The sequence below is a fragment of the Molothrus ater genome, chromosome 2 (genome assembly GCF_012460135.2).
Source record: "Molothrus ater isolate BHLD 08-10-18 breed brown headed cowbird chromosome 2, BPBGC_Mater_1.1, whole genome shotgun sequence".
Lineage (NCBI taxonomy): Eukaryota > Metazoa > Chordata > Aves > Passeriformes > Icteridae > Molothrus > Molothrus ater.
Window position 1 is genome coordinate 78805047 of NC_050479.2, and position 71315 is coordinate 78876361.

The window sequence follows — 71315 nt, forward strand, 5'->3', positions numbered from 1 at the left end:
GACAGAGATGTCACAACTGCAGCTTTGATGCAGGTACACATATTTAGGAGAGGGACAAAACCTCAGGCACATCCTTACCAGGGCTGGAACTGGTGCCTTTCCTTGCGGCTGTGCAGCCAGTGCTGACACCCAGACTCATCCCTGCTCTGCATCCTGCCTGTCCCCAGGCATCCCTGTCTGCCCCGTGAACTCCACCTCCAGTCCTCAAGGGGAGAGCATTTTCTGACCCCACAGGTAGCCTTGCTGCTGTTATAAAACCTGTTTTGTAGGACGACTATCAATATTAACAGGAATACATTATAAGGGATTACAAAATTCTCCTTTTGTAGGGCGTTTGACCAGGCTGCCTTTGTCCTGATTTTCAGATATGATTTTTTCCATTTAATACTTTTCCCCTCTGTATCGGTCCCAGAAATTGTACAGGCTGAAACATTTCCAACTTTAACTTGAAGCATAAAGTATTTTTTTTCCAGATGATCCCTATTTATGGGCTTGCAGCACTGGCCAGTATGGTCTCAGAAGGCTGAATTGAAGTAAACAACATGTTGAAATACATTTAGTGAATTATCATGCAAACCACAGAAGAACATGAAGAGAGAGAGAAGAGTTTTCTTGGTTGGATAGTGATTTAATGTTTTCTGTCAAAGAAATCAGATATTAAAAAGGCCTATTAGGTCACTGAGCTCAGCTTTCCTGGGCCAGGCCACAATTGTTTCTTATGATAAACATAATTTCAAGTGCTTTATCTAGTTAGGGTTTAAACCCTGCAAATGAAAAGGTGTGTACCATCACCCTCAAGGAAGAATTCCACAAACTATCACATCTCTCTGTCTCACACAATTATTAGGATGTGTAATAGTAAGGATGGGAAGTCATTTTATATGTTATGTGCATAACATTACTCAGGGCACAGACTTTACCTGTTGCTCTTCTTTTCCCCAACAACATAATATAAATGCTGGGCAAATGATATCAGGACAGTGCAACATAAATTATGATAATGAAGGCAGGGCTATCACTCATTTGACATCATGTCAATGGGCTGGATTTTTGGCCTGAAGAAACTACAACTATTTGCCTGTGTATACATGTTCAGTATGGCTTTACTGAATGACTCATGAAATGTAAGGCATGTGACATATGTCAATCAGCTCATTTAATCACAGCACTTCACTGTGGCAGTCAGGGAGCTGGGTAAGGCTCCAGAGCTGGGTGCTCAGGTATGCTCTCTCTTCCTGCTTCTGGGCAAAACTTGAGGATCTTCTAATTTCATATGGGATTTCTAGTCTTGCAGCAATCCAGTCAGAGCTATTGCATGGCAGCTGCCCCCTCCTGTCCTCTCTCTCCAAGCTGCTGGGTGTCTATGAATAACAAACGTTCCCACTGCATAACGAGTGCAATTTTACAGCACTTGATCTTGTCAATCTAGCCTTTTCAGGAAGCATCAAGCTGTTCAATAATGTATGAACAACAAAAGCACTGCACACTTGTAGAATAGGTGCATAATTTAGGGAAAGATCATGTAGATTTTGTGAGTATCCCATAGCACCTGCACAGCACATTGCCACCAGGCTGACTGTTCTGGGACAGACAAGATGATCAGTGCAGTCAATCTACAGATCGGCTTGTTATTGCTCTGGAAAAAAGTTTATAACTCTGTGCTCCCTTACAGAATGGCTGTGCAGCAGATGCTTCTTGGGTGTGATGCTCTCTGGAAGACAGTGGAGATGCATTTTGTCCAAATTCCAGGTGGAAATATTGCAGCCTCAGCAGGGGTCCAAAGCTGGTATCACACTGCTGAAACACGAGTATGTGTTCTGGGGGATGAAGGCAGCTCAGTGTTTGGATGCACCTGTGTCTCTCAGCCAATCTGTTTGAACAACATTAACTTGAAGGCTGCATAAGGCATTAGGAGAGATTTGACCTTCTAGCAAAGGCCATCACATCTCAGCCACTCCTATGGCAAGGGCAGCAGTCCACGCCTGGCTGCAATGTGTCTACCAAAAATGCATCTGATGATTTCAGGAGGCAGAGTAATCCTTACGTCCTTTGGAAGTTTGCTTCTGCCTTGTTGTTTCATCACAGTGTTTGTTTTTTAAACTTTAGGAAAGTTATGATCATTGATGATAAAAATCTATTTAAACCAGTAACCACTTGTGCAAACCTATCCCAAGAAGTCAGAAATCTCTGTGAAAGGATGTGATGGTCTCAAGACAGTATGCTCCATATCATCAAGATTTAAAAAAAATCTCCACCTTACCCTTACACAGCAATAGTTCACAGCCTGTCTAGGTGACCTCAGCAGAGACAACTGACTGGGCTTACAGAACTGATAATCTGTGTAAAATTCCCAGGCAGGTCAAGATGCCATGCTGCTTGTAACTCAAGTAACTCTTAATTTCAGCATTCTGCTTTCCTTTATGACTCAGTAGGTGGGCAAAAACTGAAGGAAATCCACAGCAGTGGATGGCAAGTGAGGTACAGTTGAATCATAAGAACAGCCAGACAATTGTGAAGGGAGCATTGGATATTTTTGCATACTTTGTTTGAGCACTAAGCTTACAAGGAGAACTTTTAAGAATGTGGATATGTTCACCAAGAAACCAGCCTATACAAAGACAGGCTTTTATTCTGTAGAATTTATGCACATGTTTAACTCAAATGGAGTTATCCAAGAGCTCAAAATCAGGCCCACAGGCTCAAGCCTTTGCAGGCAGCAGGACTCCATGGATGATGTTAACAGAGCACAAACCCAGCATTTTAGAGGAGCGTTTTACAGAACCCAGCAGTTCATTTCCAAATACGACATCTAGAAGGAGTTCAGGTGTTTTGAAAATTGTCCTATTGTCTCCAGTCTATACACTAGTTTTCTAAGACTGATGCTGGGTAAGCATTGGCCCTTTTAAGTACATGTCTGATCTCTATTAGCATTAAAACTCTTTATTAAAAAAAATTGCAGACGGGAAAAATGAACTCCAGAAAAGATATCCAATAGATTTTTTGTTGAAGGCAAAAAAGGGTTTTAGGCAATTCTATTTGCTGTATTGTTTCCAAAAACAATGAAACACTTTCAAAGTTTATATTTCTCTTGACATTTCTCAGATACTAAAGTACTGAAAGGCAAGACTGGAAGCCACAAAGGTACTTAAGTGCTTCTTGTTTAATTAAGGGTTAGTCAACCAAATACTTAAGCATCTAGGCATGCATGTCCTGCTTTCTTTCACAAGATGTTTGTGGCAGAACAGAGGCTAGATACCAAATTTCTTTAATTTTAAAGACTTCCTTAATTAATTTCTTTAATTTTAAAAACTCCCTTACAAGTCAGCCTAACTTTCACACCTGGCTAATGGAAAATTTTCCTGGGTTTAATAGACTATGCTGAAGATCTGAAGTTGTCACTCAAGGCAGAAACAATTTCAGCAGGGGAATGGGACCCAACCAGGTTTCTAAGAATGTTTAGACATGTATACTTGCCACTGTGGATATAAAATGAATGGATGCTATTACCGATATCTGAGTATTTTACAAATGTTCTGATCTTAAACATTAGGAGTAACTCAGCCAAAATCTTTCTCTTACCTGTTTTTCAAATGAATCTGCTACCATCATTGTCAATGGGTTGGAGTTTTGAATGAGACACTTTAACAGCAAATGACTCAAAGTGATCTTACTTGAGCTGAAGAGTAAATTCCCCTTGGCTTGTGGCTTAATAACACTGACCCTCTACTGCTTCTTTTAAACATTCCTATTTCAGATAACATTATAATGAAGTTCAGCAAGAAATAAAAGGCTGCTTACATCATTCACATAGTTTACTTAGATTTTAGCATTACATTCAGACTACATGATGAAAACTAAACTGTTGGGCTGTCCTTCTCCCCTGGCTTAAATAGCACCATGCTGCAGTGTGTGGGATTCAGACATGGCACAACAGCAAGTACCTGCAATCAGGCAAACAAACTGTTTTCTCATGTTGGGATGCCATTTCTAGTACAGTTTGGGGGAAAAAAACCCAAAACAACAAAACAAAAGAACCCAACCCCCTTCCATGTATTCCTCTCCAAGCATTTTGTATGGCTGCCTGTGAGTGTAACATTTGGATGCATTCCCAACAGTGGAGTCCACAGAGTGTCCGTCTGTTGAAGGCTGCTCTGCCTGAGGAAAAGATCCCTTTTCAAATGGATAGAAGGGAAAGCATGGAGGAGAATGTTTCTGTGTATGTGGTTTTACTTAAGCTGGCAAAGTCTGATCTGAGAAACTTTTCAGTAGTTCTCAAAGACAGATCTAGGTTCAATCAGTCTCCTTTAAGATATGTGAATTACTAATTGCATTGTGCCCTTTTTAGCCAGCCAGTTGACCAAATTATACAACACTTCATTTTGCAAAAATAGAAAGTATTTCCAGGCAAAGCAAAAGCAGCTGATTTAAAATTCTTTCTCCGAGAGAAACCTTGAAAAAAATGTAGCATCCCAAATCTGCTTAGAAATTTTGTAGAGTAATAGCATTCTGATCCCATTAAAAAAATAAAAAATAAAATCCTTCCATATCATCATCTTTCAAAATATGAGTTATGTAATGCTCGACATTTAATGAACTTTTACTGACGTTGGTGGGACTACTTGTGCTGAAGCTCCTCTGTGCAAACTTAAAAGCTAAGGAGCACACAGGCAAGGGAAGCAGCAGTGATGCCACGATGCAAAAAAAAAAAAGAGGTTCATACTCCAGCTCTCTGAGGCTGCAGATAATAGATTTGCCTCTGTCCTAATTATACACTCCATCTCCGTGCATTAGCATGGAGCCTAGAAAACCTGACTCATCATCCCTAACAATCCCGGCGACCTGAGGCAAACACACACACAAACACACGCGCTCACACTCACATTCACAGACGCACACCTACGCACACAGAGACACACAGACACAAACATACACACACACACGCACACACACACACAGACACACACACACACACACAGACACACACACATACACACACGCACACACACACACAGACACACACACACAGACACACACACACACACACACATACACACACACACACACACACACACGCACACACACACACAGACACACACACACACACACAGACACACACACATACACACACGCACAGACACACACGCACACACAGACACACACAGACACACACACAGACACGCACACAAACACACACAGAGACACACACACACGCACAGACACATACACAGACACACACGCACGCACAGACACAAACACGCACAGACACACACACGCAGACACACACGCACACACAGACACACACACACACAGAGACACACACGCACACACGCACACAAACACACACAGAGACACAGAGACGCACACGCACACACACACACACAGACACGCACACAGACGCACACAGACACGCACACGCACAGACACACACGCACAGACACACACAAACACACACAGAGACACACGCACACACAGACACACACACAGACACACACACGCGCACACACACACAGACACACACACACACACAGACACACACACACACACAGACACAGAGTCTCGCATGCTGCTCCCAGTTTCCCCCAGAGCAAGCAGCTCATCCTGCTCCAGCGCAGCCGTTTCCCTGCATGTGCAGCCCGCCGCCTTGGCAGCGAGAGCAGCTCGCTCCCCGCCCCGGGAGCCGCGGTATCTCGAGACGAGGAGCACGGCGATGGCCGGGGACTGGCTCTGGCCCCAGGAGGCAGCCGGGCGGGCTGGGAGCGGGGCCGGCCCCTCATGCCCGCGGTGCCCGCACCAGGGACCCCGGGGACGCCTCAGGGGAGCCGGAGGGGCCCCGGGGAAGCCGCGGCCGCCGGGACCCCGGCCCTGTGGGCGTGGTCTCCGGGCCTGCTTTGCATGGCGCCCACCCTATTGGCCAGCGGGAAGCACGCGCCGAGGCGCGGGCTCCGCCCCTCTCTGCCCAAGGCTGCCCAGAGACGCCACCGGCCACGCCCCTCCTCTGCGCCGGTCACGCCCCTCGCCCCGCCCCCTCTTGCAGGCTGCCCGGAGATGGGAGCAGGAGCGGGCGCTGCCCATTGGCCGGCGGCGGGCGGCCCATCGCGATTGGCCGGCGGCGGCGGCGGTGGGCGGGGCGGACGGCGCGGATTGGCGGGGCCCGCGGGGGTGTGCGCGGGGGGCGGTGGCGCGGAGCGGGCGCTGGGGCCGCGGCCGGGGATGGGGGCGGCCGGCGGCGCGGGCAGCTGAGCGGCGCGGAGCGTCCTGGGCCTCCCCGTCCCGCCCGGCCGTCGCCGCCGTCCCCGCCACCATGAACCGCCTCGGCTCCGGACCCATGGGCAGCGCCGCCGCCGCTGCCGCCGCCGCCGGGCAGTACCGGGTGTGCGGTAATTGCCGGAAGGTGCCGAGACAGGTATCGGGGGGCGCCCGCACGGAGGCGGCGGGAGCTGCGGGAGAGGTTTGTGGGGGGATTCGGGGAGCGAGGGGCAGTGGGACAGACTTGGCGGGTGGGACGCGTACGGCGGCAGTGGCCAGAGGGGAAGTGGGCAGTGGGGCGGGGGAATGGAGGAGGCGGTGGGATGGAGGCTTCCCAGGAGGAGAGTGCCGGGGAGTGTGGGGTGGGGGGAGCAGGGCGAGGAGAACCCGGGGGGCGCCGAGGGGTGCCAAGTGCCGCGCCCCCATCGCCCCCGTCTCCCTTGGGACGGCTGTCACTTGCCCAGGCTTGTCCCAGGCTGCCCCCCCCCCCCCCCGCATCCCGAGGTTTTGGGGAGCGTTCGGCATTGCGGGGTTTGACCTGGGGCCCCGCCGCGCTCGTAAAGTTTATTATCCACGTATTCCAGCGGCGAAATTCACCCCCGCGATCTCCGTCAAGTCTTTGTGCGGGGGGGGAGGGCGGGCGGAATTGGGATCAGAGCTTTAAAGATGTAAGAAAAGCAGCAGGAATGGGCAGCCCCCCGCCCCCCGGCCCGCAGAGCGCATCCCCGCAGCAGCCCCGGCCGCTTCCCGCGGATCCCCCGGGGGTGCGGCGGCTGCACCCCCCGGTGCCGACATCTGCCTCTCGGGGAGCATTAGTGGAGGTGCTTTTTGTTTGTCCAGCGCAAATGAATTAAAATTGCTGAGCTGTTCAAATGCGCCGAGTCTCCGAGCGCCCAAGATGAACGCGATGCCGGTTTTGGTTTTATTTTAATTCAGTCTCTCCCAACACATTTTGCTCCAGGTTGATTCTTGCAAATGCTAAGAAAGCCTGTAAGTCAGTGAGCTCAAATATTTGCGCTCTTTGTCCGAAAACTGTTTTTCTTCCTCTGTGGGTCAGGCCAAGTGCCAATCAAAGTTGTTTTTCAAGCCTCTCTTCCCTGCAGTAGGACTGCTTTTTTCTTTCTTCCTTTTTTTTTTTTTTTTAAGGGTTTGGTTTTTGGAAAGGAGGTGTGTATTTAGGGGAGGGGGAGGAGAAACGTTAAAAATCGGTCAGAGAGAGAAGCAGATCTTAAAAATCGTGTTTCTTGAATATTTTAATGGAAACAAAATCTTATTAAATGTGCATGCTTGGTATGTGCAGTTATTTTTTCCATAAACTCTTGGATCATATTACAGTTGATACTTGGTGCTCAGCTCTTAGCTCAGCTTGCGAGAAATGTAATGGATCAGAGAAGCACACATCAGCAGAGTCTGATTTTTAACCATTTCGTTGCAGGACCAAATCCCTTCTTGGCTTTAGCTTGCTGCTGTTCTCACTTAAAGAAAAACAGAGAAGTTCTGCAGGGTTAAAGCCTGAAACAGCTTCAGACTTGACATATGTCTGAAGACATACAAATTAACCATTGCCAAATATGTCTGTAGAGCAAGCAGGGAGGCAGCTTGCTTTGTTCTGCCAAATAATCAAAATGTTTTGTTGACAAATAAAGTGGTGCTTGGCAGCACTTGTAGATCTAAAATTAAATTTAAGTTAGTGAATTTTTTGAAGTCGTATTCCTATCCTGCTGGGTAGGACTTTTTTTGTATACCTCTTTAATATCAGTGGGAGGTAGGAGGTGGTGGCAAGGTTAGATAGTACTTTTCTGGTAACGGGAAACTTGCTGGATTTGATTTATTGTTGGATTTTAATTTTATTTTAAAGTAGTTTAGGGATGATGGTGAAACATAGGAACCCAGTTGGGTCTATTGAGGAAAGCAATTTAGTGCTGCTCTGCTGTGGTCATTTCAACCATACAAAATTGGGGAAGAATAAAGAAACTGAGTCATGAAAGCCTCTTGAAAGGTGTTCTGTGCTTTCAGTGGTGGCACTGGGACATGGTTCCATCTCTATTGTAGGCTGGACAATAAAAACATAAGTGCAAAGCTTCTGACTACATCTGTCATTATTTAAAAGTTGGTGTAATAAAAATCACTGTAAATTTTAACCTTTTGCACCTCCTTGGCAAACATGCAAGTAGAAGACATGAGGAAAAACCCAAAACAAAACGCTTGACAGAAGTGAGATGTAAATTTGACCTGAATCTCGAGGAGTAATAATCTTCAGATAAGTGCTGCCTCATCTGTTCTTTTGATGGTGTTGGGTTTTTTTTTTCTTAATGTTCATGTGATAATATACTGGAAAAAATGATTGGCCTTGGAACATGTTGAATCTCTTCTGCCCTCCTCCGTTTTAAGTCTTTATTTGAAATCATTTGAATGCTCACAGTTTAGGTAGAGCTGTTGTCAAAATCATAAGGGGCAAAGCAAGCTTTCAACTCAGTGGCATATAATGAAATTTGAAATAGTCTAGCAGGTTTTGGTTTCTCATGGGTGAAGGTAAGTTTCTCTTTCAGCTGGGAAACAGGAAAAGCTAGATGCAGCACTTTATGCTTCATCCAATTTCAGATTAATCAAAGTTACATTTATTATGGAAAGTTCTAAGAGGGCAGCGCTGAGAATCTTGCTAAGGATTCATGGGTTGAATTTGCCTATGAAGAAGGTTTCTCATATTAAAAGGATACATATTCCAGCTGGGTTTATTGTTATGGCACTCTATAGATAATCAGATCTGCTTGCAGAAGAATTGTTGCTAATCAGAAGGGCTTAGACAGTCAAAGGTACAACAACTGCATCATTATTTGGTTTAGGAGGAAAAAGAAAAGGACAGCCAGTAATAGGTGATTATAGGTGATACTGTCTTGGTTTGGTGAGTGAGCTTGTTGAACACACAACCAAGGCTAATGCTTTTAAAAATCAGTTTTAAATACATGGAAGAATGTCCAAAACAAGTGGAGTAGCTCTAGTTCATGGGATGGATGGTCAGCCTTTGTAACAAAATTGTGGCATACCAGGAGGAGAAAGTGCTTAGCAAGGCGTAGGGGTGCTTTTGCCAAGTCTTTCCTAGAGGTGGGTGAGAGTTGCTGCCACTTCAGTAACCAGGACAGCTCCAGCTCTCCCCTTGGAAAATGCAGCATGTAGGGGAGTCCCTGGGCAGGGAAGCTCCAGGGTGTTATCCTGGAGCCTGATGGAAACCCAAGGTTCTCCTGCCTAAACAAAATCAATATCCCAAGCAAGAAAGAAGAGAATATTATATAGGAAGAGCTCAGTATTTCTTTGGATAAATCACTGCTTCAGGAAGGCTTTTAGGAATGAGCAAGAAGTCTTCAGGGGATGGAAAAATCCTGATATGTCAGGAAATGTAGGAACAGGGAGGATTTGCCAGCTGTTCAAGCTTGGTTGCAAATTGCAAAGCGTGTGAAGTAAAAGGTTCTTTTACATGTACATACAAGTTGGTAGGACAGAAAAGTATAAACATGGTTCCAGGATTAAATATTTGGTTTGTGTTAGATTTCAGTGGGGGAGATAGAAGAGCGGTGGCCAGGTGGGTGACAGGGGAATGTGGTTTAAAAGCAGCCTTCCTGTTGGCAAGGTGGAAGTGGAGCTGACTTAGCTGACCCTCCTGGCTTGAGCCAGTGTCTGTGCTGGAGTGCAGCATAAAGGCATATTAAATCCAGGGCTTTCCTGGTATTTATAGACCTACCTGATCTATAGGTATATCACAGGGTGATCCTGTGAGAGGGGAAGTACCCATAAAAATGATGGACATAATTTGCTCCTCATCCTCCCATGCATGTCTCCTCCTTTAGTACAACTCTCAATACTGTACAAAGTTACTAAAGCAAATATGAAAAAAATATATATTACATGATATCACCAAAAGCAGGCATCCTAGACTAATGTTGTGGTCTTCTATTGATAAGACAGCTGCTAGAGTGTCCTCTTCAAAAACCTTTGAATGGACTAAAACTGCACTGTAGTCATTAAACATCTGAAGTAACATCAAAGGTTTAACTTCACACTGCAAGTCAATGCTAATTAAATATTTGTATTTACTTACATCAAATGTTCTATATATCAAAAAGTTTAACTGGATTTGAAAACTATTTACACACATTCATAACAGAAAAATTAAACAACACATGTAAATATGAAATAGCAACACCTCTCAGTATAGTTTCTATATGCTTTCCTGGCTGTGACATGTATCCTATTGTCCCCTGGCAGTGATAGGTTACTGGGCAGGAGGGACCTTTGATCTGCCTAGTTTGTCTGTTTTTCTGTTACTGTTAATTACAGGGATTAGGAAGTGATGAGAATGGGAATTATGGGGGGCCATGCTGGAAGGAGAAGTCACTGTGCTGAGAGGACAATACAAGTGATAAATGTTGTTGATCCAGGGAGACAGGGACATTTCATGGAGAGCTGGGAGATCTTGAGCACAGGCATAGTTGAAGTGGTGTGAAATCCAGTGGTGTGAAATGTGAGAGTTACAGGCTTGGCTGTTTGCTGCTGATCACTTTGAATAAGAGCAGCTCCTTGGAAGGAGCAGGGGGAAGGATCTTTATGCAGGAGGACCAGCACCTTCCTGTCACCCTGCAGGGCTGTGGTGTTGAAGAGGAGAGAGGCTGGGAAGGATGGATCCTAATTAAACAGGCACAGAGGGGAGCTGGCTGGGTGCTGGGAGGAAGGGTGTACTGATTTTGCAGAAGGAAACTAAAAAAGTTTGGTTTTTTAATCCAGCAGAAACAAAGGCTAAGAGGGATATGATCAGTGTCTATAAATACATCTCATGGTAAGAGCAAGTGAGGAGAAATTAGCTCAAGAGTAGATGGATGTAATATGGTCATAAATCATTTAGGCTGGAAAATTGAAGTGTCCACAGGTACAAGGATCTGGAAGAGTTTGTTCTAGGTCTGATGCTGCCAAAAAAAGCACCTGCTTTTAAGATAGAAAAATGTGTGAACATCATTAAATGATGCCGTGCTTACAATAGCACTAACCTGGGCTCAGGGAGTTGAGGTCATATCCAAAAAAGAAGAAAAGACACACTTTCATTCACATTATTCTTCTGTGTGGATGAATAAGAAAGTAGCCCAAAAGTGAACCAAAAATAGTTTAATGTCAGGTCTCATAAGCCTGTGTAAGCTAAAATATGTGTCACCATGAGTCATGAAGATGCATGGAGATGCTGTTACCTGCACTGTAAAAATCCAGAGGCCTTTCAAGGATATCTCAGCTATTTTGAGGGAAGTCAACCCGGTTCAGTCTATTCTGAGCATAGGCAAATCAAAGTTGCTGTGCCTTTGCTTGGAAAATACCCTGGGTTTTCCACAATGCAGCACTTTTTCTAGTTGGCTTTGGAAATCTCATCAACAAACATTGGCTGTCACAGAGAATCTTAATTTGTAAAATCAAATTATATCTTTTACAGTTTGATGCCTCATAATAATAATCTCTCTTCACACTGTAGGGGGTGTGAGAAGCTGCCTAGATGGCTTTAAATCTCCAATGTGCTTCTTCTTAAAGGAGTTCTCAGAATGATTTGCAAAGTGTGTCATGAAAAATCAACTCTGTTTTCATTGGTTCTAATTTTAGCAACATTCTGTTGTGTAAAACATTGTGTCTGCCTTCAATGTTTGTGTCTTCAAGTCCCCTGGAGCACTGGTGAAACATGGTGAAACCAGCTCAGGTCACTCCTCCAACTAATCCTGCATGCGCAGCTGGGGGACAAGATGGAATTTTTAGGATCCAAAAATGTAAAGGTGTAAACCAAGAGCAACAAACCAAACTTTTTAGGGCAGTTAAAGTTGACAGCAACAGGCCCCTCACTCTCATAATTCACTCTCATTTTTTTATTGAAAGATTTGATTTTAAAAAACTCCCAACAAATGAACAAGGTTCTTTCCTGTGAAATAAATGCAGTGAAAATCCAGAGCTGACTGGTTTTTCTCCTTCCCCATCCTCATGAGTGTTTCAGTAATTTGTATCTTTTCAGAATGTGATCCATTTAACTGGTTGTTCTCCCATCCCCTGTGTAGAGTCTTTGTGTCCTGAAATCAAAGGGCCATATTGCTCTTTGCACATGTATGCTGGTCCTAAGGCTGCCTGGGTTCTCCTACTTTTGCCTTAAAAACTACTGTAAAGAAACTTCCTTGTGTTTTCCTAGTTTTACTGGCTGAAAATGAGATGGCAGAACTGTTAAATTTTCATTAGACCTGTAATGAGAGTGGCATGAGTGAAATGAACCTCTGGTGAACGACGCTGTTTTGCAATGAAAAGCTGTAAGAGGTGGCCTCATAGCAACCATGTTCATTTAGAATAGTCATTCTATTAAAAAAAAAAAAAGAACAAAAGCAAAAGCACAATCTTTCCTGAATTACAGGGAGGGAATGGAGGTGAGAAAGGAAAGAAAGTGGGCAGGAGGATTTTCTTCAAAAGAAACTTTGAGGTTTAGTGTTGCGAGTGCATTAGCCAAGTGTGGAGGTTGTCTTCTGCTAGACTTACTTCAGGGAGTGGAGCATTGCATTAGCCAAATCACAGGCTGTGGTTTGGAGATGTGGACTCTGTGAACATTTGCTTTAAATTTATGCATATTACTTAATTAGGGCTTCAAATATCACATCTCTTTAAATGGCAGTGTTTTGAAATCTGAAAAAAATACTATGGTTCATTAAGCATCCTTGGTTTTTCCTCTCTCCCACATTGGTGAGGGAGCTGCTAATACTCATTTAGTTCTTGATTTGAACTGTTTTTTTTCTGGCTAGGGAGATTTGAGAGAGAGAAGATAGTGGTAAAATTTTCCTCTAGCTGTGCATAGCTGGGGTCTGGAGATTTTATTATCAGATTTCCATTTACAGGGCTGGAGAATAATGGGGGATCTCCAGCATAGTTTGCGTGTCCAGGCTGAATATTGGCTTTTGTCTAAGTGGGTCAGGATGGACCAGGGGGAAATGGGGCATTTTAAGTAGAAAAGAAATTTGAATTCTCAGGAGGGAGACCTCAGTTAATGAGAAACTGCACCTCATCATCTTTGGAAAAACCTGTATGGAAATAATTTATGCTGTTTAATTTCTCTGTTCTTTGCAGGTGTTCCTGTTTATATGCAGAGGTGCTCCCCATTGTTGTCTCTGCAGCCCAGCCTGGTAGTCTTTGTGCTTTGAGTAGAAGCTATAGGGAATGTAATGCAGATGAATCAAATTGTGAAATGCCATTAGAGGGAGGTAGGGATACTCTCCATGAACAATTTTTTTCTGATTGTTTGCCTATCAGTCAGTCCATGAAATACATTACAGATAGTTCAAGAAATTCTGTGCAGTTCTTGGTATGCCATCCTGGGCAGACCAATGTTACTGATAACAGGGGAGGCATGATCAAGGGGTATTAATTTTAAATGTCTCTCTTAATTACTAGTTTCAAATTTTTATTACAGGATGCTTCTTGCATATCAGACATTAGATAACTATCACTTGGGCCAAAATACTGGTAGAGATGGTAAACAATATTATGTGTTTATGAAGCTGAATAACTATTTTGTTCCTGTTACAGACCATATCAACCACTTATTTATTCAGATATCTTCATTCTCACATCTTTCTTAAATTGAGAGGAAGGTGTTTTGAAGCATGGGCTCTTTTCTTATGGGCATAATCTTTGTGGCAGTCATGGATTTAGGTTAGGGAGAGGCTGATGAAGGTGATGGTGCTCAGGGTAAGAGACAGAAGTCGGTGCTCTTAATTGAGCAGGATATATTAATTCTTTCCTGAATATCCCTGGTTACCTGAATTAGGGTAAGATAAATAAACAGATACAACCTCCTGATTAAACACCTTTTGTTGTTGTTAATGACTCTCATGTTACTCCTAAGATAAGCACCTTGTTTTGTTAGACTAGCAATGGATTTCTCATGGATTCTGAGCTCAGCCTCCAACCTTTTGAACTTGGTAATAGTGTGAGGCTACCTATAGTCCCCTTCCTCAGGGGATCAGGTGGTAAAAAGCAATAATGGAGTGGAATATGAAGTATTCTTGGCTCCATGTGTTGAGAATAGGCTGCAACAGAAATAATAAGACTTTATCACAAGGGAATATGGTGTGGTCAGTGTGTGGACCACCCTTTGGCATGGGGTTTAAGTCTTCCAACATACACTAATTTAGGTTAACATGTAGGAAGGCCAGGAGGAATTGCATTCATGAGAATTCTTTGGAGTCACAGATCTCTGTTACCTCTACAAGTGCAAAAGACATTTAGAAGAAAAGTAAAAGGTAACTTGAAAATCAGGTTTTCATCTATTCAGAATGAGCAGTAAAGTCATAAATACAGTCAATATGTCTCAATTGCTGCAGTTTGGAATCAAAATGTGTAATTGTGTATCTGTTTTAAAGCATATTAAATTTCAAATTAGTTTTGTCATGAAACTGGAGAGAAATGTAAATTCCTTCAGAGTCATTTGACACTTTATAGGATGGATTAAAATTGTTCCTTAGAAAGGAGGAATGGTTGCAAGAATGACTCGTCACTTAACATTTTCAAATGAAAATTCATGCTTCTGAGCAATTGCACATAACCTCAGTAAACAAAGTTATGCTCATGACAGTGAAGGAATACAAGCTGTCTTGGTGTAAACCATTCTAGAGCAGTACACAGCTGCTTATTCAAAATCATCATTTATTTGTCTCTGGGCAGTTTGTTATTGCATTGGATTTGCTCTGGCTGATACTAACAGAACAATTGAAAGCTAGCATATGTTCTCTCCTCCATATGAATTCTGCAGTTAAAAACTGTTTAATAAGACAGTGTCTTAACAATGTTGAACCTAATTTAATAGCACATGCTTGTAAATATGTTTAATATCTCCTGCTGTAGCATGTGGTAAAGGGAATATAGTTACATTATTGTCTAAATGTATCTGGAGGGGTTTTGGCCATATGGTTCTAAATCTGTTTTAATGTAATTATGCCTATTAACTAAAAAAAAAAATATTCCCCTCTGAGTTGATTGACATTCCTCTCAGTAAAGCACCCTCATTGCTGATTAGAGGTGTGGAAATAGTAATTTGTTCTAGCATTTAGAAATTTGATTAGACCTCTAATGAAATGGAGCGCCTACATGCTGTCTAAATATTCTACCTGACACCAGCTGGATCTTATCCAGTGTGGAAGAATACTTGAAATGTTGCTTTACTACAATATGTTCTGGGTCTTGAAGTCAACATGCTGCCTGCATGCAAATACCCACTGGCTATTCAGCAGGCAGAGCAAACCTTGTGCCTCCCTGGAAATCAGCATCAGGATGTGATTATTCCAGTGAGCAATGATTGCCTGACTGCAATATCTGGCTTAGAGTTAGAAAACTAAGGCAACTGTTAATAGAGAAGCACCCATAGAACCAACTCTGTAAGCTGGACTTAGGTGGTTGTGCACATACATTATACACAGCTTGATCTGTATATGAGGTAGAAACATGCTGAAGTTCCCAGTTTGTCCCTGTTGTTGTCCAGTAATAAGGTGACAAGAACACACTATAAATAAGAATTTAAAGTTGAAGCACCACATTTCTCTCCCCATTATGAGGTGGCTCCTTCAGTTCCCTCCAGAAGCTGATTGTAGTACCCATTATGTGCAGTGGCAGCTGTTTGAGCACCCATGTTTTGTAAGTCCTCTTTAATTCAGTTGCAGCCAATTTCACTCTAGACCACTATGACTAGAAAAACTCTAAACTAGGGCTCTGTTAATATCCTGTGGTGGAAACTTCAGTCCCCAGTGGTAGGAGACATATCAAAATACTTTAGGAACACTTGAGGTGCTTGGTGTTCGTTAGTCAACAGTTCATTTTGATTGGTTGCCTTCTCCCTGTGAAATCCAGAAGACAGGCTCTAATGCATGTCACTAGAATCAGACATGGCCTTTTGTGTTCTTTCTTTTCTTTTGTTTTTTGGGGTTTTTTTTTCAGTTCTGTTTCTCCACTATATTTAATATTTTTACATTTTGCAGATGCCACATTTAAACAAATGCAGTGGAAAGGTTGAACCAGAAAAACTCCTGACTAGTTTATGCCATATTAATGGCTCATAGAATATTTTCATCTTCTTTTCCCTCCAAAAAAAAAACCACAAACAAATTGTTCAATGACATTATTATTTGAAGTTTTGTGTTACTGGGAAAAGACTGGATGAGGCATTAACATTGGGGTCATTCAAGTAGAATCTACTTTGAAATTAGTGACTTCTATCCAGCAATTTAAAACTTGTCTTGCTTCTGTGCTGGTGTTTGACAAGTAGTTAGGAGGAAAGGTGTGTTGGTTGAAAAGGTCAACTTAACATAATTAAAGGCTGAAGGAGTCTGCGGCCAGCATTGTAGTTCTTCAGGACAGATGGAGCTTGGTGCCTCTTCCAGCAGGGCAGAGTCCAAGTGGAAGGAAAGCAGGCTGCAGCCATGGAGGGTTTGCTGCAAACATCTTTCACACATGGCTTAGAAAAGCAGGAGGGGAACGGAGGCGGAAGGAGGGTCTCCCTCCGTGCCCCTGCTCTTTAGGCCACTAATGCAAAAGGTATTAGATAAAGGTGTAGTTACTTGACCTATTTATCCAACAGAAACTTGCCATACAAGCAAAAGCAGTTTGACTATCCAGTGCTGTTGCTGTTTTGTATGGGACACTCCTTGGAGTTAAGCTGTGCCTCATGAATGCATAGAGGCAGCATCCAGCCATCCAAAATGATTAATTTGTCTTGTTTGAGAAGGTAGGTCTATGGCATCAGTTCTTGTTTCCCAGAAAAGCTGGACAAAAAATTGCACCTCTGTCTGCATAGAGGTAGGGCTGGGGCAAGTAAAGGCTGTGAATATGTCTCTTTGGAGCTGGGCTTACTCTGTTGAAAAGGTCTCAGTTTGAGTTTGGTGACTTCATTAAGAAAAAGGGCAAGTCGACTGGAGGGCAATGAAGAACCTTAGTAGGCAGTGCATATATCACTCTTCCATAGCTACAGAAATCATTATTCAAACAGAGTATAAAGTAAGTGAGTTTTTTTGTTTGTTTGTTTTTTGGGGTTTTTTTGTGGTTTTTTTTTTTTTTTTAATTTATTGCTGGTGCTTTTTTTTTTGGTAGAGTCATTAAGTCACCAAATTGTAGCAAAAGGTCTCTTAGTAAAAGTATAGGCAGTACTCTGAGAAAATGGTAGCACCTGCCAGCAGAGGCTGGGGGTAAATCTGAAGTTCTGTCAATGTGCTGGCCTGGGTGGCTGGACAGAGCAGGAGTAGCTGATCTGTCTCTACACAATTCTTGTATTTACATGCAATAAATCTTCTCTAACAGTTAGGAGTCTTCATTTTTGAAAATCAGCATATCTTTTAAGCTCTGTCATGAAAATACATTTGTATCTTAGGTCTTTGCTGCCACCAGCTCAGCTACATTAAGTCAGTGTGTTTTGGAGATTGTATCTCACTAATGACTCACTTTGGTAAGATGTAACTTAAGATGCAAAATGTTCTTTAAAAAAAAAAAGGAAGAAACAGCCTGACTGCAAGAATTCTTATGGTCGTTCCAGCAAGTCAGTGGCTTGCGAATGTGCTACTGAGATGAAGCTTTTCCCCTGTCTGTCTCTTAGCCAGACTTTCCCAGACTAATCAAATGTAAAACAGTGTGTCAGCTCCCTGCTCATTGTAAAAGTCTCCTGCCTTTGCAAACAAGACTCCTTGGAGAAATAATTTGTTCTAATTGGTGACTATTTCAGGATTTCCTATCAGGTGAAAAATCAAAAGGGCTCACCTATGGTTTTCCATCTGTGGCCCTAGCACCTATAGGATTTTTCTGGGCTTCCTTCAGGAAAACTGTGTAAGAAGACTCACTTCAGTAAACTCAGAGGCATGGTGTGGATGCCACCTCCTTCTGAAAAATGCTTACAAGTCAACTAATCCAAAGAGGCTTAAACTCCTGGCTTAGACAGCAAGGCGCTCGCTCTTGGAAATTGTACCTTTAGGCTAGACATAAAGCATGTTAGTCAGGGAGATTTTATTTTCGTCTGGCACATTCTCTCTGTTTGAGTCATCGGCCAAAGAAAGATAGAGGAAAAAAGGTGCTTCTCTTAAAGCAGGAGGATATTGCTCCTTTTGGACGTCCAGGAGGGCTGTCCCTTCCCAGGCAGAGCGAGGAGAACAGCATCCGTGTGCCTTACGTTACTTGAACTGTCGCAAAGATGTCAGTGATCATCAGTTGTACATAAGCATTTGTCCAAGAAACTTGTGCCAAGGAGGCTTGTAATTTTCTTTTAAAAGCTTTTCAATGGATTAACTTAAAATTTTAAGGAACATCAGCTACAAATTTTGCTATAAATTAGAAACCTTATGTTTCTGGCTCATGTTTTCATGATTGATGTTGTCTTGAATGTGAACGCAAATGGCTTAAAGTTCTCCGTGGAGGGGTAGCATAGCCAATATGTGCTTTTCTTCCAGTACCATCTATCTAAACAAACATCCCCTGCCCATTAGGTGAGTAGTGAGAATCATAAGTATATTGTCTTCATGTTTTAAGGCATTACAACATATAGACAATAGGCATTTTTTTCCTTCACCTTTTTCAAATCTAAATTGAGGAAATTTCTGATGAGGTGCATTTAGAAAATGGGAATAATAACACCGGCTTCCTAAAACCATATCAGTAAAGAACTGAAGTGTAATGTACTTCAGATTCTGAAGTAAATTATATGATACCACCTCTGTTAACAGGCAGTGCAGGAATGTGCTCACCCAGGCACTAAGGAGCTCCATAACATGGCTTGCATCATCTACCCTGGATTAGCACAATGCTTATTTCTGAAATGGTTCAGTTTAGCTAAAATGCTTCCTTGCTTGGGGGATGTCAATTCCTGTCTCTATTAGAAAATAAGTTCCATTTTTAATAGGACATAAAGAATAAGTATTTTCTTTGCACCAATCTATTGCAGATATATGGGAGCATTAGGGCAGATACAGTGGGTCAGATTGCAACTCAGATTCCGGTCCCTGACAGTGGCCAAGGGAAGATATTGAAGAACGGAGAGACAAACAAAATGGAACAGTTTGTTATGCACTCCCACAGCACTACCTCCCAGGATCCAAGTATTTGCCATTTGAAATCTTCCTGAGCTGGAGGTGAATTTTCCATATTAAATAACTGTTCTTCTATTTCTCTTCCATGAACTTGAACACTTCACTTTTAAACACCCTCTGGCTTTTTGTCCTTAGCATCTTACAGCAAGGATTTCCACAGCTTAGTTGCACATTGTGGAGAAAGCTAAGTATCTCTGCTTGAGCTTGTTGCCTGCTGGTTGGTTGATAATTTTTTATTGAAGGTGGCACAAGCACACTATGCATGGACTGTGATAGCAAGGAGGCAATCAATTAAAATTATTTGACATGCTTGTGACAGCAACATCTTCAGTTCAGAGTTGCTCTTTCTAAGACTCAAGCTACTGTGATTCACAATCCTGTATGAAAAAGATGGCAGAAAACTAGCTAAAGGAGCTCCAGTACTGAGCAGAGCACATTTCCCTCTTTAATCTGTGTGAGAGGATTTTGTTTTCTAAATCTTGGCGAGTTACTTCCATGTCACTTAAGATAGGTCATACGCAGACATTCAAAATAACTGCTATGATCATTTGGTACATTAAAGGTATGGGAAAGGCAGGTTGAAAGCCCATGCTTGTGCCATTTGTTTGACTTTCTTATGTCTCTGGAGAGAATTTGGTTTTATGTAGTACTTGGTTAGTGAAAGGTGCTTGGGAGTGTATGTCTGCAGCAGCATTTACTACTCAGCAAAGAGATGGTGTCCTAGAAATTTTTATTGAGCTGAAAACACTACAAGGACACAGACTTATCAGCAAGGAGTGTTGGCAGGGACACATGCTAAGTTTATTTCTGGAGTGTGGGGCTTCTGCTCATGTACCTATTCCCTGAAATGCAACAGAGAAGCACCTGTGATATCCTCCAGGTAGCAAAATGTGTCTCTGCAGCGGATTTGCTGCTCTTCTGATAAAATTCAGACTTCCCACTTATGTGTCCTGGTTCAATGGCCAATCGGGGGAGCTGGCAGAGTGCACCTCCTACTGAATTTTAAAGAACAACTACAAGAAGAGTAAGCTGTACAGTGACATTGCAGGGTGAAAAGTAGTGGAAATGCCTGGGAAGCTGGATTGTGTGATCTAAAATCTCATGTTTCCAGGTCAGACAGGTTTTCACATGGAAGAGGTCCTCAACATTTGCCTTCTTGAGTTAAATTCTGTGGTGGATTTCCACCACACTCAGCTTGTGAAGATTTTTCAGTTTTTGGTAGTCTGTAAACATGAAGTGTTTGACATTAGTCACAAACATTGCTTGAATAACATCTCAGGCAGCAAAATACTTTCTGTGGCCAGGAGACCAGTGCAGGAGACCTTGCTGCTTTTGGTAGTCTGTCATGCAGGTAAGTTGAAGCTGGGAAGGAAAACGATTTTAGTGAGCTAGTGCAGAGGTCAGAGGCCAGCTTCCTCCCCTGCAGCTGTGGGGGACTGAGATGCTAATCAGAGGAGGATATTGTTATTATTTTTTCCATTAAAGTGCAAAGGTAGGACTCCATACTTGCTGTGAGCAGATCTCTTTATGTTCACTCTGAGCTGTCAAGCTTCATCCTTTTAACTGGAAACTCAGCAGTGGCTGACTCAACATTTGTCTGGTTTCTCAAGCGTGTTGTGCAGCAGAGCTTCATGTGCCTGCCTGACTTAGGAACTGTTAACCAAGGACTTCTTCAAAACCAGTGAATCTCAAGAACTTCTTTAAAGCTGACTTGTAGAAGAGCAGCAGTTGTGCTAGCAATTGCAATGTAGGCATAACCTCAAGAGTCTTACCTTGGTAAAAATCCAAATCCTAGTGTTTTAGGGCACACTGTGCCTCAAATCTCTCTCTCTCTGCTGTTTGTCATAATGAATGCAACACCAGTAACAAAGAGGAGAGATGAGAGAATGCAGCCTTGATGATGGTCCCTAGTTAAAAATTCAACCAGTTTGTTTTTATAGTAACATGCTGTTAAATGCATCTTCTTTCTATAAACCCTTGGCGATGATGTCTCTGCTGAAATACTGTAGCATTTGAAGTTTTTCTAGCATGAATTGCAGTGGAGTCCTTTCAAGACTTTTTTTAAAAATTGTCAGAGTGTTGTCCAGTGTACTGCCGTTACATTAATTTAGTGTTTCAATCATTTGGTATCTTTGAAATACTTGGAAAAACCAAAACCAAACAACAAAAAACCACCAAACCCTCAGCCACTTTCTTAACAGTGGGAGGATGCCATTATGCATTTACAGTATGGATGAATACCATTCTATTTTGCTTGCTTACAAGGCATGCCTTTTAGACAATACTTCTATTAAAAATTCGGTAGAGCATTCTTGGGAGACAGTTCTGCCAGAGATACATGATGGATTTGCATACCCCAGGGGCCTTTCTCTCTTTTTGTTTTTTAATCTCCAATTGGCAGTATGCCAAATAAATCAAATGTGTGTGTGTTTATGAATTGAAGTATTTAACCATTCAATAACTGCATTGTAAAGAGGCTGTGCTCTCAGTCATTAGTTTAGGTATTAATTCAGGCCTGTCAAAGCAGCTGCTGTTCTGTCTGCACTTTCTGGCAAACGTTTGCTGTACCTGTTGGCAGTGTTCTGCTGCATGGATCCAATTGGGAGGTCAATCCGGTCTCTCCCTAAGAGGATGGAGGCCACACGTGTGACCACAGTCACTGCCCTTGCTCACGCTGAGCCTGCAGCCTCCTGAGCTGATGGGACCCTTCTGGCAGAGCAAAACCAGGCTTGGTTAGATGGGCTGTGCTCAGGCAGGACAAGGCAGCCCTCTGCAAGGAGGCAGGGGATTAAAGGATATGCTGTGCTGTCTCAGAGAGCCTTTCTCAACACGCAGCTCTCCTGTCCTGGCTGATGAGCAGCCAGATTAACTCAGTGCAGTTCTGCAGTTTTGCCAACTTAATGGCTAAAGGCTATGTTCTCCAAACTAGATAATGCTGGTCTGTCTCATTATGTCAGATGTGGACTAAACCTGACGGTGGAAGGGAGCCAAGGTACAGATGAAACAAGTCCCAGCTAAAACCACCGAAATTTTCTAACTTTTGCTCTTAATATCTGGTGCTGTTGAAACATAGAAAATGCTTTTCTGTTGTGCTTGTAGTGTATTGAGTCATCTAGACATTCACTCACAAGATCTTCTGTCCTGAGGGCAGTTTTTGAGGAGCACACAAACTCCAGTCTTACTGCTGGGTGTGCAGGGAGGGAAGGAGGAAGTTTTCCATGGATGGATGAGAGAAGCATTGTTTCTCCTTTTTTCTATTCTCCCCATAATTTTGATTTTGATTTTTTTTGTTTGGTTTTTTGAGCAGTTTTTTGAAGGCTGAAATAGACCAGAAGACCATTTGTTGTCTGCTGGTGATACATGTTTTTCTGGTCTTCAGACCAATACCTGGTTAGCCATGAAGTCCTTTTAGTTTATGGTGAAAATTCAGGCTTTTCCATGACACAGTTGTTCTCATCCTGAGTTAGACATCACCTTCCTTTTTTCATTTGAACCAGCAGGCAGCTGGCTAACTCTGATTTGAGTGCCTGTGTTTGGTCAGTTGAGTTTCATTCTTGGTATCTGAGAACAACTGGGGCATGAGTAAAAAGTCAGACTTTGAGGTTTGGCTTATATTAAATAGAAGTGATTCTCAAGCAACAAGGAAGGAGAAAAGGTTGTTGTTAGTCTCTCATCCTTTTCAGGTGTTAATAATCAATGTTTACGTTTGACTTGGCACTGTTAGTTGAGCGAATTTTGTTGTGAAGGTCTTTCCATTTTTCTATTGAGGAGCCTCAGACTTAGTTACACAACTAGATGTACCCTGAACTTCAGTCAATATTAAGTTGCAGGTGTGTCTTTAACTTGATACATTTTGATCTATTCTGACAAAAAAAAAAAAGTGAAATACCGTTGAGGTTTCTTAAATAAAGAAGTGTATTTCAGCATACTTGTTACTCTGCCATGTGACTGTGGTCCTTGGTGCAGTTGGAGGCTCCAAGGTGCCGTTGGAGGCTGATTTTGGTTCATAGGAATGATCTCCAGCACAAGGAGAGAGACACCGCAGTAGGAGCAGTAAGGATGCAGATGTAGGTTTCCTTTATGGAAAAGGTGATAGGCTTTTCTGCCATAACTTCGTGTTCACTGCTGAGTTTTTGTCCCGTGGGCCGTGTGTACCGGATATCTTTCAAAGAGCAAGGAGCCATTGTGGCACTTCTCCTGCCTGACCATCCATCTTGGGCTGGGTAGAAATTGCTGACCTTTGGTTTCTAATTAGTGTGGATTGTGTTCTTAATAGCTGGTAGAGGGACGGGAACTTGGGATAGGCTTCCTTTTATTGTGTGAAATCCAAAAGGGCTGTAACCTGTAACCAGAGCAAAAGCTCTCCATCAATTGTACTACATTGGCTCTTTTCCCAGCTCTTTGCACCACTTCATCAGCTGTGAGGCACAAAGATGCCAAATTCTTAATGTTAAAAGTTACTGGTTTAAGTATTTTGAAATGCTGTTTCATTTAAAAAAAAAGATTTCCTGCTGTTTGACTTCCTCTGCTAATTTTCATCTTTATGGCTTAGTTTGCATTTTTGGAGTTGGACAGTCTGTTAAGAGGAAGAAACTGTTGCAAAATCACTTGAAATACCCCTAACAAATGACCCTAGGCAAGGACTTTTGCTTTGTGAACTCTCAACATTTTGACATTGTTTGTTCTGAACATTTCTTTTATTGCTTCTGGAGTTATATCCTGGGTTTAGTTATAGGAATAGGTCAGCTGTAAGGAGGAGTTCTGCACTGCCAGCAAATAAAGTGTTATGCATCATTCAAATCATTGCTCTTCACATTTTTGTCTTTTGGCTTTTCTTTTTCTACATAATTTGTTTTGAATAACAGGACACCAAGGTTTACCCTTTAAATGTATATCTAAAATTTTGAAGTTGCAATGGAAACTTCATGGGAGATGAATTGTAGATATGTTCTGAAGCTATAAAGCTCCCAGTTTATTACATTAGATGCCATAAACAGGTTTTTTTTTTCTTTAAAGAATGATACATCAATATATTGTTGTCAATAAATGTCAAAATTTCTCAGCTTTACTGAATATACTTCTTTGTTCTTGTCGATCATTCTCTCCCAGGAGAACTGACTTGTGAAGACAGGTAAACTGTGACTATTGAGGTTTTCATTTTAGTCAGCAAAACTATGTGTAGTTTTAACTATTATGTTAATCCTCTGCAAATTTACAACAATAAAGTTACCACCTAAAATGAATTAGATACATCCTAAACTTCTGCCACATTTCTATACTACTGTTCCTCTGCCAAGGTTGGGGAGCTAAATCAAAAGGCAACTTGGCATGTGCAGAAATAAACAAAATCCCTCCTGCATCCTAGGGAAGAGTTTGAATAAAAGTAGATGCTAAGACACAACTGGTGTTCAGATAACTTTTTTTAATGCTTTCTTCTGTTTTCAGTGAGGATGGAATAAGCAGATGGTCCAGTATGACTGTATGACTAAAATTGTGTTACAATTTACCGAAAATCAGAGCATTTGACTGTAATTAGAGCCAGTCGGGGTAGACCCTGTTCCAGGATCCAAGAACAAAAAATGAAAATATGTTCAGTAACAACAGTGGGAGCAGGAGAAAGAAGTTTATAGGTGGGGTTTTAACCAGCAGCAGCAGCAAATAATGCTGCTTGTAATGTGAACTAAAATTCAAGGCATTTGTGTGTGTCAGCTGAAAAGCAAATATGTGCTCCATTACATTAAGTCTGTGAGATTGAGCTGGTGTATTTTGAGTCTGAAGAACTGTAAGATAAAACTGAGACTGCGGAACAAAAGCTATTCCTTTGGTAAGATTCAGCCCCAGATAGGGAATCCTAAACCTAGTTCTCCACTCCCATCCAGTGACACACTTGACTCAGATTATTGCTGCAGATGATAATGAGTATTTTAAAGAGATGGACCACTGAATTTAAATAACAAAGATCCTTACAAATCCTAGATGGTAGCAAAATGGCTTGTAGATTATAATATAAGAAAAGGTTTAATAAATAATAAGTTACTCATTACCTTCCCCCAAAACATTTCTGCTTGTTTAAGAAAAACAATTTGTTCCTCAGGAAAAGCTAATTTTGGGATGCCCTTAGGATTTATATTTGATCTGGTGTTGTGTATTATCCTGATGTCTTGGCAGTGGTGGCAGGTGTTGTGAGAGTGGAGGTTCTGAGCCCCTTCGTGAGTGTTTCCCAGACATTTGCACTGCTCTGAGAGTTTGCAGGGACACAAGTGGCAGCACTGTCATGGCTCACAAAATTCCCTCTTGAATGTTTCTTCCCTGTGATCCCCCTCCCCCCATCCTGTTGAAGCATGGCCACCTTGATGTCAAGCGCAGGATGAATTAGATTTTACGTGCCATGTGTGTAAGAACCCTCCCTGCACCCATAGCAGTGCAAGCACTTGCTTCTCACCCATGTTTTCTGAATCCATAGATATTCAGAAGTGCTTCCTAAAGCAGCTGTTTGATCAGCCCCACCAGCCAGCACTTCCATTCTCAAGCAAAACAGCCTCCTTTTACAGCTTGCTAAAAATAGCCATTTCTTTAAAGCCTGAGGACACGGTGATTCATGTGGTGGTGAAGAGGAAGAAAGGTTATTTCTTTTGCTTTGGGCTTTGGGAGGAAAGCCGCTGTGCTCTCCCAGTGCCAGCTGGGCTCGTGCTTGCTCCCCCTTGGCCTTCATGGCCACATCGCCAGCCCCAGTGATTCTGGCATTCCTTGCTCTGCCACTTGGCAGCTATTTGGGATGCAGGTGCTGCATTCCAGTGCCCATCTTGGCTCTGGAGGGAAGGGTGTGCAGTCACTGCCACAACTGAAAATAAACCCATGAGATGGCAAGTTGCAGATTTGTGTCTGGGTTTTTGCAGAGCTCGCCCAAGGACGAAGGTATTTCTTACAGTTTATCCTGGGCAAAGGGAAATGCTGCTACTTTGTCACCATTCAGATTCCTGATGAAGGTCCTAACACCATTGCAAGTGCAGTTTAAGGACAGGAGGAAGTCACAGGTTGAGTTTACGTCAGATTTTTCATGAATTCCTGCATCAGCTCTCCCGTGCCCTGCAGGGGTCTTGCTCTGCTGTCTGACACCACAGCGTGACAGTGACCTGCTCTGAGGCTCTGGCTTGCAGCAGCCCCTCTCTCAGGAACTTGCTCAGGCACACTTTTTTCTGCTTTGAAGCCCTTCATATCTCATTCCTTCTAAGGAAACAGCCCTCAAAAAGGTATTAGTGTTGATGTAAATGGAAATTGTTCTTACTCAAGTAATTTTGTTTCTGGAGGATCATGAAGCAGAGAATGACTGGTAGTTGTGTATGTAGCATTTTAGTTGCTGAGCAACCTGTTTCTTGCTTCAGCCTCTTAGCAAAAGAATCCAATTTCAAATAAGATATTTGGGACCCTGGCTGACTTAGTGATAGTGTAATCTGCAAAGACTACTTGGACAGGAAAACAAAAGGGCTTTCTTGGAAAACAAGAAGCTTTGCAAGAATTTTCACCATAAAGGACCATAAGTCTGCACTGTTGCTTTCTAATTCCCATTAACTGTTTTTTATGTTTGGGTTCTCGGGTAGACCTTAAATCATTGTTCTAGATAAAGCATGCCCAGAAGGAGTGGTTCTTATCTACAGCTCAACAAAGCCAACATTATCTTTCTCAATGCTTGTAAACTTCACGTGGTTTTATTTATAGCATCCTGAGAACTTGGGCAACCAGATGATGTTTGCTCCTTTTCTCCTCACAATCTTGTTTTAACCAGTTTTAATAAAATAAAAGCTTTGGCAAGAAGGCAAAATAATCTTTCTTGTTGGTGGAAGAGAAGAATTTCATTTCTAATATCAAAAAAGCCCAGCTCCCTGTAAGTGTCTAGTGATAAGACTCATCAGCTTGAATGATCATGTTCAGGCTTTTGGGGTTTTGTTCTTGTTTTGGTTGTTTGTCTTTTTTTTTTTCCCTAGGCTTTTTTTTTTAGAATTTCCACCACCCAGAAGGAGTTGGATTTTGTTCTTTTTGTAGTAGATTTGCACACATTTTTCATGTCTGACTATCTCCTGAACTTTCTGTCATCATTCACAGGAATTAACTGTTGATACTTGCCTATATTCGTCCACCAAGTACTGTTTCCTCCTTTCCTCAGCAGTAGCTTATCTGCAGGCACAAAGGAGTAATAGCAGTCACACTGAATGGGAGAACAGGGGAATGGAGCCCACGTCCTGCCAGAAGCAACAGAGGGATTTTTTTGCCATGGTCTGGCCTTAAGGACCAGCTTTGCAGAGCCTGAAGAAGGTACAGATCAGAGAGCAGGATGGAGAAGGTTGAGCTCTGGTATGCTCCAGCAAAAGCTGACAGTGTACAGGTATCCAAGTTGCATCACTCACACAAGCTGCTTCCTCCAGATTATGTAGTGTGAAATAATGGTTTTAAACTTTAATTTCCAGATAACCTTTATGAACCAAGTAAAATCCAAGCTTGGATCCAATCTTGGAAAGCATTTCTTTTTTTTAATGTTGGTGGAAATGACTGGCTGCTGGCAAGAGGGTGTATTTGAGGGCAGAAGATGTCTTCCTGTGCCTTGTGTAACTGTGAGGAAGGGGTTGCATGTGCAGATACCAGGACTCTCTTCACCGTTTCTTCATACTTTAGATTGAGTACTTTTTGTACATGAGAAATGTCTTACAGGATTTTTGGGGCTGTGACAGTAGGCAGCAGATGCAGGAAGTTGTCTCCTGGCTGCTGGGCTTCATGTGGTTGATCCAGCTTATTTCTGCATCTTTTAGCAGCTAATTGTTCCAAAGTCACAAATTCAATTGTCCTGTGAGAGTTTGCTTTGGAACATCTTTCCTGAATAATCATTGCTGATTTTTGCATGTTATTCTTTAATCTAATTTAGAAAGGACAGGATGTTTTTAAGGATCAGGACAATAGTTACGCAGATCCAGTGGCTTAATTTTCCTGGGTGGAAATCAGTGGCACATTCATTATGGGACTGGCACTGCTGCTTGTGCACACTGGCAGTTAAGCTTAAAGCCCCCCTGGTAGAGGTATTTAAGAGTCATTTGTTATGGAAAACTTCAGCCTTTTATGTTAGGGGCACGAAATACTTAGTATGCAAATCCAATACTGCTGTTTATGGGTAACATATTAAGAATCACCCACACTGTGGTTGCAATTAGGGACTTGAGACAAGTGTGCAACCAGCCAGATAGGTGGAAAATAACCATAAAGAGGAAAAGAAGAAAAGACAAGAAGCAACTGCTTTAAATTATTTCAAGGGAAATTCAGATTAGACATTAGGAAAACTTTAACAGTTTGAGGAGTTAGTCACTGAAATAAATCACCTGTGGAGAGGAAGGAACCTCCAGGAGAATTGGACCAACACTGTTCAGGAATCATGTGGACAGTGTTGGTCCTGCCCTTGATGAGTTGGAGGAGCAGACAGCCTCCCCAGGTCCCCTTCACTCCTCTGGTTGGCAGCACATTTTATCTTAATCCAGTTTCTTATCCCTAATAAATCAGAAAAGTCCTCTGGCTCTTGTTACACTATCAGCTTGTTCTGTACTAAATATATCCTCCTGCCTTGTAGCTGGGGTTTGCACACCAAGGCTGTGCTGCTTGCAGTGTGCTCCAGGCTCAGCAGTGAGCCAGGTGGCCTTTTCATCAGGTTTCTTGAAAATGCATCTAACTGGGTCTTGCTGGCTGGGCACCAAAATATTGGAATATGATCCCAATATTACCGGATAGAACGTGCCTGGGCTCGTCTGGCCCTTGCTGCTTGACCAGAGGCAGCAACTGAGATGGCTTTCACCTCAGAGACACCTTTGGCTGGCTGGATGTTGCAGCTAGCACTTGGAACAAGTCCAGGCAAGCAGGAACTCAGGTTTACCTCTGGTGGAAAGGCTTTAGGCGATGGTGAAGGGAAAAAGAGACTGATTCTGCCGGAGTGTTTAATCCAGAGCTTTATTCCAGGGTCACAGATCTCTGGATCTTGTAAGAGCTCCAACAGAATGCCGACCGCATGGTCCCAGTGTCCTTTTAAGCCCTGGGGACAGGGGGAGGGAGGGGGTAGGTATGCCACCAACCAGGTAGGAGGGGGGAAGGCTCAGGACAGAAGTGGCACCTAGGTAGCCCAATGACCCCAGGGCTGAGAAGCATCTTTTGAACTTCTGCCAATCAGATGACGCCCTTGCTGGATTGCCAAGATTGATGGACAGCTCTCAGCAGGAGGCAAGGGGAGGGGAAGGGAGAAGGTATTGGCACACCTGAGAAAGGACTGGGATAGCTAAAACAGGATATTGCATCACACTACAACAGCTGGTTTGCTTTTCATGCCAATATTTGGCACAAAAAGTTCTTACACTCTTCACACACTAAGGATCTCATCAGATGCTGATGTTGAAGAAAAACAGCATCTTGCTTATAATTTCCTGAGTGTGGTTTTTTGGTTTTTTTTTCCCCCTCTGTTTTCAAATTTCCATTCAATCCAGTAAATTGGCTAATTTTAGCATCATGCCACATGTTTTGTTGCTATTGTCTGTGTATCTTCGAACTGGTCTGTCAACCAACTGGAATTAGATTTTTGGGGTTTGTTTCTGCCTTACCCCTGCCCAAAATTGGTGCTGATCCTTGCCAAAATGAATGCCATTCCTTCATGCAAAGTACAGGAGATGCAAAGTTGATCTAATGTGGTGTGGTTCCATGCATCCTCAGTGAACACCCGGGGGCTTTGAGAAGAGAATAGAATCCAGACCTTGAAGATCTCATCTTGTGAGGTGAATATGTAATTCCTGACAGTGACTGAACTATGTGACTGTTTTGCAGGAAAAGAGAGTACAGGTCTCCCCGCCGTTGACAAGAGGACCAAGTGCCTTTATACCAGAGAATGAAGTAAGTTTGCAGTTAGCTGGGCTTGGGTGATAGTTCTGAAAATAATGACACTGAAGGATGGTTCTATGACCCTGCTTGTTCCATGGTACCTGGATGAGCTCCCTTGAAAGCAAAAGCAATGGTGTCTCTGGAGCAAGTTCCAGTGGGTGAGACCCACCCCATCCTTCCACATAAGTGGTACTGTTTGACATCTTTTCTGTTACCAGCTTTCCCAGAGACAGCCATGAGTGACAGCTCTGCTCCTCTCGGGTGGGTGTGAACACATTATTTATAATGCCAGACCTGAAGGGAGGCCTGTCCAGTATTGCAGCAGTGTGATTATGTAGCTCTCAGAGCAGTGCCTGACCTTCAGTTTGAGAGAACCTGCACATATGACTTCACTCCTTAGACTATAGCTGTGGCTCTTGAGAGAATTTATGGTTGAAAGGAAGGAGTGGATTTCAGACTGGAGATTTCTACCATGACAAATGCAGACTGTGGTTTGTTGAACAAACGACTGCCTTTCTCCCTCATTCCTTGTCATGAAATAGTACAGTGAATAGAGAGGGTTTAGTGACAGCATAGTAACACACTGAAGTGATAATAACACTACTGGTGTTAAAGGCTGCTTTATTGTTGCAATGGAAAGAATATGGACAGAGAATAATGACTTAATTGTAAAGGTTCCTAATAACATGCCACAAGGCTTTGAAAGCAGAATTTAAAAAAAAAATGTCTGTGGATGGAAATAAATCAGGAGGAAGTACATGCACAGTATGAAGAGGATAGTAATAGAGATGGAGATAAAGCTTAGAAATAATCATATGGCATATTGCTATGCCTAACATAGCAACAGCACAGTCCTACAGGATTATATTTTGATTCTGTCAGCAGAATTTTTTTCTATAACTCGCACTGTTACAAGAAAAATTCCTGACAAGCTGGAGAAGATTAGAAACCTTACTAGCGACACAAGAAATATTATTTCCCCAAGAAACCACTAAATGAGACAAGAATCTCTTAAATACATGGGAGATACACTTGCTGAAGAATAAGGGGGACTCCTAGGAGTGGAGTGAGGTATATACAGGAAGATAAATGATCTCTAATGTGTGAATAAAATTCTGATGGTAAAAACATTATTAAGGACCACTGAGAAGGCATCAGTTTGGGTATAAGACACAGAAAAGCTGCCATAGTGAAGATACACATGTAAAAAAGATGGAGCTGCCTAACTGTGTAGCTGCTTCTTCCCTTTCTTTCTGGGCCCACAAATTAAGCCAGGAAAGTACAGTGGTGAGAAGTGAAGATGTAATATGTTGTTTTGTTTCTTTGCATGTGACTTCTATATAAGATCTGGTAGAAAAATATTTGAGACATGGCCCACTCATCAGCCCATCATAAAGAAGAACACATATTTTAAATAGAATATTTCAGCAAAAGCATTGTGCTTCTTGGTTTTAGGCACTTTCTGCCTTCATGTGCAGTAAAACAACTAAAATATATTCTCATTTAATGGTGTTTGCAATAGTAAGCTGGCTGGTTTATTACTGCACAGTGGCAGAATAAATACTGGGTTTTCTAGTCTTGTGCTTGTAACTTTAGTGGTGAACATGTTGAGAATGGCTGTTCCTAGTGATAAACACTGAGTAATAGCACTCATACTGTGTCAGGGCTTGCAATGCAAGAGCTACTTACTCTTATGCTGTTTCATTTCATCTTGTGCCCAAGGTTTGGATTGGTTGGAATAATTAAAGAACAGCTTTTGTTTAAAGAAAGCATTAAATTCCTATTCTAAATAATACCTGAATGTTATGGACAAATTAGCATTTGATCTCCTCTTCAATTATACAAGCACAGAAGGAGTAGATTGCCAGGCTGTTTCTATAATTTGGTTACATAATCCAGTTCCTCTCCATTAATTTTGAAATTGATTTTAGGGCTGAGCACTCAGGTGGTGTGTGTCTGAACAGGTTGTCTTCCATAAAGAATTTACTTTCCATTTAGCTCTTACTTACTTTCAGCTCCCTGTACAGGTTTGATTTCAGCATCTGTGACTTCCTCTGTTTCAAGATGTATAGAAAAATAGCTTTGGGTTTTTAGAAACGTATAAAAAATAACAGAGGTTCAGTGTAAAGTGTCTCAGTATACAAGCAGGATCTGTGTGTGTGTATTTGCATTCATGCAGGCATGTATGTTTGCAAATATACATCCAGAACTCCATCATTGTCTTTAAGTCTGGACACAGATAAACCTTTCATACCACAGTGTGTTTCTCCCAAAGGCTAAAGCTAGAGAAAATCTCTCCCTCTGTTAACATTTCTCCATCTTATTTTGAAGGTTATGCAAGCAAATGGTTTGGATGAACGTACTAATCTTCTTGTGGAAGAATATTCTACGTCTGGTCGCCTGGATAACATCACCCAGGTGATGAGCATCCACACTCAGTACCTGGAGTCCTTCCTCCGCAGCCAGTTCTACATGCTGCGCATGGATGGGCCCCTTCCTTTGCCCTACAGGCACTACATTGCTATCATGGTACGTACCAGCAGGCTGTGCCTCCTCTCCTGCAGCTCTGACTTCTGTATTTCAAAAAAGAACAAAAGCAGGAAGAATTTAGAAAGGAGAAATTATGGTGGTATTTTGACAGAAGCTGAATCTTTGTTGTAGATTTTAATCACAATAAAGCATGCCTAGCCAGAAGGTTTTCAGTGAGAGGGGAGAATTGGCAACCCACATCATGCCCTGTTTCCCACAGTGATACTCCTCTCACATGCCCACATCACTGCAGTAGGATGAGCTGCACTGGACTCAAGTCACAAGAAATTCCAGAGGGACACTAGGAAAACAATTCGCTCTCTGAGGATGTTGGGACACTGCAGCAGGAACCAAGAAAGGTTCTGTGATCTCCAAGGGTGAAGATCTTGTCTGGACAAGGTTCCAAGCAACAAGTTCTAAGTCAGCTCTGTGAGAGTTCTCTTCTAGTGATCACTTCCAACCAAAATTATATTTTGCAATCCAGAGTAATCAAATATATTTTTGTTGGAGAATCCTCCATATTGTATAGAAGTGCATTGAAATGCATTTGCACTGGGCCTTTTGGAATGACATTGTACTTTTGTTTTGTGTTATTAACCTGGCTCTTACCCACAGCAAAACCAGATCAGACACTAATGTGCTGCATTGTTCCCTCTGTGTTTAATTATTCCAGGCTGCTGCCAGACATCAGTGTTCCTACCTAATAAATATGCACGTTGATGAGTTTCTGAAGACTGGTGGGATTGCAGAGTGGTTGAATGGTTTAGAATACATTCCCCAAAGACTGAAAAACCTGAACGAAATAAACAAACTTCTTGCACACCGGCCCTGGCTGATCACAAAAGAGCACATCCAGGTACCTTTTCAGTCATGCCCTGTAAATACCAGTAAATGTCTGGTGAAAAGAACTGCCTAGAACCGTGCAAGGTAGGCTTGGAACTACAGGCAGAACTCTGCCTAGTTAGGCTTCATTACCCTGAATTAAAAAGTTCAGGGAGGTACTAGTGCACCAAACAAGCTGACTCTCCTGTGTGACAAAGCCAGTAAGATTTTCTTTTGAGGAATAGCATTGGCTAAAATAGCCCAAAGAAAAGAAGTAATATATTAGATGTCTCTTTTTTTATCCCATGAGAGTTTGTGTGCAAGGGGAATATGGTATTATTGGAAGAAAGAATTGATCCCTTTTTGAAATGTGTAGTGTTTTATAGAAAATCTGGGGGCCAAAAGAAATTTTATATTTACACTTTTTTTATTCTCATTTCAGAAACTTGTCAAGACTGGGGAAAATAATTGGTCTCTTCCTGAACTGGTTCATGCTGTTGTCCTGTTGGCCCATTATCATGCCTTGGCAAGTTTTGTGTTTGGTAGTGGCATTAATCCAGAGAGAGATCCGGATACATCCAATGGAGTCAGACTTATAGCAGTCAACAACTTCTGTGTTTGTGATCTTGCCAATGACAACAACATAGAAAATGCATCCCTCACAAGTAGCAACTTCGGGGTTAGTGTTGCAAGAAAATTCTTTTTCTTGCCTCTGTTTTGCATTAGAAAACTTACTTCCATTCTGTCCTGTTTAAATTTTAGTTTGAAAATTTTTTTTGTCTACTTTACAGGAATGCTTGAGTCCAGTAATTCTTAGATACACTCTGGCAATTTCCAGTGTAATCTGTTGAAAACCACCCTGTAACAGTGGATGGCAGTCAGAGCAGTGTGATTTTGATAGTTAATCTCACCACCCGCTGGGCAAGACTGAAACTTTGCTTTCAGCAGAAAACTCAAAGTCCCAGTTTCTTTAGACAGTGGGGCATTGACTGGAGCATTATTCCATCCATGTTCCTAACATAGGGAGTGAAAAGAAAGATGGAAAAAAAATACAGGTAGTAGTAGTGGTAGTAGTAGTAATAATAATAATAATAATTATTATTTTTACTTCAAGGCCTACAGTCATGAAACAGTTTGAAACACTTCCATGTAGATGGGAGGAAATGTCTGAAATAAAATTACTTAATTCTTCATGCTGGCGTTCCAGTCCTGAATCAACAGAGAACTTTGATTACTAAGTTAATTAACTTGATTAATTTGATTACCAGTTAATTAACTGGACATTTTTTCCTGGAAAGTGCTCTAGAATGCTTTTGAAGACATGCCCTTGAATTAATGCCGACAGATGAATTAGCCTCATTGCCTTTGATGGAAAATCAGGATTATGAGTAGAGTTGCTAGATACAATTTTTACAATTACCAGTAGAATGTAAGCATGTCATCACTCAGTTCAATCACTGTGTATTAAATTTCTGGGCTGTAAAACATGCCAGCTCATGCCGTGGAGGTCCCTTATTCCCCATTTTAGTGAGCAGAGCGTTGCTGCTGACTGTGCTTATTGCTAAGCAGTGAGGAGTCTGCTAGAGTTGTAACTATGGGCAAAAGAACAGACTCAAAAAGATGGAAAAGAAAAACAAAATAATTTATCTTATAAAAATTCTGAATGATAGGTACAGGGCACCCAAAATTTTGACGCATTTCTATTAAAAAGAGGTCTTTTTTCCTCACAAAAGTAAGGAAAAGTGGCTGTTTTGGTTACACATAATGAAAGAAAAATACTGATTTGCCATCTCAGGTTGTGTTTCTGTAAGGCAGTGTTGCACTGCATCTCTTCAGAAGCATATTTTCCATTGCCAATGGACTGAATATAGTTTCCTTAGTATGAAAAGTTGTTTATGGGAGACGTAGGGCACGCAGATGGATTTTCCTGAGCTATGTGGTGGAATATGAGTGACTGTGGTTTCCACACTCAAACACCACCTCTTCACTGTTAATCCCACTGCAGTAAATTACTGCAGCAGGCCACATTAACACTTCCCAGCTCCTGTCTCCCTGCTGTGTGAAAGCTGTTTGTCTATGATCTATGTGGCAAAATGCATTCTGGCTTGAGTTTTTGTGTTTGCTGCTGCTGGCTGGTTTTGAGAACGTTTACTGTCAAGCATGAAATCCGAAGATGACACAGGTTGTCTATCTTCTAATTTTGCAGAATGTCATGGTGTTTTTTCCAGATTGCAGATTCTTTAAGTGAGCTGGAGGCCCTGATGGAAAGGATGAAGAGACTACAGGAAGATAAAGAGGATGAAGAAGCCTCTCAGGAAGAAATGGCAACTCGCTTTGAGAAGGAGAAGAAGGAGAGTCTGCTAGTAATTAGTGGAGGTATTTGGGCTTTTCCAGTTCAATTTCATGTGTGCTTTTTCAGAAATAAATGATTGAGGCTAGTTCAGTGACTGAAACTTTTTCTGTCCATTTCTTTATTCTGGCTCTTCATGTAGGAGGTGTGTAGTAAGGGTGGTCTTACCTTTTGCTTCATCATCTTAGGATTTCTTGGTTGGCAAATATCATCCTTTTTACTACTTGAATTTAGCTTTTGTATATTAAGGGGAAAAAAGGCCTGTAGGCTTCCTTAAAAAGTAGGGTGTACATTTTTCTTTCTTTTTATGTTCCGTATCATAAAAATAATTAACTTACTAATTATAATTAATAAATTAGTAATAAATATTCAGTAATGTTTCATAGGTGTAGGTTCTGTGGAGCTTAGAACTTCAATGACACTCATAAGTAGCTTTCAGAAATGGCATTAAGTTTAGGAATTAGACAATGAGACTCAACTACTTTACAATTTACTGCCCACCTGGAAAGGACATTACCAATTTGCTGCTCTGAGTGATCATACTGCTGTGCTGTTCCACCGCCTATCTTGTGATAGAGATTGATAGCATTGTTTTATTCTCAAATGATTTTCCAAATTTTGAGCTGAAACCTTTTTTTCCCATATTCTTCATATGATCTGGAGGCTTTCATCTCTAACAAACTACTGAATGCAGGCTGCTTCATACAGACTGAAAGGTGTTTTTTCCCCCAAGAAAGTGTTGGAAGAAAGATTATTAAGACAATCAGAATCTCTAGCTATTTCCTCATAGTAGAAGCTACTTGAAGATGATTGCTTGTGTCTTTTTAAAAAGTGACCACTAAAATGCTTCATTTTACTGCACTGTTCTTAGTGAACTTAGGCCTCCACAGCTTCAGACCAAACGTGTTTGAAAGAATCAATGGGTTTGTGCAAAGAGCAGAAAGGGAGGAAGAATGTACTGAGGATCAGCAGAGAGATTGTTCTGTGGCTCTCCAGGAACATGGAAAAATCTGTCAAAGAAGATACATCCAGCAACATCAAGCTGGATTTTTTGAAATGGACATAGTAAATTCCTGCTGTAGTTTCCTTTGGTCAGGCAGTATTAGCAGTGCAGTTAAATGGACACTCGTTGCAGTTTCATTATCAAATCAGGACTTCCATGAGTCTGTGCAACTTCAGGTGTTTAAGGAAAAGGGGTCATTCAAGACAGAAGGAGGTTTTGAGTAGGATTGCTGACAGTTTTGTTGACTTTCTTTCCTCTTTACCATTTGCTGATTTCAGTTGAGGAGTCTGTGTGTGTTGGGCCTTTACCCTTTCATGAAATCCAGTCCTTGTCAGGGCAGAGGAGTGTATGTGTACAGGTTTTTTTATTCTTTGCTGAGAATTTACTGTAGCAGATGTTGTCCAAGCTTCTTCCTACACGGTTATGTTTTGATTGTTTAATGAGGCAAAGAGGAGATAAAGCACTTCTGCAATTCTTAGATTAACAGACTTTTCAAGGTGCTAACAGTGGACATATGGCAACTGTTCTACCAATGCATGTGGAAGCAAGCCATGATTTTAACATCAGGGTCAAATGCAGTCAGCTATGCAGTAGTCAACTTCTGCAGAGGTAGTTACATAATCAAGCCACCTGTTTATTCGGGAGGGAAAGACTGACTCCTGATAGAGAACCTGCGTGTGCTTAGTGATATGTTTTGGAGCTCTTTGAATATGCTTAGTTACTACAGCTTCTGGCAGAATTTCACCCTGATGTGCTGTAGAGCTCTTTGTTTTCATATAGTCTTCAGCTGATATTTACCAGAGGAGTGTTGTGTTGCTGTCTGGTGCTCATACTCCAGCTTACAGACAGAGCCAGTGTGATTCCTGACACAAAGGCTAATCAGTACAACAATCCTGCTGTCAAGGATCCATTGTTTTGTTTCTTATGCTAACATAGTGACTTTGCTAATGATGTTCATCTTCCTGACTTAAGATAATTAGCCTCCCTCAGAAGTCAACAGAGAGAAAAGGAAACCTCCAGACAGAAGTATAGCCCATCTCTTCTCTTTTTGTAGAAGTACATTAAATGTCTGGTATAGGCTGACATTTAATGGGCTCAATGAAAGTAATGTATCCAATATAAGCATATGAGGATCGAAATGTTTCTTTCCTTTGTATCACTCTTCTCCTTTGCATAACTTCTAAAGTTGTCCTCTAGTCCTGTAGTAGAGTGGTAGTTGGAAGTCAGCATTAACTCATGTTCTTGCCTAAAGCAAAGCATTTTGCTGTTTTATTCCCAGCATTTGATGATGAAATAGTTTCTACAGATGTCTCCCGTTATGTTGAAGATCCTGGGTTTGGGTACAAAGACTTTGCAAGGCGAGGAGAAGACCATCTGCCAACATTCAGAGCTCAGGTACCATCTCTTAAAAGCACATTCAACTCAAAGAATGTTTATATATCTCCCTACAGAGCATAAAGTGATTATAGTGGGGTATGTTGGTTGCATGCTCCTTTTCTTGTCCTGGTTCATTAAGTAACTCACAACCTTGCATAAATCTCCCTGAGATGGAGTCTTTCACTATTTGTCAATCTCTAGCAAGGCAGTACTTGGCTTTCCACCTTACTTCAGTTATTACCAGTATTATTGTTTGAAAACTGTAAAACATATCTGAAATAAAAGGGAAAAGTAGAAAAGCAAGGATTTCTCTCCCATCCCTTCAGATGTTTTAGAAAAAAATCCACTGGAGCAACTCTTTATTCCTGTCACTTTACCAAGTACTCTCTTTCCAGTGGCTTTCAATACCTGGATACACACAGGTCTGTGAGAGTGATTTGGGGAGTATTGTTCTCATATGTGCACCAAATCTCTGGACTTGGAATGCTATGAAAAAAAAGGAATTCTGAAATATGATTACTGAAGTTTTTACAGTATTTTAATACGTATTTCTCAGTGCTGTTGGAAGAACAGAATATACATTTTATGTGTAGATTGTCTTATATACTGACATCCTTTGCCATGACCAGAATCATGAGGTTCATATTATATATAACAGGAGGGACATTCTTGGTTCTGTTCTATCTTACAAAGCACATTCATAAGCAGTCTAGAAGTAAATGGAAACCAATGGAAGGAATCTTCAACCAAATCAGAGAACTTCAATTAAAATGACAGTGGGTGCAGGAAAACTCCATGGTCAGAAGATGTATCTGAGACTTTAAAATAAAGAATCCATGATCGCTCTCAGGAAATGTATTTAGCTTTATAGCAGTCTCTGCTGAACTGGATAATTTATTCTGTGGTCTTTATATGAGCCTGAAGTAGGTTATTACTGCCAAAAAGAATAAGGCATAGTCAGTGCCTATATATCAGACAATCTGCCTAACTACTTTAGGAGCAGCAGGCTCCCTTGGAAAAAAGCTCCAAAGAAGCTGAAATTGGAACTGAAACATCTCTGCTCTTAAATAAACAGGACAGCTTCTGGCTTACATTCAAAGGAGTCACCTTGATAATTTAACTTTATTATGTCCTACTCTTAGCAGCTGGATGTATATACCCACAGCCTCCCAAATTTTCTGCTATTAATGATATCTTAAATTTTAAATTTTAAGCATCCCAGACACCTGCAGTAAGTCTTATCCTTACTCTGAAAAACCAAAACTGTCTTTGTCTCTATGGTTTTTAATTTATTAACAGACAAAAGGTATTCTAAACACAGCAGAATGTCTTTAAACTTGTTTTTGGGTGGGGGGTTTCACTGATAATAGGGATCAATTGCTATTAGTCAACAGCACTTTCTCCTCTCTGGGCCTTCTGACTCTCAGAGGCTTTTGTGATGTCCTGGACACCTTTCCAGGGCTGTATGGGTATGGCATATTTCTCACAAGCCTTATAGTCTTTTGTGCTGGCAGCCAGAGGCCAAATGTGATAGTGTGACATGTTTTAGATGTTTTATTGATGCCTCCATGAGACAACGGAGCACTGTTCTGCTCTTCCCGCTGTCCTACTCCGGGGACAGAACAGTGGACATGCTTCAAGGTGCCCCAGTGAGAACCCTGGCCTGGCAGTACCTTTGGAAAACAGCCAGAAACAGGAAGGACATGGAGATGATGCCCTCAGTTGTAAAGATGCCATCAGTGATGGGATGATAGAGCACTTGACAAGGATGTGGGCACACTCTCACTTCCCGTGTGATGGCTGTGCGGAGCGCCCTTGCTCCCTGCTCTGGAGCAGGATGGTTCTTCCTGCTGTGCCACCACTCTGCAAAGATTCCCCATTCCTCATATAAGCAGGCAGGCTTTTATCTTGCAATCCAGGTGGTTGTCTAAGACCAAAGCAGCCTGGATTTTATCAGTTTTTTAGGGATGGTTCAGTACTTTACCCAATGATTGTGCATCCTCACTGGAAGTAGATTCCATCTCTGTTTGGAGCTAAGCACCAAAGCCTCCAAGGGGAGCAAGTTTTTAAACTTAAAAGCCAATCCCACATGGAATGATACTGGTCAGAGTGAAAAAGCAGAAGAAGATTCCCTAAGCACTTCAGGAGAAGCTTGGGATTTTTTCGCCTGTAGGCTAATGATATCCAGGGTTGGGGAGTCACAATGTGATATTCATTGCCAAGAATTCTGGGTAAATGGAGCAGGTGATGTGGATGAAGGATTCAAAATGCAAACTTTTGGAAGAGAATAAAGTCATAACTATCAGACAACAAAAACTGTTGAGTTGTAGAGAAGATGACATAAGGAATTCACTTCATTTGTGCCTTTATATATTTTCTTCTCTTCCTGCAGGACTATACTTGGGAAAATCATGGCTTTTCCCTTGTAAACAGGCTTTATTCTGATATTGGGCATCTCCTGGATGAGAAGTTTCGGATGGTGTATAACCTCACATATAACACTATGGCAACACATGAAGATGTTGATACAACTACACTAAGAAGAGCTTTATTTAACTATGTCCACTGTATGTATGGAATCAGGTATGGACAAAAATTCCCTGGCTTAGGAATACATGGTAAAACTATGTAAACAGAAAAATAAACCGTGTGTAAAGCATCATTTTAGGTTGGGTGTTTAAAATGGAGATGGTACCTCTGTCTGGAAGTTAGAGTGGTTTTGCTGACATATCAGTATAATTTCTCCTTCCAGTGCAGAAAATTAGTCAGGATGGAAATTTTTACAGAAATGTCTTCTCTGAAGCCAGCCTGTATCCTTCATTTAGGAAAAACAACATCCCTAAGCAAGTTCACAGACAACACCCAGTTGGGGAGGAGTGTTGCTTTGCTGGAAGGAGCTAGGAAGGACCTACAGAGGGCCCTGGATAAAGGCCCTACAGAGGGTTCTGGATAAAGGCCCTACAGAGGGCTCTGGATAGGCTGGATCAGTGAGCCAAGGGCAATTGTATGAGGTTCAGTGATGCCAAGTGCTGGGTCCTGCACTTGGGTCACAACAACCCCAGGCAGCACTACAGCTGGGGGCAGTGGCTGGGAAGCTGCTCAGTGCTGCTGGGGGTGCTGGGCAACAGCAGCTGAACATGATCCAGGGAGTGCCCAGGTGGCCAGGAAGGCCAGTGGCATTGTGGCCTGGATCAGCCAGGGCGTGGCCAGCAGGATCAGGGCAGGGATTGTTCCCCTGTACTCAGCACTGATGAGGCCACACCTCGAATCCTGTGCTCAGCTTTGGGTCCCTCACTACAGGAAGGACATTGAGGAGCTTGAGCATGTCCAGAGAGGGCAGTGGTGCTGGGGAAGGGTCTGGAGCACAAGTCCTAAGAGGAACAGCTGAGGGAGCTGGAGGTCTTTAGTCTGGAGGCTCAGGGGGCACCTTATCACTGTCTACAACAACGTGAGAGGAGACTGTAGCCAGGTGGGGGTCAGCCTCTTCTCCCAGGTAACAAGTGACAGAATGAGAATAAATGGCTTCAAGTAGCACATGGGGAGGTTTAGTTTGGATATTAGGGAAAATTTCTTCACAGAAAGATTTGAAAATCATTTGAACAGCCCACAGAAGTGGGAGAAAAAACATCCCTGGAAGTGTTCATAAAATGGTGGATACGGCACGTGGTTTAATGGTGAACATGGTTGTGGTTTAGGGTTAACCATTGGATTTGATGATGTTAAAGGTCTTTTCCAGCCTTAAAATTCTATGATCGTACTAAGCCTTTAAGATCCTCTCTTAACACATGGGTTTTGGTCATGTATGATAAATGTTCCAGTTCCTTAAGAACATGATGCTGCAAAAGACAGTGCTTTTAGAAAGTTACATCAAGCAGAACGATTGCTTGTGTTGCGTAGGTATGATGACTACGATTATGGAGAAGTGAATCAGCTACTTGAACGCAGCCTGAAGGTTTACATAAAGACAGTGACCTGCTACCCAGAGAGAACCACCAAGCGCATGTACGACAGCTACTGGCGCCAGTTCAAGCACTCGGAGAAGGTATGTGCTCCAAAGCCAAAGAGACCCCTGTGCTGTTTGAAAATTAAAATATGAGGACACCTAAAATGGCAGCATCTGTCACGTGAACTGTTTTAAATCAGAGAAAAACAGATGAGAATCATTCCTTGAGTGTTAGATACCAGTTTGACAAAAATACTTCTTAGTGTGCTGGAGATAATTTGTATTGTTATTATTTTGAGTCACTTCTCCATAAAATTGAATGGACAACTGTAAAAGAAAAGATACTTCACTTTTATAAAGTTTTAAAGATAAACTTGAGAATGCAGAAGTGGTCAACTATGTCAATACTTGGGATTTGGAGATCAAGAAATACCTAAATATATATATATGCATACTTTATGGTGTTTTTCAGCACTAAAAATGTCAATATGCTTTCAGATATCATATTAAATGCTTCCTGAGAAGGGTTCAGTGCATGAGTCCCATGAGTCCCTGCTAGCCTATCTGGCATGAAACTGTTCCCTATTCTGTTCTCCTGTATAACGGTCACAGGTAGTAGTAAAGATAACCAAATATAATTTAGAAAGAACTAATTCCATTAGGATACAAAAAAAGGTTTAAGAGTGGCTTCTCAGATGGAAGATTGCTTGAAGCACCAGTCCTGGGATGTTGTCCATATTGGCATCACTACACAGCTGTCTCTAGAGGAACTGTAGTCCTGCAGCAGGGTACAGAGAGAAATGACAAAGTTTTCTTGCAGCCATACTTTACTAAAGAATAGAATTTTCAGCCTGAATGAATAAACCATGTTGCATTCAGAGGTGAGCTAAATGGCTGATGTAATTTTTTACAGGTTCATGTCAATCTACTTCTGATGGAAGCTCGGATGCAAGCCGAACTTCTGTATGCCCTTCGTGCCATAACTCGTCACTTAACCTGAAGCACTCGCTGGCCAGGAGTACAGGGGCTTTTACTGAGTATGTAAAGACCTTTCAAAATATCTACACACCAGAAGCTGTTTGTGATGTAGCATCAGGTTATTCAATTCTCTAGTGTCAAAGTTTAGCCGTGCTTCTTGGCGGCTGTAATGTGCAATGATGTGTTTTATTTTCTTGATGCTTAACATTACTAATGATAACAAAAGTAACACTGAGGAGCGCTACTCTGCATTGTTTCCGGCTGGATTTCTGCACAGCGGTCAGGATCCTGGAACTGGTTTTATTGTATCCAATCCTAGCGCTTTGTTCTTTAGGCACTGAAGTGAAGTGCTTAGAGACTTCTTTTTCCAAGCAATCATTTTTCAGATGAGTGGAGTCCAGCAGAAGATCAGTTCTGCCTGTCCTGAGAACGTCCCACCACGTCGTGACTCGCGACAGAGACGCGCGGGCTGTGCTGCATCGAATTGCCCACTGGATTCTCCTGTGTGTCCCGGAGACTGCTGCCAGTCACTGTCTTACTACAGCAATTGGAGGTGATGCAAGATGTGGATGCAAACATCGAGCACACTTTAATGTGAAATTAATCTTGATAAATCCTACAGCATGCTACTGAAGTGCAAAGTTCATTCACGCTTTGTCGTGCCCCTTCGCAAGGAGAAGAGGCCTCACGATTTGCCATTTCAGCCACACTTACTGAGTTTCAATCATGCATAGTCTTGTTTTACTGACAGTCACCCTCAGTTGTCCTGACAATATCCATGCTCATCACGTGTTGCAATTTGTTTAGTTGGCACCTATAAAATTAATACACAGGCTGACCAAAAATAGGGTTGTGGGGTTTTTTGCACTCTCTTCTTTATCAATGTTTTAACTAAGGAAAGTAAAGGAAGGCTAGTATATCTATTCTTTCATATTGGATGTATAGAAATTATTTCCCATAACTTTTTCATAGCATGAAATTGTAATATTCAAAGTTTTAAAAGTTTCTATGCATTAGTGTGAGTGAACAAAAGCAAAGTGCAATATTTAAAAAGAAAGCAAGCTTTTTTCCCTGACATGCCACTGCTAAAGTGTCCTTCTTATATAGCCATAAAGAAATTTTAAAACCAAATTTCTTTATTGTCTAAGGCCTAGCAGTTTTGTTTTAGCTTTTACGGCTTAAGACAACCTGATACCAAGATGCCAAAGCATCCTCAAAACAAAGCATTTTTGGACAACCAGTAAGATTGGGGAAGGGAAGAAATAAGCTGCCAAAAATGTCACACTTTTGTGCTGTTTTCTGTTGCTTTTGACTAATTTCTTGAGAGCACAAAATGTTGATATTTATAGCTTTATTTTGTATTGCATTTAATGAACCAGTGAAGTGCCTAAAGAGATGCTTAAACTTACCCAGTAGAACACAAGTTAGCTGCTTCAAATTTGTCTGTTGGTTTGGGCTTTTTCATATTTCTTTTGAGGAGGGTGACCTTTATTTCTGTGGTATACATTCAAAACTAACTGGACAGGTTTATTTTTAATGTTCTGTTGGATTGTAGTAGTTAATGCAGGACTTTTTTTTTCATTGGTGATTGTAGAATAGTTAGAAAAAAAAATACTACCAGTCATATTTTGACACTTTCCATTTGCAAAACCATGGACCAGTACTCTACTAAAGTTAGTTTTCTCTTTTCTTCCTTTTCCTGATCCTTGCTTTGACTTTGCATGTTGTTTTTTCTGCTTTATCTGTCCGTTCCAGATTGGAAAGCCCAATGATTGTACACTTTTCTGCACTTTCAGACTGCAGACTCTGCATGTGAAAACCTTTTGAAGAAAAAAATCAGTAATTATTTTTTTTAAAGTGTCTTGTTGGCTATTTAGAAAACTACCCAACAGACAGCACTGGTCTGTCTGCTAGAGAGCATTGGGTAGAACATCAGATTTATTTATCTTGTATAGCTAACGGCAAAGATTTCTCAGAAATACTGAGATGCTCTTATGTGTGAGCTTAGATTTGCTTTCTAAATTGTTATGATCCTTTTCCCCCCTCTTGTGATTTTAGTGGCCATACCTAATGGCCTCTGCTGAGAGAAGTTTTCATGCAATACTTCTGGTTTTTTTTCAAGTGATGGGAACTGTTCAGTACTACTTTAAATTTCTTTGCATTGAAAAGTCAAGTAGTCCTCAAGAAGCACAGTTGAGCTCTGGAAAGGAGGTGAAACTAGATTGGGGTAACTAATATGATGGCTTCGTTTCCCCTCAGAAATGCAAAGACTTCTGGAGTAGGTTGAGTTTTACATTTGGAAACATGAGTGCCTTTACTTCTTTCCTTACGAAATATACTTGCCAGCTCAAATGCCTTCATGAGCAAAGTACATGAGCAGATTTGAAATACAGAAACCATAAATGGATTGCTTCATAAAACTTGTAGTAAACCAGTGTTTTGTTTTGGTTTTTCTAAGTGCCATATCAAATCCCATATGGCCTGCAAGACATTCCATCACAGGAAATGTCATTGTACAACTAGTTTGCTATTTCTTTTTTTTTCTTTAATATTACATGCAAACTTGAAACATCTGGAAATGTTTTCCACGTGGCATTTTTTTGAAAGTATTGCATTTACAGTGCAACAATTTATAACCTAGTTTTTATACACAAATTTGGGATTTTTAATAGATGTTTGCTCAGAATAGGTGTTTAAAGTCAGACAACGCTGCCATACGCTTTATGCGTGCTTTATGTTCACACTGTGCCAGCTTTTAATGTGCAAGTGTTCTTGGAATTTTTTTTGCATTTTTAAAGCATGCATGAATGTGAATCTTCACACTTTGTTCATTAATATTTTTCTTAAGGGTACCATAATGATTGGAAGTGTAGATCCTCTCCCTCTGTGTTCCTTCATTGGAATTGGCAATTACCAGCATTTGTGTTAGTCCACAAAATCCCAGCAGTGACCAACATAAAAACAAAGTGTACAGTCTCCTGTCTGCTGAAGAGAAAGCCTGATAGGTACAAATTAACCAGCTAGCACAGGGAACACTGTGAGTAGGGAACAGAGCTTTTGAGCATGAACAGCTTCTTATCATTGCAGAGTCACTTAAAATGTGTGTTGCTGTAGAGTATGTCCTTGCTCTATTTTTTTTGGTAATGAAGAGAAGTGAAAAAGGTGCCAACTGGAGAAAGCATTTGCATTTCCCAGAACACTCTACCCACAGCTGAATTTCATTAAAATAATTTTAAATTTGGGTGCAGTTTGTGCAGATAGCTACTACAGCCAGTGCTGTGGTGTCCTATGAGAATTTTGGTGAGCTGTAGATGGATTTATTTTCCTCAAAATATATCTTTTGTCCTAAAGCCTTCATTAAAATGAAACTCACAGAATCATAAAATCTGGAGTTGGAAGAGGCCCACGAGAGGCCCAGCTCCTGGCCCTGTGCAGGACAGGCCCAAGAGTCACACCGTATGCTTGACAGCATTGTCCAAACACTTCTTGAACTCTGTCAGGCTTCTCTGGGGAGCCTGTTCCAGTGCCCAACCACCCTCTGGGGGAAGAAACTTTTCCTGATATCCAACCTGAACCTCCCCTGACACAAGTTCAGGTCATTCTCTCCAGTCCTGTCACTGGTCACCAAAGAGATCAGTGCCAGCCCCTCCTCTTCCCTCTCAAAGAAGTTGTAAATGCAGTGAGGTCTCCCCTCAGTCTCCTCCAGGCTGAACAGACCGAGTGCCCTCAGCCACTCCTCATGTGGCTTCCCCTCAAAGCCCTTCACATCCTTCTTGCCCTTCTTTGGATGCTCCCTAATAATTTCATATCTTGCATATTGTGGCACCCCAAGCAGCACACAGGACTCGAGGTGAGGCTGCCCCAGTGCAGAGCACAGTGGGACAATGCCCTCCCTTGTCTGACACCTTGATCCTTGAAAAGAATTTACTTCAGCTGTAAGAGTTAAAGAATTGCCACTGTCAGCTCTTCCTATGTATTAAAAAAAAGCTTTAAGGACAGGAAAGTCAGTGCTTGTAAACAATTACAAATACAAGTATAAATTTAGAACAGATCAGAAGAGAACAAAAAGGAAAACATTTTGTTGCTCTATTACATGAGTGCAGAAAGTCAAAGCACCAGATTCTTCAAGTGTATTTTTGTTTGTAGTGCTACTGATATTTTCATGGGATTTGAAAAAACCAGCTAGCTGCCTAAATTTCAATGGGGATTTAAGCACCCAGGCATTCAGCAAAATCCTAGAAGATGCCCACTTGAATGTTTGAGTCAGATTTTTAAAGAAACTGAATCACCTAAATAAAATAGAATAAAATTAATTTCCATAGAGACTAAAGGAATAATATGCACCAGATCCATGTGATTCACAGTGATTGTTAATGAAATGAGTTGTTTTGGGGACCTAATGTAGACTTAGAGAAATCTCTCCTAAAGCAGTTAAACTGTAAGCCACTGCTCTTGCAGGACAGGTTCTCAATGTTTCTCATGCATGTGTGTTTTCCATGAACATAGGCATACATTTCAGGCTCATGATCCAGAATTTGGACTCCCTTTTAGAAGAGCTGGGTTGTTTAAGCTCTACTTGCAGAAAACATTCATTGGTGGTAGTAAGTGGATAGCATGTGCCTGAACCAAAAATTTTTGGATGAAAAGAAATACCCCAAATCTTGATCTCAAGTGATGTTCTTTCAGTTACTTTCTGTAGATGTTTGGATCCTTCTCCCATAAATAAGGGGTGATGTTGCACAAAACAAAGGAAGAGGGAGTGGATTTGTTGTAAATGAACTTTGCCAGAGCAGATCTGACTATAAAGCTGTAAGATTTAGTTGCTGTTAGCAGTCATTCCAAGAGCTGGACAAAATGTCAGTTTTCATTACCAGAACTTCAGGTTTACTGTTCCTCATGTCCCCCAGCACTATGTTTGTCTGAAAAGATGCATCCACCAGCTTTCCTGTGTTTGGGAATTGTAAGCAAAACATTTTATCTCCAAATGAAAATTAATATAGTATTTTATACCTACTGCATAGATTACAGGTGTGAGAGATGGAGAGAGCACAGTAGTATGAGGAAACTTCAGGAGCATCTTGATCAGTGTTAATTTATTCCTTAGAGCACATTTCCTGGCAGGTGGTCATGCTGCTGCTCCCCCAGTCTGCATCAGGTCTCTCTTGCAGATATTTAATCCTTTGCTGCTCATCAGGGGAAAAATTGTCATTTTCCAACCTGCCACCACCCCTGTCCTGCATCAAGTGCTTCCTGTCTTCCCAATTCCCAACCCCAGGCAGCCTCCCAGCTGCAGGGACAACTTCCCAGCCTTAACCTTGAAAACAAGGTTCTTCTGTCTCTGCCTGTTGGTAAGGGCAGAGGCCCTTTCTCACATTTAGAAACACTTAATTGCCGTAGTAGATTGTTTCTGGACAGGAAAATGCTAAATGTGGTTCAAAAGGATGAAATTCAGTATTTGCTTAGTAGTGTGTCAAAGAGTTACAGAGTCAAAGAGTGTGTCTGGAGTTACAGTAAAAATGCAGTGGATTCACTAAGGAAATTCTTTGGTGAAACGCCCCATGCTTGAGCTATCAGTTGTGCAGGTTTCTCAGAGGGACATCGAACAGGAAATTTGAGGTCCCTTTCTGCCAGGCAGGCTTACAGGGCCACCTGGCTGGCAGTCCCTTGGGTGCTTTGCAGCCAGGCAGACTGCATCCAGCCTCTGGAACAAGTGGATTTGGGTTTTTCATTTATCTATAGGAAAAAATCCAAATGCATGTTGTGGAGCAGCTGCTGGAGACAGAGTTGGGTGTTCCTAGGGTACTGAGTATCATCAGGCTTGTGGAAAATAGAAACCTTGTTCCTGACAGTAGTTTGAGGTACTGGAGATGCCAATTGTTACAGTACGTGTGGGGAGCAAGCCAGTCTGTTGGTATCGGGAGACACAGACCGCAGATGCTCCCAAGGGGATACGGCCGGTGCAGGAGGAATTGAGGGATTGGTCAGCTGAAGAAACTTCCCTGATGCGTCTGAGATGTTCTTTTGTGTGCCTGTGCATAGGGAGGTGGTGGAGGATGTCTCCTTCCACGGTGTCCAGAAGGCTTTTTTGGGAGCAGAGCTAGGACCCTTACCTTCCTCCAGAGATGGGGTAGGGGAAGGGAACCATTCTGCCCAAGAAAAACTTGCTGCTGTTGAATTGCATTTTCGCATCCCCATGAGCCCTTTGAAGGGAGTTTTGAGGAAAAATGGGTCAATCACTAAGCATTGTGTCTCCAGCTGAGGAGTCTGGGGGGCAGCAACAGCAGCAGCTCCAAACACTGACAGTCAAAAACTGTGTCTCATTCCTCACTTCATGCTCATGTCGTGCCACCAGACCCAAACCTCTTCCCTCCAGCCCAGCTGCCATGTGTCCAGGTGGCTGCAGGAGCAGCCTGCTCATGGTGGTGGGTGATGTGGCCACTTTTAGGGGGAAAATAATAATATGTAGGCTACAACCCTTGGACTCTGTTAGGCAGTGCAGTCAGAGGTCTTTTCACGACTGTGACCAGAACTGGATATGAACTGTAGCTTAAAAAAATAGGAATTTTGCAAACTTGAAATCTCTGGATTTTACCCTTTTCTCCTTTTGCTGGAAAGCCACATGATGAATGTATATGCTTTACCTTCTATCCGACATAACTGAAAATCAGACTGCCGACTCCTTGTTTTGTATTAGCCTTTTTTTTTTAAAAAAAAAAAAAGGAAAGTTTGTGAGCAATATATGTAGCATGCTGTGAACGTCTGTTTTGATCTTTATAGTTACTCTTTAATCCATCAGTATTAACACCAGTTCTTTTTTGTGTTCCCCTTGGTACTTCGTATGCAGTGTAAGCAGAAGCTGTGATCGGCTTTGCAGTCCTGTGCCATGTTACTGTAACTCCTTGATTTTTTAGGAAGCACCTGACTGTGGGCCACCCTGGGGCAGGTAGCGTGCCCGTACACGACTGCCACTTCTCTTGTACTATGTATAGTTCTAAGTAGAATAAGCTTTTTAACAGAATATTGATGCGGTTATTGATGAGTCACGCAGGCTGCAAGTGTCTGGTGTGTGAGAGTCTTTGTATTTATAGTTGTTGGGGTTTGGTTTTTTTTTGTTTTGTTGTTTTGTTTTGGTTTTTTTTTTTTTTAATTCATAAAGTAGCAAACTTGATAAACATAGCCACTTTAAACTGCTCTTGCTAAACAGACCCTGCTGTAGATAAAATACCACTGTAGATACAGGGAGAAGCACCAGCCGACCTCTCTCGACTGTGGGAGCCAAGCCCCTCTCTGCACAAAGCACGAGCCACACAGCCACCTGTGTGTGACCACACGTAGACCCAAACACAGCCAAGGCTGGGGCCTGGTGTCTGTTCCAGCCCCCTGTGCCCCTAAGGCTGCTGCAGGCTGTCTCCCACACTCTGCTCACCAGTGCACGGGGCACGCATGAGCTCACTGCATGAGAGGGATGGACAGACCAGCTGCTGGACCACAAGCATGGTCATGGCACTTCTGCAGCCAAAAAGCTTCCAAGCCTCTCTCGAGTGCAAAAATTAGCCCCTGATTTGCTGACTGCAGAGTCCGGCACATGGGGGTAAGAAGCAGCACTGGCTCCCTGTTGGCAGCCGTGGGTCTGAGCCCCCTTGGCTGGGGCAGCAGGCAGGGCAGCACCGTGCCCAGAGAGGGGCATTTCATTGCATCTCCCACCTCTGACCCTCTGGACAGGGGGTGAATTGTACCCAGCCCAGCCCAGCTGCTGTCAGCTCCTGCCTCCCTGTGCTATGGCCGTGCAGGCGTTTGGGACGGAGGGTTAGGGACAGAGCTCTGATACTGTAGCTCCCTGCCACCACCAGGAAGGGAGGAAGTGCAGTAGCTCTGTGGGTCCCACAGTCCCTACAGCATCCTGTGGGCAGTGGCACATCTCCTGTCCTGCCTCCCAGGTCACCACCTGTCCTGAGCCCCCGGGATAGGCCACGGGCTCCACGCTTTCATGGCAGGTTTGCCTGCAAGGTGAGGCAGCTGCTAGGAGCTCACTGTGGGTTCCCACAGCAGCTTTTGTCATTTCTTTCCTGTTGTTGCTGGTTGGGTTTGTTGTTTTTTTTGCTTTTTTTTTTTGAAAGGACAGACTGACCTAGTGGGATGGAATTTTTTGTGTGTGACTTTTGTTAGTTTTTAAGTTACCCGACTTGAATTTATCTGAACAGATGCAGAAGGAACTTTCTTTTTTTGTGAGTTAAGAGACAAAAACGCATTTTTAAACAAAGGAATCATGTATTAACATTTTAACAGCAATTCATAAATCTGCACTTTTTATGAGGTTTTGAAAAATCTATTTATAGGTACGGAACAATGGGGTTTGTTTAAAACTGTATCGCATTTATACTTGCTGAAATTACTTTCATTGTTATCAGTAGGAATTTCATTGGTTAAATAAAATGGATAAAACCTGACTCCTGCTTGAGCCATCGTTTGCCACATGCTGGGGAACACATCTCTAGAGCAGAACATCCTGTGTTTTGGGACAAATCCAGGCCTCAAAGTGTCCTTCCTCTCCATGCCTTTGTAGTGGGTTTTAATTTATGTATCATTCAGTACAGAGATTATTTAATCCCTCTTCCAGGGAGACCTGGGCAAACCCCAGGGCAGAAGTGGGTGAGAGCCATAAAAACAGGAAGGACAAGCAAAGGTGAGAGGAAATGTGTGCTGAGGGTGCTGGCTCAGGGCAGTGCCAAGCTTACCTGGCAGTCAAATTGTCCCCAAGTCCCCAAACCCTGCCCCCTGCCCCATCTATCCCCAGAGAAGGGTGACTTAGTGCTGAGGGATCACCAGGGAAGTTTGTCCTGGGGGAGATGATCACTTCCCTCAGAAAGACTAAACTAGTTAACACAAGCTGCAGACCTGGGATATTTCGGGTGTAACTTTGCCTCCAGCTGCAGGATGCACAGATCACAGTAAGATAAATACATGTATGTATATAAATATCTGCACATATATAAAGTGCTTATTTATTTGCTTTCAGTGGAAGTTCCAAAACTCTGAAAATATCTTTTGTCTTAGGTCCAGGTCCCTGGTGCAGGTGGTGTGGCTGTCACCTCCAGTCACCAGAGCATCTCGGGACTGGGAGGGGCACCATGTCACCAGCACATGGTGAAAAAGATAAAAATCTTGTAGCGTTCCTCAAAGCCAAGGGCTGCTGTGGAATTCCTGCTTTAGCCCTTAGAAGTCCCAGAACATGGATGATCAGCAGGGCAGGGCAGTGCCACCCTCAAGTGAGCCTGCCCTGATTCTGGTCCCTGCTCACACCCTGTGTGTGGTGTGAGTGCTCAGATGGGGTACCCAGCACAGGAGAGGACAGGCCTGCTCCCCCACACCCCATCCTCACCTCTCCAGCTGGTTTCCCACTGGAAATCCAGAGCCAAAAACATTTGTGTGTTGGTGATTCCCCAAGATCTCCTTGCCCATCCTCCCAGGCCACCACTCTGCTGCCATCTATCCCCTGCCCCCTGTGCCCACTCCGGACACCACAGGGATGGATGCTCATGTGCCCACACTGAGTGGCTGTGGGACAATCTCCCTGCAGCCCATGGTGACAGCTGTGGGATGTCCCTGGGACCTGGCAAAGGACCATGGCTGAGATAAAGGTAGGCAGCCCTGCACGGGCAGCACATCCCTGGGGAGACACCTGGCTGGGCTGACCCCAAGCCTCACCAGGTTCCTCCCTCCTCACGGAGCACAGGGGGACACCCTGGTGTGCCCCAAGGCCATCAGTCTGGAGTGTGGGCACCCCCAGCTCCCGGCTGGAGCCAAGAAGCCACGAGCATTCCAGGGTAGCCAGCAGAGTGGTGTGCCACTGCCCATGGAGACTGGCTGCCCCAGTCATGGCCCAAGCAAGCCCACAGATGTAGGGCTGGATTTCCACTTCTGCTGGGGTCTCCTTTGCTTCTTCCCATCTCCTCATGCCATAGCATGGGGGAGAAATGGTGACCAGCCCCAGACCCCTGCACAGAGCCATCGGTGGATCTGCTCTCCCAAGTGTACATAAACTGAAGTGCACCCACCTGCACCACTTCATTTCTGCACTACACCCTTAATTAGACCAAAGGCAATGTGGGGTCATGAAAACTCCCCCCAGAAGCTTTTAGTTGGATCATGATGGAGTTATCTGGTGAGGCACCTGGGCAGAGGACCAGAGGCTCTACAAACCCAAGCTGGAATTACATAGATTTTAAATAACATCATTCATCTTGCCAGTGAGCTCACGTAAACATCATTGTTTTTTTGTAAGCTTTTCAATATATAAGGAAGATGATCACTGCATTTGTATTTCCTGCTAAATTAAAACCCTCCTCATCTTCCATGTTTTTTCCCTTGGAGCAAAACTGGAACCTTTCTGACTGCAGGAAAGTGCTTTTGCAGAAGGGAAGCCCTTCTTCTCCTCCTTCTCCTGCCTAGGGCTGGTGTTCAGAGTGTCTGTATATCCCAGCAATAAAACATAGCCAAAAACTAGATACAGCAAATGCAACAAAATGTGATTGCAGTCAAAACAGAAGTGTTTCAGCAGTGACCTGCAGCATTCAGTGCTGACTTGCTCAGGAAGGAGTTCCTCAGCAGTTTGCTGCCACAATGTGCAGCCCCGTGGAGGGGGGCTTAGCTTCAGCCCAGACCACCTCTGCCCTGCTGACTTATGTCCCTGAAAGCACCAGCAGGGCTGGGCTGGGGAGGTGGTGCTGCCTAAACACAGGCGTTTAATTTGCTTTGCAAAATTACCTAGCCACTCTCTCTTGGCTCCCTCTGCAATGCATGGAGAGAGGCAGAGACTCCACCAGAGGGTGACATCTGCCCTGAGTCATCTCCTGGGGACTCTGATCCACCTCCACCCTCCATGTCAGGGGAAATGCGCTTGGGATGCAGAGTTCAGCTCGCAGAAGGTGAAACTGCAGCTCACATCTGCAATACAGTAGTGATGCTGAAAATATCAGCTGAAAACATGGTATTAGATTGCTAACCCCTAGGCTTTTCTTTCTTTTTTTTCGTGATGAAAAAACAAAACAACAAAAATACATTTTTTGTGAAAAACAGGAACAGGAATGGTTCCATTGGAGGCTTCATTACCAGCTCTAATTAGTGGACCTGAGGGCAAATCCCCACAACCACAGAGGTCCAAAGCCTCAGTGCCGTGTCCACAGAGGCCCCAGCAGTGCCAGCAGGACACGTTGTGGGAATGTGCTCAGTGTTGAACACCTGCATCTATTCACAGGTGGAAATGGGTGATGGAGATGGAGAAAGAATGAGATTCTGAATAAACCCCTCAGAGAAATAAAGAACAGGGACCAGGTTCCCAGATAGATCCTACACCACCGAGCCTCCCTTGGGTTGGGAATGGGGGCATGATCTGAAGTATTACAGGATCTGGGAATGAACAAAATTATCTTTCATCACTGGAGCCTGAGCCTGTTCACTTGTCTTTGATCACACATGAATGTTGATTGTAGCCAGGAGCAGATCGGTCTCTTCTCCCAGGTAGCAAGTGACAGGACAAGAGAAATGGCCCCAGGTTGCACCACGGGAAGTTTAGTTTGGAGATTAGGAAAAATTTGTTTAATAAAAGAATGGTCAGGCATTGGAGCAGACTGCTTAGGGAATTGTGAATCACCACCTTGGAAGAGTTCAAGGAACATGTGGATGTGGCACTTGGAGACACAGTTTAGGGGTGCATTTGGTAGTGCTGTGTAGGACTCGATGATCTTAGAGGTCTCTGCCAACCTTAATGATTCTGTCTGAGTAGTCATCCTCATCTGCTGTGGTGATGAGCCTCAGATTTGCACCCCTCTGACACCAGGACAGTCACTGTTACCATTCCAGCCTCTTCTGCAGCCATGGGCTCTGTGCCCTCACAGATCCCTGGGAAGGCAGCCCCTTGCCCTACATCAGACACTCATCTCATTTTTGTAGGTGTAGGGGTGTTTTCAAATGCAGGCTGTCACATCCAGTGCAAAGGTGTATTTCCTGCAGATGCCTGAGGTTGAGGGATGAACTCATCCAACCCACAAATGCACATGTTTTCCATGAACTCAAAAAAATTGGGCCAAGTTCTTTGGGAGCTGGTTTCATTCCACACAGGTCAGGCCAAGATGTGTGGTTGAGGTGAACACTGTGGTTAATCCCATCTGTTTCAACAGGGCCACACATAACCCCCCACCACCACCCAAATGTGGCTGCAAGCACTGCAGGTCATGTCCAGCAGCACTCAGGAGGCATCAGGCCCTGATATTAGTCCTACCTGCATGGAAGGATTTATTAACCCCTTCCAAGGGGCTGTGGGAAACACCATCCCACCCGTACCATCATCTGGGTGAACCATGTCAATGGACACCTCCAAGGTCTTCAAGGGTGATGGGACAAGCCCCATCAGCCCCCAGTCCCAGCCAAGCTTCACTGGTCCCAGCTTCAGGCATCCAGCTGAAGGGCCCAAGTGAAAGCCATGTGACACATTTATACTGAACACAGGGACCCCTGTGCCTGCAGAGAAGAAATTTTAAATGGCTACATTTAGATGGCCTAAATCCAGAAAGTGATGTATCCATGAGTCTATTGTATCATCCCTCTGGAGCTGCTTCACTCACATCAGCAGCTGGTCGGCGTCGGATCAAGCAGAGACCATTTCTCAGCCCTTACTGTTCACTGTTTAGCTGCTGGCCTTTTGGTTTCACAGAGTCATGGAATGCTTGGGTTGGAAGGGACCTTTAAGGGCCACATAGCTCACTGGGACGTCTTCAACCACATCGGGTTGCTCAGAGTCCCATCCAGCCTAATCTTGAATGTTTCCAGGGCTGTGGCACCTACTACCTCTCTGGACAACATGTACCAGGGTTTTACTCATGGTAATTTACCTTCATTTAAAAGGAATTTTCTTCCTTTTATTTAGTCTGATGTTCTTCTCCCATATATCCTCCCCTGCTCACCAGCACACCTGCTGCAGCTCCTGGCATTGGTCCATAACCATCTCCTACCAGCAGGTACTGGGGATTTGGAAAAGTCACACAGTGACATCTGCTCCAGATGTCCATTCTCCACCATGTTAAATTAGATTAAAACATCAACTTATTAATAAAGATGATACTGCAGAAGAATTTGAAGCCTGTGCTTCAGTTTTGCAGGCAGCTTTGCTGCTGGCTTAGTAGAAAATGGCTTCTACCTCCCAGGAACACTGTCACAATTTCAGTATTTCTGGAAAGGAGACAGGGTTTTTTCACCCTTACAAATGGAATAAAATCACACATGTGCTAAGATGGGCCATGGCTGAAGGATATGCCTCTGAGACAGAAAGAGCCACGTTCACATGCCAAACCTGCTGTTAGGCAGGAGTGGGTGCTGAATGTCAACATCCAAACTGCTAATCCAGACCCTGGGCTGCTCTTGGATGTTTCCTGTCCTTGTTCCAACCTGGACTTGAAAACTATTTTCCACTAAAAATGGTAAATTGCCATGAAAAGAACCCTGTATGATAAATCACCCCATTCTGACAGAATATAATTCCTTGGAGATGTTCCAACCAGCTGTAACACTAACACCATTGGAAAGTCTTTAGGCGTTTCTGCCTGGCTGGAAACACCAGTTGTGTGGAAATCAATAACAGATGTTACCCAGTGTGAGATCCACCAAAGTGAGTCCAAGAGCCCAGGAGTCTGTGCAGCAAAGAGAAATCATCCCATGCCAAACGCACAGTATTGCAACCTCACTAATACACACACACCCTGGACACACCTCACACTCCTTGCTCCCAGACAATCCCTCCTGGCCAAACGAGTTACACTGGTATTTATTATCCAATACCTGTTCCATTTTCTGGCACTGGCTACACTGGAGAGATAACCTGTGAGCAAGCATGGCTCAGTTCCCTGCTGAACAGGAGCAGCTCCCTGACCAGAGGGAGGGACAGAGCTGCTGATGGAGCTCCATGCAAGGTGAGCAGCTTCAAAACGTGTACTGGTAGCAGAGGTGTGACCCAGAGGGCCTGAGGGGCTGTCCTGCAGGGCTACTGAGTCCCTCTGCCTTTATGGGTGCCCAGCCCCAAGGTGGATACAGCAGAGACAAGGGGCATCTCAAGGTGCAGAGACCCCTGTGTCAAAGCTCAGAGTGATCTGGTTAAGGCAGGGACACCTTCCACTAGACCATGTTGATCAAAGCCCCATCCAACCTGCCAACTTGACCTTGACCATTTCCAGTGATGAGGCATCCACAGCTTCTCCAGGCAACCTGTACCAGTGCCTCACCAGTCCCTGCAGACTTGAGACAGATACACTCAGCTGCAGGGGTTCATCTGCCCAAAGAGAGGTACCTGCAAAACGGAGGTGCCAGCATCTGGTTTACTCATCACAGGACCTCCATACCTTCAGTGGAACATAATTACCCCTGTTAGAGAAGGTAAGGAAGTTGTGACAAAGTCAGTCCAGGGACCAGCACTGCACAAGAGGAGTTTCTCCCTGTGAGCTAAGAACTGTGCTGCTGTGCTGTGATTTCTGTATGAAACTGGCTATCATGCTGCACTCCAGGTGCATCTCACTGCATCTCACAAGAATAAAACAATCCCCTCTCCTGGCACACACACAGTCATACTGCCTGCAACACCTCAGCTTTTACCTACTTATTCTGTAGCTTAATTAATTGAATCTTAGAGCGCTTTGAGAGAGGAAAGGTGTTTAAAAAGCACAAAAGAGCCATTAATATCAGATGTCAAGCTGTTACAAGGAAAAACTGTGTTGCTGCTGTTTTCTTGATTAGTCAGGACACCCTAGGTTGTTATCTCATTTGCATTTCTGTGACAAAAAATGATACCAGCCCCTCTTAGGAAAAGTCACTTTATTTTGTTGAAGCCATACGTTTCCAAGGATAGAGTAAAGCTCAGGAGCCATAAATCGTGCCTAAATAAGAAGAATCTCAAACAGTGTTTTTTTGCAGGATGTTGCTTGTTCTGTGATAATTGCTTGATGTTCAAGGCAGACTTCCCACTGCCTGCTCAGACATGCAGCACAGAAGAGAAATGCCCCATGCCAGTTACTGTTCTTAGCATTTGAAATCTGAGCATGTTAAGACAATTTTAATAATACTGTTGCACCTCTGCCCAAATCCTATAGAGCTGCAGCGCCCTGGATTTCAAGGACAGCTCACTTGCTGCCAGAAGTCATGGCTGCAGCAGAGACATGCTGGCCTGAGCTAGGTGGGGTACCAGTGATGGTGGCAAACTGACAGTGCAGGCCTCCTGAGGTGCCTCAGCTCTGCTGCTTATCAGCACACGAGCCCCATGTCACTGTGACCGCAGAGCTGCCCTGGAGATGCTGGTGGACCTGGGATACAGGGGCTGCTGGGCTCGGGTGTAGGGAAGAGCCCCAGGAAGTGCATGGCTGGCTGCTGTGCAGTGCCATGCAGCTAAAATGGGCCAGAAACAAGGTCACACAGAAGGTGCAAGAAGCTGTGGGGGGCAGCTACCCCTTCTCCCCAATGCTTGGGCTGCAGTTGAGAGCTGCCACCTTCACACCTGCCTTCAGAGGCTGCTGGGGATCCTGTCACCCCACCCTAGCATCCCCTGGGGCTTGAGCTGGCTTCTTTCCTACCTTGACAGCTGCCACGTAGCCCTTGAGGAGTACCAGGATTAAGACAGGGTCTCATGAGGGAGTGGGAAATCAGCTCCACATCTGTCTTGACAGCAGACCAGGCATGTTGAGTGGGCAGACATGCAAAGTTCAGTTTGGAGAGCATCCACTGGCTGCTCTCTGCCTGTTAGGAGCTGTGACTTTGCCCCTCGCACCCAACATTCCTATAGCAAAATGTCACTGACTTTACCCAACTGCAACCCATACTGGCATCCAAAAGCTGTTTTTCCTTTTGAACAAAGCCAGCTCTGCTTGCAGCCTCTCTTTCTCCATGAAACAGCAGTGGCCCATGAAGGGCGAGGCAAGGAGTCATCCTCTCTTTCCACTCATGCCACTGTTTCCCCACTTCATCACCATTGTTGGCAGCCCCAGCTTTGCCATTTGCATCACTGCTGAACAGGGTGCCACCTGGCCAGGGTGTGCTGGGCTGGGATGTGCACACACATCTGGTTGCATTGAACACAGCCCCTGAGCTAAAGAAACAACTCTGTCCCATCATGAACCAGCCAAATCTCCTTTTCCCTCTGAATCCATCCACGTCAGCTCAGCCTTGCTGCACAATGCAGAGAGGCAAAGCTGTCATGTTAGTAACTGAGTTCTCTTCAACCCAGGACAGGCCACCACCAACACAGCACTACTGGGATGGCAGCACCAGCTTGCTCACTCCTGGGACTCATTATGGGATGCTACAGTAGGTCAGGGGTCCACACCAAGCTGGCGCTGGAGGGAGAGACACAGATGGGTGTGAAAGGAAGGAACCATGTATGTAGGACTCCCAAACACCTCGTGGAGTCCCACCAAAGTAAATGCTGCTGAGACAGGAAGCCTCCCTCCTGCAGGCAACTGCACCAAGAGATCCAAAGCCCCTTGCTGAGCCCCAGGGAAGGGCAGCACTCCTGTGCCCTTCTCCAGCAGTGGCAGATGTCTCTATGACCCTCATCTGGCTGCAAACACTTGCTGGTCCCCTGCAAAGCCCTGACATGTGCCCCAGCTCCAATTTCACAGATGTTGGGGGACATGACTCATGCTGGCAGAGGGAAGAAGGGGTGAAGAGTGAGCAGAGAGGATGTGCAGTGCAGAAGAGGAGTTGGTTCTGCCTCTGACATTAAAGTATCTCTTTGTGTGTGGATCTTCACCCAGCAAAACAAGTGCTGCAGCCCAGGATCCCTCCTGCCTCTCCTCCCACCTGATAGTCCATAGTCCCCTGTGTGCTTCAGGAGCAGTCAGCTCTCAAGGGAGACAAGGCAGTTTGTTTGCAACAGATTTGAATCCAAAAGTGTGGCTCCCAGATCTGCTGGGAATTGAAGCAGACACGAGGGCTTCAGGGCTAAGGTATTAGTGGGTTTAGACCTTCAGAGAACACCACATCTTGAAGATTCAGGGCTCAGACCATCAGTGGTCACCAGACAGCAAGGAAGGGTTGGGGGAAAACAACCTTGGTATGGCTAAGGAAAAATGCTTTCCCACCATGCAAAAAAAATGGGAAGTGGGTCCTTCCTTGCAGCAAGATCCATGCAATTTTAGATTGGAAAGGCCTGAAGACTATGAGATATACCCAGCTGCATCCCCTCCACCAGTGGGACACCAGAGAAATGAGCAATGCAGTCAATAGCAGGACCTTGCCCCATGCCACTCTGCTCCCTGCTGTTTCCCACCCCAAGTCCTTGCACTCTTGCCTCCCTCTCCTTTCATCAAGTCCCAGTAACCCTCTGTAACTCATGTCCTCCCTAACCACCACCACCTGCTCCTTGGAAGGGCTGGGCTTCTGCAGAGCTTACTGCCACTGCATAAGTCTCAGTGTCATCATAGCCAGAAGAAATTACCTCATACCACATCTAGTGTGCATTTCCCAGAGGAAGCCTCTTGACACCTGCAAATCACAGAAACTTTGTGGCCTGCACCGATAAAACCCGAACATTTTACAGCAGACAGAACTCTAGTTACAGTGGTGGCGGCCCCGAGTGACATCGCCTTGGCCCTCCTTGTTATTCCCCAGTCAGTTCATTATTATTAATGTCACTACAATAAATACCAGAATGAAATTGACAGCGTTTGGCCACGTATCTTAAAGCATTGCCCCACTCCTCCTTTATTCCATGTATCTGCAGCCTTGGTTTCTGTTCCTCTCAGTCCCCAGAAGAGCCTTTAGGCACAAACCGTTTGAGGATGTGCCAAGCCAGGTAATGAAAGCCATGCAGAACCGCGGCCGTGGCATCGATGACCAGCGAGAAGGTGCCCACGATCCCAGTGGCCATGTCCTGAAGGACAGAGGGAATGGCACAGATGGAGTGGTAAGGGAAAGCAGCAAGGTGAAGGACGAATCCCACGGGGATGCTCAGGATCCTGTAGGTGAGGGACATCACATCTTGAACAATTTGCAGGAAGCCCAGGAAGATGTTGACGATGACCCTCCCAACATCATAGGGGATGCTGATGAGCACCATGCTGATGGCTTTAAGGTAGGACACCATCCCATTCCACAGGCTGCAGACTCCACCCAGAATTGTGCCAACAACTCGCTTTACAACAAGCCACAGAAAATAAAACACAAATTTCACCAGTTCCACAAAGATGTAGATGAGGAGTTCCAGAAGTTTGATGAAAGGGGTAGCAATGATGCCAGCCACTCTTCTCACCAAGCCATTCTCTTTGGTCTCCTGGTCGTTATTTGTTCCTACTTGCTCTCCAGAGCGGATCTGACTGACAGCTTGCAATACTGCTTCTCTTTTCTTCTGGCTTTGTTTGTCTTTCCCACAGTTGCCCTTGAACAAGTGAACTCCTGGTAGAAGCTGCTTCTCCAGCTCTCTCACTGTGAGGTCTGCCAAGCTGTTTTCATCATTGGTTTTTTTTACTAGTCCCAAGGACCATCCCTCTGAAGCATCACAGCAGGCTGCCAGCCAGAGGCTCTCTGGCACCGACACCTTGCCTTTAACTTGGACACGGGAAGGAACTGCACCTGCAAGGAGATATAGATGATCCATCTTGGAACAGTGAGGGATCAGAGCTTGCTCTACTACCTTCCCAATGTCTCTGTGCCAGCTTTTGCTCAGAGCTGGGCTCAGAGGGACAGCATTCGTGAGTGTGTAAGTGGCCATCTGGAAATCCTTCTCATTGAGAAAACTGGGATTGAGAAGGCCTCTCTCATAGCCAGAGCCCACGTAGTCTGAGGTCAGGGCTTGATTTGCACCAAGGTTGGCCACAGTGCCACCAATATCAGCTTCATGCACCATTTCATGCAAGTCATTTTCTGGATCATCTATCTGAAAGAGTAGAGAGAAACATTACTGCATGCAATTCACCTTCCTAGAAAACAATGTGTAAAATGAGCCCTCACATGTACTTTTCATTAGCACTATTAGTACATGCTGTGCCTTGGATTATATCCTGCATCCTCTCATTACCTTCCTTGAAGTACTTCAGAGGAGTGTATTCTCTACTCAGCTTCTCTGACAAACACATTGGGTTAGGCTCCAAAGGATATTTGCAGCTCTCAGCCTGGTATACAGCACAGCACAGACTTAAAAGTCTCACCAGGCACCACATACCAAGCCTTGACTTGTAATTTGTCCTAGAAGAGATTTTTAACACCAATAGATGGCTAGATTTAGGGTCATGTTTTCACCTCCTACTTTGGTGGTACCTGCAGTTCACTTAAGAACTTAACCATGGTTTAACTTAAGCCCCTCTGAACTATCAAATCCAAGTCATGGGGAAAGAAAAAAAAAAAACCAAACAAAAAACAAAAACCAAGCAAGCCATGGTGTATAAGATGTCTAGAGAAGGCATTTACCTTTCACTGCTTATTGTCTAAGAAGCAAGAATGAAACCAGACATCATGTCAGATGACCTGAGCTACCCCACCTTGAACAGGAGACACAGCAGTGAGCTCCTAGAGCTGTTGCAGGGCTGGTCATCAGTAACCTGATCCTCACATCATTAACAGTCTGAACCTCATCCTTAATGACCACCTGGCATAACATGGGTGAGGGTGCCATCACCCAAGGCCCTCGATGGAATCTGTGCTACCTGCTTGTGTCTGTGGCTCCCGTGCAGTGGAGCCAGAGGTAGCAATTACTGCAGTGGGAATTTGTCCTGGAGCCATGCACGAGGGAAGGGAGCGGGCAGGGGAGGTAAAGAGCAGTGGGAGGAGAAGCACTAAATGTCAGGGTGTGTTCAGGTCCTTCTCAGGTGACCACAGCTCTGTCTGATCCATAGTCATTCCTACTGACACTGCCTGCAGCCGCTCCAGAGGGCTGTGCCAAATTGTCATTTTGTCCCTCAAATTAGAGGGTGAACATGTTGCTAGAAGTTCAGGGGTAGCAGATGATCTCTGGCAGTCACTGCCTTCTGTAGTCTCTGTTTCAGAGGGTGCGGCCCTCAGGTCCCCGCACTGTGCTGGCCCAATTAAACCTTCTGCCTTTGCCCCTGGCCCATAAATTGTTTACTGCACTATATAATATGCACTTTGGAGACACCTATGACAGACAGCTCATAGTCTACCTTGAATCACTGCCAGGTCATCCATCCTTGTCTCCTGACCACCCTGTAGTGCACTTGGACAGATACCCAACTATGTCCTTGCAACCTTACATAGCGTTTGCATCCTCTTAATGGCACATCACCTCCTCACAGCTCTGCACAAGCCTGTCAGGGTGAAAGGGCCAGTGTCAGCAACTGTCCATCACCCTTGCCTGGGAGCTGAGCTCTGGCTGGCCTCCTGCACCAGCCAAACCCCTGCAGTCAAGGCGCAGGGCTCCCTCTGCTCCAAGCCTGGTCACAGTGCCAAGCCTGGCCATTGCAGAAGGCTGCATTACCCCGCCTCCTGCTAAGGAGGTTTCTTGCTTTTTTTTTGAAGTATCTGGTGCTTATTGCTTCAGGAGGGATGATCATGGTGAGTCCCATGTGCTGATACACAAGTCACAGCTTTTTCCAAATGCACCACTTAAAAAGACTTATTCTGCACTTTTGCTGCCTTATTCTGCTCCTCTTGCTCAGTGACCCCAAACAACAGGCTGCAGCTGGCTGATGAGGCCAGACATTTTGCATTCCACAAAATCACTGTCTCTTCCTGCCCCCCCTTCCCTTGCCATTCTCCCCTTCTGATGAGGCGACGGTGTGCCATGGGACAAGGGATGCACCCAGTGTGTTTAATAGCATGGAAGAGGTGAGGGGGATTGGGCATAGATGTGAGGCTGTGTCCGGGAACTGTCCTCAGTGCTATGACCCTTTGGAGTTTGACACCCTCTCAGAGACACTCATCCCATCTCACTCCCATGGTGAGTGCTGCCAATCTACAAGGACACAGACCTAAAATGGATCAGCTCTGCCTCCTGGCAGGAATTACCAACCTACACGAAGCAAAACAAACTCTCCCTATGAGTTGCTGCATGCAAACCTTGAGGATCCTATCAAGAAAATATGTCCCTGGTTACCTGTCCAGTTGCAGGCCTTTGCACTTACCATCAAGATTGTATGGGTGCAATTAAAAAAGAATATGACAAAAATGCAACTGTATGCTGCTCATGTGTCAGGCTCTGACATCACCTAATTATGCTTATAATAATTCCTATTATGGTTTGTCATAACTAATGTGTACCTGAGGTTTCCATGCCTCCTCCAGCTCAATCCCAAAGGCAGGCTGTCTCAGCACTGCATCTAATCTGCATTGCAAGATACCCCTCCTCCCTGCTTCAAAAAGCTTCTGGCTTGTGTCACCCCAAAACATACCTGTGTTCATGGAGTCAGCCATGAAGCCACCTGTCCAAACAACCTGGAAGAGCTCAGGGCAAAATCTAAGCAGACAGGTAAACTCCCTATCATAGAATGGGGGTTTAAAAACAACTAATGTGCCTGCAGCCTGTATGGATGTTAGCACATAACAATATTGATGGGTGTCACTAAGTGGAGGGTGCAGTTTGACAGAAGGGAGGGAGGCAGAGGGGGATTAAAAGTATGGCAACACACAGTTATTAGGGCAGGCAGCTTCCATTGAGTTTGGTCATTTGACAAGGCAGGACACTGCCACCCCCCACCTTCCCCACCCTGCTATGTAGGATCCCTGAACTTCAGCTTCCCTGTCCCACCACTACTTCCTCAGACACCTTTGCACCTTTGATTGAAGTGGAAATGTTTGATCAACCTTAGCTGGGATTCATACCTCAGGGAAGAGGCACACTGAGCCTTACACTGAAGTTTCTGCAGTAGGACGTTCACCAGCGGCTCTAGAAGTGCCTGTTCTCTTGACTCTACCAAGAGAGATTGCAGGAGCAGCTCAGAGGTAACTGCACTATAGCTGGGCAAGAATCTCACCTTGGTTGTCTGCGTGGCAGTAGCCATTAACCAAATGAAAACACAAGGTAATTCATCCAGCCCCTCATAAATTAGGATGGAAAAAGCAACTCCGGAGTTTTCTGTCTCTCTCTAAGCTACAGAAAGAATCAAACAGAGATTTCCAGACAACCAAAATGGAGTGAGGTAAAAGACATCTGAGTGACTTGCTCACAACCCCCAGGAAATCTGTGGCAGAGCAGGTTTTCAGACCTGTGCCTGGGGGAGTCCCATCAGTACCCTGCTCATCAGCCTACCCTTCCTGCTCTTTAATTTTTCACTAATTGCTGAATTAATTCATTGTTTCCAGCTGCCAATCTGCGGTGGGTGGCACTGACATTCCTCACACTTCTCACCCAATTACTGCCTCTGTGCTACATTTGGCATTTGTTTCTCTGGCAGACATTCCTGAGGAGGGAGTGAGATGGTGCCCTCACCGCTTACATCATTATCCCGAAAAAAAAGCATATGACAACTTTGAGGCCCTCACTGGAGTGCTGAGCGTGTTTGTATAGTGATTTCTTTCCGTTTGCTGTGTGTCTGCATCTCCATGAGCAAGCACATGCCACTGTGCAGCTGAGCCAGCCCCTACCCAGCTATGCCTGTCTTGGCAAGGAGATTACCCAGAAAATCGGTGATATGAGCTCACTGGGCTGTGCTGCAGAGCAGGTGCTGCTAAGGGCTCCCTTCAGCAGCCAGCTGACCCTAGCCTTGGTAGAACACACACAATGGGTGTGAAAGCTCTTCCCCACTCTCTCCTCCAAGTGGCAGTGTCTGAGAGGGCTGTATGCACTTATTTCTTGAGTTATAGGAATTTTTCATATTCTTGATTTCTCCCATTACATATTCTTCTGCAGCTTTGGTTTGTGGGTTTTTTTTTGTTTTTTTTTTGTTTTTTTGTTTTTTTTTGTCCTAGTACTTCTCTGTCTCAGTCAGAGGTTACTCCAGGGAAATGCAGAGTTCCTAACTCCTGCCTCTGAGACATCTGCATTTCACTTCTGGATGAAGGAGACCCATTAGTGTCAACTAAGAGCTACTGTCAACCTGTGAGGCTGCTCTGGAGAAGCCAGATCAAATGCAGCACCTGCCCTGTTATTTCTGAGGCCACAGAAGGTTTTGGTGACAGGACACACACCGTTTGGGGCTCTGGAGTGCTGGCAGAAACCAAGACAAGATGAGGGGTCAAAAGGATGGAGCAGGAAGGGCAGAGAAGCCAGCTCAAGGGAGGTCCAGGGGAACCAAAGTTACAGGGTGATGGGGGGGAGCTGGCCACTGTTCCGCGGCAGGAACAGCTCCTGAGCCTACCTAGGAAGGTTGGGAGAGCTGGACCACAAGAAGCAGGAGGAGATATGGGGGCTAGGGGTGATGAAGGGTGTCACTGGCCAAGGCAAATGGGAAAGGATCTCATCTCTGCTGCTTTACCTTGCTGCCTCCATGGCACTGACCAAAGATTCTGCCAGCCTAGGTCCCCTTTGCACTTTAAAAATTTGCCACCCTTCCACAACTCTGTAATGACAGATTCTGCAAAAAGTTTCCTCTGTTTTAAAAGGGCAAGCTCCCACAGCTTACCTGTGAAGTGGAAGGAGCTCAGATCAAAAGGCCTTTAGAAACTCCTGCAACTCAAAACCCAGCCCAGAGAGCCAGAAGACAGTCCAGGCTAAGATAACCATTTAATATCTCCTGTCTTCAATGCCTGTGGCCTCGTGGCCTTAGTATCTCATCACCACACATGAGAGAAATAAGCATAGCATTCTCCTGGCAGAGGGGTGAGCTTCACCCCACTGGATTGTGGCAACATCCAGTAGCTGAGGGCCACACTCCCAACACACTGCTCTGACACTGCAGCCATTCCTGCCCTAACAAAGCACATTGCACCCTGATAATCTCTCCTGAGCTCAACAGATGGTGTAGCCTGATGTTGCTACAATATTCGTCATTATCACTGCTGAAAAATCTAAAACATGAGGGGGGGGAGGGAGAAGAGTTGAAGTTTTCTTACAGCACCACCAGTTTTTAAAGGATTTCCATTAAATCGAACAGCCTGAAGGCCTTGCTTAAACATGCTTAGTGACAGGGAAGACAAAAGTAATTGAGGCTCTGGAAAAGTTCATTTTATACTGCATATTTCTGACCCGACTGAAACCTGCACGCCCCACAACACAGCAGCTCATTTTCCTACCTCAGTCTGCAACACTGGGACACACTGAAAAGCTGCAGCATCAACTTGGTGAACCACAAATGGATGCTTTATCTCTGCTCAGTGAAGCTAAAGAGTCCCTATCAACACTGTGATCATACTGGCATCAGAACAAACTTGAACTTGACACTGCGATGCTTAACCCACCAGCAGCTCTCCCTGCCCTCAAGAGCTGGCTGGGCAGGACAAACACATCACTGGTGTCAGAGAGGGCTTTCCTCTCCCCTGGCACTGCACTTTCATGCAGCAGCCTCTCCGTTTTCATTACAAGCTCCCTGGGACAAGAAACTATTTGTTTGCTCAGTTCCAAGCACAAAAATAAGTTCTGCTCATGCTAAATTCATACCAACAGAAGTTCAACAAGCAGAGCTCCTGCCTCCTCTGCCAAATTCTAGTCCCAGCTTCACCCCAGAGGAAACGTTCTCCAGGAAGAGTCACTTTTCAGCAAAGGAAAAGCTGCCTTACCTGCGGTTCAACCAGCCAGTTCTCCTCCTCACTTTGAGCTGGCTTTGTAAACTTAAAAGCTGAATAAAGAGGGATTTTGTCCTTAGTACTGTAGAGGGTTGCAAAGCGTGGCTCTTTGTTGTACTGCTGACAGATTTTCACGTGGAACGGCTCCGTAAATCCTTCGGGTGGGACTTGTCCAGAGAAGAACACGTTACACTCGGCAAAACCAGTTTCATCCTTTCTAACAACTCTGCCCTGGGAAAAGCCTGGGAAAACCGAGATGCAAAGCAAGAATACAATTGACGTCTTCATGGTGCACTCCCTGGAGCCGAGGGAAGCGCCGTGTGCCTCCGCTGGGTACGGCAGGGGACCTGCGCTCAGAGTCCATGCAGCAGCCAGGCCAGGAGGCGTCTGGAATCCGGGTGTAGCGTGCGAGGCGAATGAAATCCGAAACCGCGGCCGGTCCCTGCGGGCGGCAGCGCGTTCTGCAGGCGGCGCGTTGGGGCACGGAACGCGCGCGAGGTGCTCTGACACACGCTGCGGACGGACGGACGGACGGACGGCGGCTGCCCGCGGGAGGGGATGCCCGGCAACCCGCAATCATCGGGGCTCTCGGGCGACGCGAGCAGCAGGAGGGACGCCCGGGGCGGCGGCAGGGCTGGAGCTGAGCAGCGGCACCGGCTGTCCAGGCTGGGGGTGTGGTGTGCTGCATTGCAGCAGTCCCCGGCAGGAATTTTGGCTGACACAGCCAGAAATGTTCCTGAGGCTGTCAGAGGGGATGCTGCAAAGTCAGATTCCACCACCCCAAAGAAGGTATTAGCTGTCCTCTCTCCGGCTGTGAGCCTGGACAAAGGAGAGGGAGAGATAGAAGAGAGGTGGCAACACTGGAGCTGCTGGGAGCCCCCTTTGTCCCTTTTTGGGGTGTCTGTCGTCACTATTGCTGCCAGCCAAATGCTGCTTAGATACTTGGGAAAGGCATTCAGCTCCCATCTCTCCTGGCGCTGTATGGGGAATTCAAAACCCTCCAGCATCACCTCATCTTGAGAGACCCTCTCTCAGAAGAGATTAAGAACAGGCAGAAGGCTGAGGACCCTCAGATCACGTACCCCTAATCAGCATCCACCACAGAACGTTTTGGCCAAACCTATGGAACTGGCAAAAAAAAAGGAAATGAAGCTGCTCCCCTGAGTTTATGTTCAGCAGAGTAACCATCCACCCAATAAACCGCTGCCTATGATACCTTGGCTACTGCTGGGTAAAAGCAGTATTCCTTCAGTGACTGGGAAAATTAATGTTTTCAAAATAGTGGAGACGGAAAGGAGATTACAGAGCAGTACCTTGGAGTCAAGAAAAGGTAGCATTTTCCCACCCAAGAAGTGAGATGTCATAAGCTGTGTTGCCAACAATTTTTAAAAATCCTTGATCCCAATAGGGCACAAGTCCCTTTTATAATACAATTTCCAAGCAAAAAAAAACTCCCAAGTGCTATCATCCGACAAGAGCTTTGAAGACAAGGTAGGATTATGTCCATACTGAAAATGATGAAGTGGAACAGTGAGTGGTTAAAGGTGGTGAGCCTGCCCAAGGGCAGAGAAGGAGTCTGTGAAAGGCTAAAAATAGACCACACTGTATGACTATCATTCCTCTACTCAGGGATGACTTCTGGAAGTATCAAGACAAGGAAATACGTCAACGCTTCTTGGTGTGGTGATATCAGCTAAGGGAGACAGAGGCAGGCTGGACAGGCTGGGGAACAACAGGAAATGTAGTAAATGGGCTTGGGTTTGGTCCAGGCAGATGACTGGTCACCCAGCCCTACCAGAAAGAGTTAGTCATGTTCAGGAAAGGTGATGGAAAGGAAAGAACAGACATAAAATTTCATTTTCCTGGATGTAAAAAGGCTCCTGGAAAATCAAGAACTGAAGCTGAACCTTTGCTGTTAGGTGCTTTGCTGATCCCAGACTTGCAATCACCTGGGCAGCAGAAGAAAATATTTTCATAAGCCTGGTAAGCTCTACTACCAGGCAAAGCTAGGTCAGACAATGAATTTGAACACCCCACTTCAAGGCTGACATGCATTACCTCAGGATGGGCATGGTCCCAATCCAATGAAAAAGCAGCATGAGGTGCCTGAAGATGTGCATGACAGCAGGCACTAGCACACTGAACAGATCAATGATTTCCACCAGGAAACATCCTGCCTCTGTCCTGCACCTGTGAATCAACCCCTTGCCTCAAAGCAGCAACTCTGACTCATCAGATGTACAGCCCCAAGTTGTCTTCTGAGCCGGAAGGGTTTTTATGGGCTTTTGAGAAACTCTGAGGAGTTCTTTCCTTTCAGGGTGTGAGGCTGGGGTCTGTCTGCCAATTCAGATCTGCATTTACCAGCAAACAGATACACCTGACTCATCCTGAAGAGCAGGAGCTTCAGGTTCTCACCTCCCATGAGGAGCATCAGTTGAAAGCCAGCATGGAGTTCCACTCCTCTGCTCCCAGTTCGATTTTCTGTCCAAACAAGGTGCCTGTCCAGTTTCTATCTCATTTAAGATAGCTGTTGTGACCCTTGAACACAGAGCTGTGTATTTTTTTCTCTTGCTAACATCACTATTACTACAGAGACTCGTGCCGTCATTGTGCTGTGGCACTCATCATGCTGAAAAGATAAAGACAAAAGGACTGCCCTGCCCCAGGAAGGTTACATTCTCAGCCAAGGGACCATAGACAGAGGGCTCACAGTGAGATGGAGTTGGCCAGAGGTTTTGATGACCTGGTGCTGCAGTAGCTTATCTGCTATCAGACACTTTGATAGGCATTACAGGGAGTGATGCCTATAAGCTGTGATAGTGAGCGATGCCTATAGGAGCTGATGCCAAAAGGACTATTAAGATCAGATTCAAAACAGCCCTAAGGCTGTTGATGTGAGCAGAAGAGCTTTGGCAAACTACACATTGGGTTGGCAATGGGCAGTGTGAGCTGGTGGTGTCAGCAGTGTGGCCCTGGGACCTGGGGCTGCCTTCTCCAAACCCATCAAGGAGTGACAGTGCAATAAGCTGAGCAGTGTCAACAGTGCAGGCAAGAACCTGATGTTTCATGTGATGGAGCAGAGGGAACCCAGGGAGGATGCAGAGTGATGTGGCCAAAGGGATACATGAGAAAAGTGATCATAGAATCACAGAGTATCTCCAGTTGGAAGGGACACACATCAAGTGCAACTCCTGGCCCTGCACAGGACGCCCCAAGAGTCACACCATGTGCCTGAGAGCATTGTCCAAACACTTACTGAACTCTGTCAGGCTTGGGGCTGTGGCCCCGTTCCCTGGGGAGCCTGTTCCAGTGCCCAACCACCCTCTGGGTGAAGAACCTTTTCCTGATATCCAACCTAAACCTCCCCTGACACAGCTTCAGGCCAATCCCTTGGGTCTTGTCATTGGTCACCACAGA

The 71315-nt window shown here is 44.1% G+C and overlaps 2 protein-coding genes across 4 annotated transcripts; one reads left to right on the forward strand and one right to left on the reverse strand.

Moving 5' to 3' along the window:
• The first annotated feature begins 6242 nt into the window (after positions 1-6242).
• Positions 6243-51703, forward strand: SESN3 (sestrin 3). 3 transcript variants are annotated; one of them, XM_036393917.1, is made up of 10 exons: positions 6243-6448; positions 30201-30266; positions 32586-32783; positions 33457-33639; positions 34048-34284; positions 35834-35981; positions 38238-38353; positions 40728-40918; positions 42233-42377; positions 43192-51703. In XM_036393917.1, exons 1-10 carry the CDS (start codon positions 6302-6304, stop codon positions 43276-43278), a joined length of 1518 nt encoding a protein of 505 aa, XP_036249810.1. In that variant the 5' UTR covers positions 6243-6301; the 3' UTR covers positions 43279-51703. The 3 variants fall into 3 exon arrangements, with proteins under 3 accessions (XP_036249810.1, XP_036249820.1, XP_036249829.1); XM_036393927.1 differs by having other exon boundaries at positions 6243-6403; XM_036393936.1 differs by lacking the exon at positions 6243-6448 and adding an exon at positions 13476-13502.
• Positions 51704-58095: 6392 nt separating this feature from the next.
• On the reverse strand, positions 58096-68646 carry ENDOD1 (endonuclease domain containing 1). The gene is made up of 2 exons (XM_036390565.2): positions 67893-68646; positions 58096-62163 (listed from the first exon to the last, which is right to left on the reverse strand). Exons 1-2 carry the CDS (start codon positions 68184-68186, stop codon positions 61030-61032), a joined length of 1428 nt encoding a protein of 475 aa, XP_036246458.1. The 5' UTR covers positions 68187-68646; the 3' UTR covers positions 58096-61029.
• Between the last annotated feature and the right edge of the window lie 2669 nt (positions 68647-71315).

What these genes read in the sequence shown, in the direction of transcription:
- SESN3 (XM_036393917.1), top strand. Translation starts at nt 6,302, where the DNA reads ATGAACCGCCTCGGCTCCGGACCCATGGGCAGCGCCGCCGCCGCTGCC. An exon ending in CGGCGGGAGCTGCGGGAGAG is followed by an intron (nt 6,449 to 30,200) that starts GTTTGTGGGGGG and finishes ACTGTTTTGCAG; the next exon opens with GAAAAGAGAGTACAGGTCTC. An exon ending in CCTTTATACCAGAGAATGAA is followed by an intron (nt 30,267 to 32,585) that starts GTAAGTTTGCAG and finishes CTTATTTTGAAG; the next exon opens with GTTATGCAAGCAAATGGTTT.
- ENDOD1 (XM_036390565.2), bottom strand. Translation starts at nt 68,186, where the DNA reads ATGAAGACGTCAATTGTATTCTTGCTTTGCATCTCGGTTTTCCCAGGC. An exon ending in ACTGGCTGGTTGAACCGCAG is followed by an intron (nt 62,164 to 67,892) that starts GTAAGGCAGCTT and finishes CTACTCTTTCAG; the next exon opens with ATAGATGATCCAGAAAATGA.